The 72,089-nt window shown below is 39.9% G+C and overlaps 2 protein-coding genes across 4 annotated transcripts; both read left to right on the forward strand.

The window, feature by feature from the left end:
* The first annotated feature begins 9,751 nt into the window (after positions 1-9,751).
* On the forward strand, positions 9,752-11,991 carry LOC129639287 (serine/threonine-protein phosphatase 2A 65 kDa regulatory subunit A alpha isoform-like). The gene has a single exon (XM_055564354.1). The coding sequence runs from the start codon at positions 9,766-9,768 to the stop codon at positions 11,533-11,535; it is 1,770 nt and encodes a 589-aa protein (XP_055420329.1). The 5' UTR covers positions 9,752-9,765; the 3' UTR covers positions 11,536-11,991.
* A 2,822-nt stretch (positions 11,992-14,813) lies between these two features.
* LOC129639286 (serine/threonine-protein phosphatase 2A 65 kDa regulatory subunit A alpha isoform-like) lies at positions 14,814-45,451 on the forward strand. Of its 3 annotated transcripts, XR_008708326.1 has the most exons (4): positions 14,814-16,791; positions 17,383-17,448; positions 42,832-42,903; positions 45,207-45,451. XR_008708326.1 is itself a non-coding variant. In XM_055564353.1 (3 exons), the coding sequence occupies exons 1-2, from the start codon at positions 14,979-14,981 to the stop codon at positions 17,412-17,414; spliced, it is 1,845 nt and encodes a 614-aa protein (XP_055420328.1). In that variant the 5' UTR covers positions 14,814-14,978; the 3' UTR covers positions 17,415-17,448; positions 40,369-40,444. The 3 variants fall into 3 exon arrangements, 2 of the variants coding, with proteins under 2 accessions (XP_055420328.1, XP_055420327.1); XM_055564353.1 differs by lacking the exons at positions 42,832-42,903; positions 45,207-45,451 and adding an exon at positions 40,369-40,444; XM_055564352.1 differs by lacking the exon at positions 42,832-42,903 and having other exon boundaries at positions 14,816-16,791; positions 45,207-45,449.
* Positions 45,452-72,089: the final 26,638 nt, after the last annotated feature.

Below are 72,089 nucleotides of genomic sequence, written 5' to 3' on the forward strand. Positions count from 1 at the left end.
ATATTTGACTTCAGACTGCATTTTTGGCCTATGAATTATTAAAAATAGTAAATTATCACTGCCTTATTATTATGAGATGTTATTTCCTGGACATCAGCTTCCAAATCATAAAACACCAAAACATTAAATTTAAAGACAAAGAATTCCACAGGAAAAATCTTACATGAAACCACAAAGCAGATAATTGAAGTTTGGACTATATGACTATATAAATTGGTAGCATATGAAAGATTTCACACCCTGGTGTGCTACATTCAGTTCTCTGACCCATGCTTCTTATGAACACAGACTCAATTTATCTTCTTCAAGCACTGGAATTACTTTATTCAAAGATAAAATAACAAATCTATATATAACTTGTATGCCTTTTTTAAGTTGCCCTATCAGGCTCTTAAACTTTTTACTTTTAAATCTGTGTATAATAGAAAAACTTCTTTAAAAAGAATTTTAAGTAGAGATACAAACTGCAGTGCCAATATGAGTACAATTAGCAATATTTTCTTCATTCTTAACTTATTCCTTTACAAATAGAAAGTGATCATTAACTCAGGTACTATTCGTGCTAAGTCGCTTTAGTCATGTCTGACTCTTCATGACCCAAGGGACCGTAGCCCACCAGGCTCCTCTGTCCACGGGATTCTCCAGGCAAGAATACTGGAATGGGTTGCCATGCCCTCCTCCAGGGGATCTTTCCAACTCAGGGATCGAACCTGGGTCTCTTATGTCTCCTGCCTTGGCTGGCAGGTTTTTTACCACTGAGCCACTTGAGAAGCCCCAGGTACTATTAGTTACACAATTAAATTAAACAATAATTTCCTGTGGGCAAAGGGCTTTGAAAGAAAGAACATATTTGTTGAGTACTATGGAGAAATTAATAAACAACATGGCATCAGTCAGGCTCTCCTGTCCCACTCTCTCATGGCCTCATACCTTATGTTCTGCAAACAGTGATGTTGCTAACCTTGGTAGCACTGCGCCTGAGTGCCCACTTGGCCATGGGCCACTTTTGTATATCCTAGTATATCAGTAGTCTTTGAAGACTCGCTGCTGCTGCTGCCCAGAGAAAATAAATATGTCTGCAGTCCCCACAGCTCCTTGAGTCTTCTCCCATCTTCCCTGGCTGCACCTTATCTATCATGGGTTCAGTGAACAGTGTGAGTGGCAAGACAATTGGTGTAGCCAGGAGCATACCTAGCAGGTAGGGGAGCCTGAGGCAGGGAGGAAGCCAGTGGCCACCACAGAACATGTGGTATCTGGTGGCTGCTGTCCTCTCAGTATGGGCCCTGATGGAAGACTGGGAGGTGGCAAATGGGTCATCGGATAATATTGAAAAGATACTATAGGCACTGAGCTCTCACTTGCCAGACAAATCTGCACATACTGCTGCTAACACCGTGAGGTGGATTTTGTTGACTGCCTTGAAGGCATACATGGGGAATGCTCTCCCTGATGTTGCACAAGTGCACAGAGAGTATTATAAAGATGTTACAAGTGGTGAGCTTTCGGAAAAAAAAGTGGTGCGTGCTGCTGCTGACACCATGGGGTGAACTTTATTGACTGCCTTGAAGGAAAACATGGAGAATGCTCTCTGTGATGCTGCACCAGTGCATGAACTGCAGAGATGGGCAAAGGAACTGGAGCAACAGATGCAGATGCTAGGACAAGAGCTGCGTGGCCTTGGGGACCATGGTGTCTCAGAATGCTAGGTGACTCACATAGGGTGCACCTAATCAAACACACAGCCTGATGAAATGGATCAATGCTGCCATCTGCACCATTCAGACCAACGCAGGAGAGTTCCCAAATACCATAAGTAAATGGCATACTTGTGCCGTGTTAACCCAAGTGGTGAGAGAATTGGGCATGAGACAGGCGATGTTTAACCTAAATGCCTGGAGCCCAGATGATAAGCCTTTTACCGGTGGTATGCAAGACACCATTTTAACCAGTGCTCCATCTGCCTATTTTGGATCCCTACCTGCTATACTTACACCCTATGTGGAGCACCTCATCTGGCCAGCTTGAGAAACACAAAAGGGCAGCAGCAGCAGGCTAAAGGGATTAGAACCGTGAAAGCCCCCAAGCGGGGTTGAGCTGGTAAAGGCCCCACCTGGATAACAGCAGTACAAGTGTGGGCTGATTCGCTAGCAGCAGGTCTTGACAGAAACAAAATTGATAAGCAACCTAATGCTGTACTCCTAGAGCTGTGGAAGCAATTGAGCCCGGAGCAGCAGTTTACGAAGTGTGGAAAGCGCCCACAGCATGAGGTACAGGCAGTTCAGATAGAGGACTTTATGCCAACTGGAGATGTCTCTGCTGATGCTGTTCTGTTTTGAATAGGGCTCAGGTCAAGGTACCCACCCAGAGAGCCCAAGCAGGGACTGGAGGCCCCATGTGGAACATGTAATTCACTGGTTGCTGACCAATGTACAAAGAGTAATGGCCCTCGTTGACCCTGGTGATGAATGCAGCCTGGTACATGGCAAACCAGAACAGTTTCCTGGCCGCAGTACATATATCGATGGCTACGGTGCCCAAAGCATTGAAGTAGAGGCTGTGTCTTTACCACTGGAAATTGGGCAGCTTCCTGTGCGAGTATACATTGTATATGTGTCCCCAATTCTGGAATATATTTTGGGGATAGATGTCTTGCAAGGTCTTGTGTTGCAGACCTCTGTGGAGGAATTCTGTCTCCAAGTGTGTGTTGTGAAGGCAGTCGTGAGGGGATATGCAGAGCATCCCCCACAGATGTTGCCGACACCCTGGAGGGTAGAAACTGTGAGACAATATCGTCGACCAGGTGACCACAAAGAAATAGGCACCACCATTGCTGAGCTGGTGAAAGTGGACATGTACGTCCTGTACAGAGCCCATTCAACTCCCTGTGTGGTCCATCCAGAAGCCCAGTGGCTCTTGGCAGATGACTGCAGACTACAGGGAACTGGATAAAGTGAGGCTGCCTGTGCATGCCACCGTGCCATCCATCCACGACTTGATGGACCCGTTAACTACAGTGCTGGGCACTTATCACTAAGTGGCAGACTTAGTGAATGCTTTTTCCTCCAAAGCTATAGCTGCTGAGAGTCAAGATCAGTTTGCATCCACTTGGGAAGGGTGTCAGTGGATGTTCCAAGTCCTCCCCCAAGGATATCTACATAGCCCAACAATCTGTCACGGGCTGGCTGCAGGAGATTTGGAAAAATGGAACTGCCCTGCATTGATGAAACTCTTTCATTATATTGATGATGTGCTACTAACCTCTGATTCTTTTGCAGATGTAAAACAGTGTACTGTGAAGGCTGTGTCCCATGATGTACATTGTACTGTAAAGGCTATGTACTATGATGTAGACAGTGAACTGTGAAGGCTGCACCCTCCTAATGAGGTGGCTTGGCTACACCAGCGCCTGCATCACACAGGGACAAAAACCATGTGGGCAATTGCCAAAGGGTGGGATCTTCCTATTTCTTGGAGAGAAATAGAAGATGCCTGCCATGATTGTTCCACACGTGCCTGGGAAGCTCTTCACCCCCACAGGCTGGCAGCCACTGATGGACAGGTGGTGAGGGGGAGAATTTCTTTGACTCAGTGGCAAGTGAAATTTGTAGGGCCTCTGCCACTAGCAAAGAATGCCAGCTTTGCTTTAACAGCTATCGATGTAGCGACAGGTTCGCTGTTTGCCTGGCCATGTAAGGCTGCTGACTAACGCTGTACACTTAAGGTGCCTGACTGCCTGACAGCCATGTATGGCCATCCTCTGATTATAGCGAGTGACCAGGGTACCCATTTCACTGGAAAAGAAGTCCAGCACTGGGCACAGAGGCTGGGAATTCAATGGGTATTTCATGTCCCTTATCACCCACAGGCAGGGATCTGGTTGAGCCATATAATGGTTTGTTAAAACAAGGCTTGAAGCTGTCTATTGATTCCCCCCTTCTTGAAGGGGTAGACCCGACACATATGGGGGGTTTTACAGATTCTCAATGAAAAACCACACAGGGGTGGAATCACCCCGGTGTAGGCTCTTCTGCATTGTGCTACTGCACCAATACAACTGCAGGTGGTAACAACAGATATTCACCTAAAACCTGGCTATGGAACCCAAGGTAATATCCTGTTGCCAGCCCCAAAAGAGACTGCACAAGGACAGATGGTGGACTGGACTTGGCCATGGAAGATAAAGACACCCCACATGTGGTGGGTAGCTTTCCTAGCCCCATGTGGGCAAGGGCTGCAACATGACTTTCAGGTTGTACCCTGGGTGACAGGCACCTGGTCCCCTCGTGTGCAGGTCACCTGGCCAGGACCACAGGGAACTGCCTCAGTGTTGAAAGGTGTATTTGTACTCTCCCTGAGGTCTATCATGAGTTCCCCTGTTATGCTCTGTGTGGAGCCACAGGATGTGAGAAATCCATGATGTGCAAAGCCTAACTGGAGACCCAGTGCAAGAATGGTGGGCAGCCTGTCCAGTACCTGGCATTGGAGTTTGCTCTGTGTTGGGTGTGTAGCCTGCACTCTAGTGGTTTGTTATTGTAGCTTTCACTGTTGTTGTGGAATATGGGTACAAGCAGCAGCGGTGTTCGCCAGAAAAAAGCCACAGAGGGCCGAGCCTATGTAAACAGTGGGACAGAAGACCCTGAGAGGTGGATTGTGGAGAAGTTAACTGACAACACGGAGTCAGTCAGGCTCTCCTGTCCCACTCTCTCACAGCCTCATACCTTACGTTCTATCAACAACGATATTGCTGACCTTGGTAGCACTGGGCCTGCGCACCCACTTGGCCATGGGCCACTTTTGTCTGTCCTAGCATATCAGTAGTCTTTGAAGACTCCCTGCAGCGGCTGCTGCTGCCCAGAGAATAAACATGACTGCAGTCCCCACAGCTCTTCAAGTCTTCTTCCATCTTCCCCGGTCACTCCTTATCTACTCTGGGTTCAGTGAACAGTGTGAGCGGCAAGACAACTACTTACCATGAACACGGGATTCCGAAAGTACTTTATATCCATGATTTTCTCCAACTCTTAAGACAATTTCTGTGAGGAGAGCATTATTATCCGCCATTGTTGAATGAGAAAGCCAAGTCCGCAAGAAGCGCCAGGTTCCAGTGATTATAACCAGCCACCTGGGTTCTATCTTCTAAACCACGCAGCTGCTGCTTCTAAACTTCAGGAATCCTGAGAAGCACCAGCTGAGAGTGACAGAGGTGAGTTTCAGCCCCTAGTTCACCACTTCATATTTGGGGGACCTTTAGGAAGATGAGTCATCTGACTCTTCATTCTCTTATCTGTAAAATGGGAAAAATAATGAATTTAAAACTTAGAGTGGAAAGAAAAAGATTTATATATATAAATATATTAAAAATATATATTGGAATCACTTTGCTGTAGCTAGGAAACTAACACATTATTGTAAACTAACTATATTTCAATGAAAAACATTTTTTTAACTTAGGGAAGATGCAAAGGTTAAATGACTGCTGGGAGGGATTGGAGGCAGGAGGAGAAGGGGACAAGAGAGGATGAGATGGCTGGATGGCATCACTGACTCGATGGACATGAGTTTGAGTGAACTCCTGGAGTTGGTGATGGACAGGGAGGCCTGGCGGTCGCAAAGAGTCAGACACGACTGAGCGACTGAACTGAACTGAACATGCTGATTGATATTATTAATTTCCAGAAATGTACAGTACAAATACAAAAATAATTTTGTAAAATGGAGCAGGGACCATCCTATGAAGGAATAAATGTAGGAATACAAGGAGTCAGTATAGTTGTGTTAATCGAGACTATAAGCCTTCCAGAAGCCAAAGCAACATACCATACCACTCTCTTTCTCCCAGAACGGATCTTACATCAGTTTCTTAGTGAAAACAGGGTTTTCAGAGTGGAGGAATTCAACTGGGGCCTTATGTAGAGGAAACTATGGCAAATAGCAGAGTCCATAAAATGAGTCACAGAAAAGCCTGAAGCAAATATCAAAGGTTGTTCCTTGTAGCAATCCTAACTGAAAGATAAAGGCCCAACACAAACTGTAATTCTGAGGCAGCAGTTGAACCCAGAATTAAGCTAATGCCGCTAAGGTGTTTTGAATCTATGGGCACTGCAGTCAGTATCAATGTGCTCAGTCTTGTCTGACTCTGTGACCCCATGGACTGTAGCCAGCCAGCCTCCTCTGTCCACGGGATTTTCCAGGAAAGACTACTGGAGTGGCTTGTCATTTCCTTCTCCAGGGGATCTTCCAAAAGAGAGATCAACCAGTCTCTTGCGTCTCCTGAATTTGCAGGCAGATACTTTACCACTGTGCTACCTGGGTGATTGTTGTTTTTCAGTCACTCAGTTGTGACTTTTTGCGACCCCATGGACTGCAGCACACCAGGCTTCCCTGTCCTTTACCATCTCCTGGAGTTTACTCAAACTCATGTCCATCAAGCAGGTGATGCCATCCAACCCTCTCATCCTCTGTTGTCCCCTTCTCCACTTGCCTTCAATCTGTCCCAGCATCAAGGTCTTTTCCAATGAGTTAACTCCTCAAATCAGGTGGCCACAGTATTGGAGCTTCAGCTTCAGCATCAGTCTTTCCAATGAATATTCAGGACTGATTTCCTTTAGGATTGACTGGTTTGATCTCCTTGCAGTCCAAGACACTATTAAGAGTGTTCTCCAATACCACAGCTCAAAAGCATCAATCCTTTGGCACTCAGCCTTCTTTATAGTCCAAGTCTCATACATGACTTGGAATTCATACATGACTATTGGAAAAACTATAGCTTTGACTAGATGGACCTTTGTTGGAAAAGTAATGCCTCTGCTTTTTAATATGCTGTTTAGGTTTGTCATAGCTTTTCTTCCAAGTAACAAACATCTTTTAATTTTAGGGCTGCAGTCAACATCTGCAGTAATTTTGGAACCTAAGAATACAAAGTCAGTCACTGTTTCCATTGTTTCCCCATCTATTTTCCATGAAGTGATGGGACTCGATGCCATGATCTTCTTTTTTTGAATGTTGGGTTTTAAGCCAGATTTTTCACTCTCCTCTTTCGCCTTCATCAAGATGCTCTTTAATTCCTCTTTGCTTTCTGCCATAAGGATGGTGTCATCTGCATATCTGAGGTTACTGATATTTCTCCCAGCAATCTTGATTCCAGCTTGTGCTTCATCCAGCCCAGAATTTCACATGATGTACTCTGCATATAAGTTAATTAAGCAGAGTGACATATACAGCCTTGCTGTACTCCCTTCACGATTTGCAACCAGTCTGCTGTTCCATGTCCGGTTCTAACTGTTGCTTCTAGATATGCATATAGGTTTTGCAGGAGGCAGGTAAGGTAGTCTGGGATTCCCATGTCTTTAAAATTTTTCCACAGTTTGTTGTGATCCACACAGTAAAAGGATTTAGGGTATTCAATAAAACAGATGCTTTTCTGGAATTCTTTTGCTTTTCTATAATCCAACAGATATTCGAAATTTGATATCTGCTTCCTCTGCCTTTTCTAAATCCAGTTTGGACATCTGGAAGCTCTTGTTCATGTCCTGTTGAAGCCTAGATTGGAGAATTTTGAACATTATTTAGTTAGTGTGTGAAATGAGAGCAATTGTGCACCTGCTGCATTGGTAGGTGGATTCTTTGCCACTGACCACTGCTGCTGCTGCTACTAAATCACTTCAGTTGTGTCTGACTTTGTGCGACAGAGACGGCAGCCCACAAGGCTCCCCCGTCCCTGGGATTCTCTAGGCAAGAACACTGGAGTGGGTTGCCATTTCCTTCTCCAATGTATGAAAGTAAAAAGTAAAAGTGAAGTCGCTCAGTTATGTCCAACTCTTAGCGACTTCATGGACTGCAGCCCACCGGGCTCCTCCCTCCATGTGATTTTCCAGGCAAGAGTACTGGAGTGGGGTGCCATTACCTTCTCCAACCCCTAGGGAATGCCAAATCACCTCGAGGGTTTGTTAAAACTCTGATTTCAGAGCTCCACCCGCAATGTTTCTGACTCAGTTGTCTCCAGTGGGGCTGTAGGATTTGCATTTTAACAAGTCCTGGGGGAGGAAGATCCCCTGGAGAAGGAAATGGCAACCCACTCCAGTATTCTTGCCTATGAAACCCCATGGACAGAGATGCCTAGCGGCCTACAGTCCATAGGGTCACAAAAGTCTGGGAAATGAATAGGTGACTAAACAACAACAAGAAGGTGGTTTGGATGTTTGCTCACGTGTGACACAAGAGTGTGTAAGACCTGAAATATCTCTGAGAAGAGGTGAGAGCGTGTGTGCTTCAGTCATGTCTGACTCTGTGCGACCCTATGGACTGTAGCCCACCACTGGTAGCAGCGGTAAATTAAAATTTCAGCGCCTGTAATTCTGGCCATCTCCCAAGACAAAGAAATTGCCCTAAAGAAGAGTCTGGTTCTAAGAAATAGGGCCGCCCATTTTGCCTACTAATATGTTAGCCACAAAATACACATCTCTGAGTTTACTGGTCAAAGGAGCCTGCCAAATGCACTTATGATATTAATCACTTTCCAATTAGAATGTTTGCCAATGATAATTATTTTTTCTAGTACAGTTAAAATTCAGTCTTTCCTCCCTACACCGTAAGGGTGGAGTCACTTTCTTCCAAAGACCACAGTATAGAAAGGGGTAGAAAGAGCAACTTTACAATGAGGAAACAAAAATGGCATTTTACCTCTGTGGTCTTCTTCCCAAGGATACACAACCTCAGCCTATCCCTAAGATAAACGTCAAACACATCCCAAGTAAGGGACATTCTACAAAACACCTGAATAGTATTCAAAACGGTCAAAAGTCATGAAAAACAAGAAAAGTTTGAGAACCTATCATAGTCTAGAGGAGACCTGACAACAAAATGTCATGTGATAAACCTGGGTGGTGGGATCTAGGAACAGAAAAAGGGTATCAGATAAAGAAGAGCAAACGAATCTGAATAAAGAAGGCACTTCAGTTAACACTAATATATGAATCCTGGTTCACCCATTGTGAACAAAGTATCACACCAAGATAAGATGTTACAAAACGGAAAACTGGTGTGGAATATTTGAGAACCCTTTGTACTATCCTAATAATTTTTCTTAAATCTGAAATTCTTCTAAAATTAAAAGTTCATTTTACATTTCAGTCTTTCTTCTTGATAAGAAGCAGATATCCAGACCATTTGCATGTCAAGTTTTCTAATTAATAATGAAAATAGAATCCTCCTCTCCTTTGCATGTGTGCATTAGTCACTAAGCCCTGTCCAACTCTTTGCCACCCCATGGACTGTAGCCCGCCAAGTTCCTCTGTCCATGGGATTCCCCAGGCGAGAACCTGGAGTGGGTAGCCATTCCCTTCTCCGGGGATAATCCCAACCTAGAGATCAAACCAGGGTCTCCTGCATTGCACATGGACTCTTTACCATCAGAGGCTCCAAGGAAGCCCCGCCCCACTCCCCCCACAAGTTTCATGCGTTCCCCACCCCCAACGAACCACTGCGTGCTCCCCCCTCCTGTCCTGCACACATCGCAAACCAACCACACGCTAGTGCAAAGTTAATCTGGTCCCTTCAGCCAATGGCAAATGGGTGGTAGGTGGGACTTCATTTGTTCAAATGAAATAAAGAAACACAGGCTCAATTAGGGGTAGCATGGCCAATGACTGTGGGGTTGCCCTGGTAAAGTGGCTCAGGCATCTTCATGCCTTTCTTTACTCCTCCCATTCCACCCATTCCCTATCCCTGTTTTAGCAAAGCGCTGGCTGCAGCCTGAGAGGAACTGAGATGGCGGAGGCTGACGGCGATGACTCGCTCAACCCCATGTCCATCCTCATAGACGAGCTCCAGAATGAGGATATTCAGCTTCGCATCAACAGCATCAATAAGCTGTCCACCATTGCGTTGGCCCTTGGAGTTGAAAAGACCCGCAGTGAGCTTCTACCCCTCATTATAGACATCCTATACGACGAGGACGAGGTCCTCTTGGCCCTAGCCCAGCAGCTGGGCACCTTCACCCCTCTGGTCGGAGGTCCCGAGTATGTTCACTACCTGCTTCCACCCCTAGAGTTGCTGGCCGTGGTGGAGGAGGCCATAGTGCGGGAGAAGGCAGTGCAGTCCCTGAGGGCCATCTCGCATGAGCACTCACCCTCCCATCTCGAGGACCACTTTGTGCCACTCGTGAAGCGGCTGGTGGGCGGCGACTTGGTCAACTCCCGCATCTCAGCCTGCAGCCTTTTCTCCGTCTGCTACCCTGGCGTGTCCATTGCCATCAAGGCAGAACTTCTACAGTGCTTCCGGGACCTGTGCTCAGATGACAACCTCTTGGTGCGGTGTGCAGCAGCCTCCAACCTGGGGGATTTTGCCAAGGTGCTTGAGATTGACGACATCAAGAGTGAGATCATCCCCATATTCTCCAACCTGGCCTCTGACGAGCAGGATTCGGTGCGGCTGCTAATGGTGGAAGTGTGCGTGAACATCGCCCAGCTCCTGCCCCAGGAGGCCCTAGAGGCCCTGGTGATGATCACTGTGTGCCACGCTGGCGAGGACACATCCTGGCGTGTCCGTTACATGGTGGCTGACAAGTTCACAGAGCTCCAGACAGCAGTGGGGCCTGAGATCACCAGGACGGGCCTGGTCCCTGCCTTCCAGAACCTGATGAAAGACTGTGAGCCTGAGGTGAGGGCCGCTGCCTCCTACAAGCTCAAAGAATTCTGTGAAAATCTCTCCGCTGACTATCAGGAGGATGTGATCCTGACTGAGATCTTGCCTACCAGCCAGGAGCTGGTCTCAGATACCAACCAGCATGTCAGGTCCACCCTGGCCTCCGTCATCCTAAGCCTCTGCCCCATCCTGGGCAAAGATAACACCATCGAGCACATCATGCCCCTCTTCCTGGCTCTGCTGACGGATGAGTGCCCGGATGTGCGGCTGAACATCATCTCCAACCTCAATTGCATGAAAGAGGTGATTGGCATCCAGGAGCTGTCCCGGTTCCTGCTCCCCACCATCATGGAGCTTGCGGAGGATGCCAAGTGGCGGGTGCGTCTGGTCATCGTTGAGTACATGCCTCTTCTGGCTGGACAGTTTGGGCTGGAGTTCTTTGATGCACAGCTCCACTCCTTGTGCATGTCCTGGCTTGTGGATCATGTCTATGCTATCCGCGAGGCGGCCACCAACAACCTGAAGATGCTGGTGGAGCAGTTTGGGAAGGAGTGGGCCCTTGCCGCTGTCATCCCAAGGGTCCTGACCCTGTCTGAGGAACCCAACTACCTGCACCGCATGACTACACTCTTCTGCATCAATGTGCTGTCTGAGGTCTGTGGGCAGGACATCACCACCAAGCACATGCTGCCTACAGTGCTGTGTATGGCTGGGGACCCCGTCGCCAATGTCCGCTTCAACGTGGCCAAGTCCCTACAGAAGATCGGGTCCATCCTGGACAACAGCACACTGCAGACTGAGGTCAAGCCCATCCTGGAGAAGCTGACCCAGGACCGGGATGTGGATGTCAAGTTCTTTGCCCAGGAGGCTCTGACTGTCCTGTCGCTCACGTGATGCTGGAAGAGGAGCCAATGCCAGCCTCTGGTATCCACTCTCCCCCTCCCTCCCCCCAAGTCCCTCCCTTGGGGAGACAGTGCCCTTGGCTGTCCCTCCCTGTGCATGTTCTGACCCCAGGCCCCTCCCCCAGCACGGTTCCTGTCCCCAGCCTGGGAATCCAACTTCTCACCGTCCACTCCCACGGGGTTGGGGGTGCCCAAGGTACGACAGGGCAGAGACCCTAGGAGGAAGAGTTGTTCATGCTGTGCTGGGGGGAGAGGCTGGCATCCCAGTTTGCAGGCTCCTGTTGATATAATGGGGAGCCCTCCCCCATCGATTTCTCCACCTCCCTTCCTTCCCCCTAAACGGTTGTTTGTGTCAGTTGTGCCATTTTTATTTTATTCCTTTTACCCCCTTTCCAGAGAAATAAAGGTCTAGAAATTTTAAAAAAATAATGAAAATAGATTCATGGGAAAATACATGTTTCCGCCAAAAAAAAAAAAAAAAAATAGATAGCTCTTTCTACAGATCACAAGGATTCTTACTGTTTTAACACCATCTAAACTTCCTAATTTGCATCATTATTGTTCTAAAAATATTATGTGAAAAGATTGTCACGTTTTCATATTTTTCTCCCTTGCTTCTCTTGAGCTGGACATGAATATTCACCTTTTTTCTCTTTGAATGAGTTATTGCCTGTTTTCCCACATCTGCTTAAGTGAATAATATTGTAAGCCTCAATTAACTGTATCTTGAATCTGCAGATTCAATTTCCTTATCTTGGATCCTTTTATTTAATGAACCTAAATAATTCTATTAAACATGAGGCATTCAGCTTCCCTCTAATTATCTGGAGAACTCTGGGAGAGAACTGGGACCAATTTGTTCCAGCTAACCTTAGACTGAGGTGGAAAGTCATCCTCCAGCTCTTTTTGATACTTTGTGGAAGCAGCTATAAAAGGGAACCAAACACCCAAGAATTTCACAAACATTTGGCAGGGTAAAATGTGAGTGGGGAATTCCATATAGTCTATTAAATAAGAATCAAAAATAGAAGCCTTTTCTGCAGTGCTTGGCTCCAAATTGATTACTTTTTTCCCCCCTGCACCACGGAGCTTGAGGGAACTTAGTTCCTGGACCAGGGATCGAACTGGCGCCCTGGGCAATGAAAGCTCAAAGTCTTATCCACTGGACTGCTGGGGAATTCCCCCAAATTAATATTTTTTTTAAAAAAAGATCCATGTAAGAAGTGTGTTGTAAAATTATGTTACGAAGCTGATTTAAGGCAGGGAAATACCACTCTAGGTATAAATTGCAGATTTTTAGCATGGCATAACTGGTAAAAAGTAGGAAAAAAAGGACCGGCTTAGGTGGTTTAGGCCACAACAGACAGAACAAGACCCATCAAATTAAACCAGTTGCTTCCTCTTACCCACAAAAAGACATTACTAAGTAAGATTCAGAAGTTCAGGTCTTTATGGAGAGTGGCATAACTTTAGAGTTCTGGTAAGGTCTCTGAGTAGCTAAGCAAATGAGCACATTTTAAAAGTTATACTCCAGTTGGAAAGACTATCAGACTGATTTAGGAGACTTGGCTCTACCACTGGTAATGGTAGCTCAGCTGGTAAAGAATCCACCTGGAATGCAGGAGACCCCAGTTTGATTCCTGGGTCTGGAAGATTCCCCTGGAGAAGGGATAGGCTATCCACTGCAGTATTCTTGGGCTTCCCTGGTGGCTCAGATAGTAATGAATCTCCCCGAAATTTGAGAGACCTGGGATCAATCCCTGGGTTGGGAAGAACCCCTGGAGAAAGAAACGGCTACCCACTCCAGTATTCTTGCCTATGAAACCCCATGGACAGAGATGCCTAGTGGCCTACAGTCCATGGGGTCACAAAAGTCTGGGAAATGAATGGGTGACTAAACAACAACAAGAAGGTGGTTTGGATGTTTGCTCACGTGTGACACAAGAGTGTGTAAGACCTGGAATATCTCTGAGAAGAGGTGGGAGCGTGTGTGCTTCAGTCATGTCTGACTCTGTGTGACCCTATGGACTGTAGCCCACCACTGGTAGCAGCGGTAAATTAAAATTTCAGCGCCTGTAATTCTGGCCATCTCCCAAGACAAAGAAATTGCCCTAAAGAAGAGTCTGGTTCTAAGAAATAGGGCCGCCCATTTTGCCTACTAATATGTTAGCCACAAAATACACATCTCTGAGTTTACTGGTCAAAGGAGCCTGCCAAATGCACTTATGATATTAATCACTTTCCAATTAGAATGTTTGCCAATGATAATTATTTTTTCTATTACAGTTAAAATTCAGTCTTTCCTCCCTACACCGTAAGGGTGGAGTCACTTTCTTCCAAAGACCACAGTATAGAAAGGGGTAGAAAGAGCAACTTTACAATGAGGAAACAAAAATGGCATTTTACCTCTGTGGTCTTCTTCCCAAGGATACACAACCTCAGCCTATCCCTAAGATAAACGTCAAACACATCCCAAGTAAGGGACATTCTACAAAACACCTGAATAGTATTCAAAACGGTCAAAAGTCATGAAAAACAAGAAAAGTTTGAGAACCTATCATAGTCTAGAGGAGACCTGACAACAAAATGTCATGTGATAAACCTGGGTGGTGGGATCTAGGAACAGAAAAAGGGTAACAGATAAAGAAGAGCAAAATCTGAATAAAGAAGGCACTTCAGTTAATACTAATATATGAATCCTGGTTCGCCCATTGTGAACAAAGTACCACACCAAGATAAGATGTTACAAAACGGAAAACTGGTGTGGAATATTTGAGAACCCTTTGTACTATCCTAATAATTTTTCTTAAATCTGAAACTCTTCTAAAATTAAAAGTTCATTTTACATTTCAGTCTTTCTTCTTGATAAGAAGCAGATATCCAGACCATTTGCACGTCAAGTTTTCTAATTAATAATGAAAATAGAATCCTCCTCTCCTTTGCGTGTGTGCATTAGTCACTAAGTCGTGTATGACTCTGCCACCGCATGGACTGTACCTGACACCCAGAGGCCAGGCTACTCTGTCCATGGAATTCTCTAGGCAAGAATACTGGAGTAAGTAGCCATTCCCTTCTCCAGGGGATGATCCCGACCTAGAGAGCAAACCACGGTCTCCTGTGAAACAGGCGGACTCTTTACCATAGAGGCTCCAGGGAAACCCCGCCCCACTCCCCCAACAACCTCTGCACGTCCCCCACGCCCAACCCTCCGCTGCGTCCTCCCCCGTCCCATCATGCACTACTCCCAACCCCACCACAGGCTCCTGCGAAGTTAATGTGGTCCCTTCAGCCAATGGCAAATGGGTGGTAGGTGGGACTTCGTCTGATTGGACAAATGAAATGAAACGCAGGCTCAGGAGAGCGTAGCATGGCCAATCACTGTGGGGGAGTCCCTATAAAAGGGCTCAGGCTGGCTGCCGTCTGAGAGGAAGAAAGATGGCGGCAGCTGACGGCGATAACTCGCTCGACCCCATGTCGATCCTCATAGACGAGCTCCAGAATGAGGACATTCAGCTTCGCATCAACAGCATCAATAAGCTGTCCACCATTGCGTTGGCCCTTGGAGTCGAAAAGACCCGCAGTGAGCTTCTGCCCCTCATTATAGACATTATGTACGACGAGGACGAGGTCCTCTTGGCCCTAGCCCAGCAGCTGGGCACCTTCACCCCTCTGGTCGGAGGTCCCGAGTATGTTCACTACCTGCTTCCACCCCTAGAGTTGCTGGCTGTGGACGAGGAGGCCATAGTGCGGGAGAAGGCAGTGCAGTCCCTGAGGGCCATCTCGCATGAGCACTCACCCTCCCATCTCGAGGACCACTTTGTGCCACTCGTGAAGCGGCTGGTGGGCGGCGACTTGGTCAACTCCCGCATCTCAGCCTGCAGCCTTTTCTCCGTCTGCTACCCTGGCGTGTCCATTGCCATCAAGGCGGAACTTCTACAGTGCTTCCGGGATCTGTGCTCAGACAACAGCCTCGTGGTGCGGTGTGCAGCAGCCTCCAACCTGGAGGATTTTGCCAAGGTGCTTGAGATTGACGACATCAAGAGTGAGATCATCCCCATATTCTCCAACCTGGCCTCTGACGAGCAGGATTCGGTGCGGCTGCTAATGGTGGAAGTGTGCGTGAACATCGCCCAGCTCCTGCCCCAGGAGGCCCTAGAGGCCCTGGTGATGATCACTGTGTGCCAGGCTGCCGAGGACACATCCTGGCACGTCCGTTACATGGTGGCCGAGAAGTTCACAGAGCTGCAGACAGCAGTGGGGCCTGAGATCACCAGGACGGGCCTGGTCCCTGCCTTCCAGAACCTGATGAAAGACTGTGAGCCTGAGGTGAGGGCCGCTGCCTCCTACAAGCTCAAAGAATTCTGTGAAAATCTCTCCGCTGACTATCAGGAGGATGTGATCCTGACCGAGATCTTGCCTGCCAGCCAGGAGCTGGTCTCAGATACCAACCAGCATGTCAGGTCCGCCCTGGCCTCTGTCATCCTAAGCCTCTGCCCCATCCTGGGCAAAGATAACACCATCGAGCACATCATGCCCCTCTTCCTGGCTCTGCTGACGGATGAGTGCCCGGATGTGCGGCTGAACATCACCTATAACCTCAATTGCATGAAAGAGGTGATTGGCATCCAGGAGCTGTCCCGGTTCCTGCTCCCCACCATCATGGAGCTTGCGGAGGATGCCAAGTGGCGGGTGCGTCTGGTCATCGTTGAGTACATGCCTCTTCTGGCTGGACAGTTTGGGCTGGAGTTCTTTGATGCACAGCTCCACTCCTTGTGCATGTCCTGGCTTGTGGATCATGTCTATGCTATCCGCGAGGCAGCCGCCAACAACCTGAAGATGCTGGTGGAGCAGTTTGGGAAGGAGTGGGCCCTTGCCGCTGTCATCCCAAGGGTCCTGACCCTGTCTGAGGAACCCAACTACCTGCACCGCATGACTACACTCTTCTGCATCAGTGTGCTGTCTGAGGTCTGTGGGCAGGACATCACCACCAAGCACATGCTGCCTACAGTGCTGTGTATGGCTGGGGACCCCGTCGCCAATGTCCGCTTCAACGTGGCCAAGTCCCTACAGAAGATCGGGTCCATCCTGGACAACAGCACACTGCAGACTGAGGTCAAGCCCATCCTGGAGAAGCTGACCCAGGACCGGGATGTGGATGTCAAGTTCTTTGCCCAGGAGGCTCTGACTGTCCTGTGTCTTGGTCCTGTCTCTCGCATGATGCTGGAAGAGGAGCCAACGCCAGCCTCTGGTATTCACTCTTCCCCTCCCTCCCCACCAAGTCCCTCCCTTGGGGAGACAGTGCCCTTGGCTGTCACTCTCTGTGCATGTTCTGACCCCAGGCCCCTCCCCCAGCACGGTTCCTGTCCCCAGCCTGGGAATCCAACTTCTCACTGTCCACTCCCACGGGGTTGGGGGTGCCCAAGGTAGGACAGGGCAGAGACCCTAGGAGGAAGAGTTGTTCATGCTGTGCTGGGGGGAGAGGCTGGCATCCCAGTTTGCAGGCTCCTGTTGATATAATGGGGAGCCCTCCCCCATCGATTTCTCCACCTCCCTTCCTTCCCCCTAAACGGTTGTTTGTGTCAGTTGTGCCATTTTTATTTTATTCCTTTTACCCCCTTTCCCAGAGAAATAACGTCTATAAATTTTTAAAACATGAAATAGATTCATGGGAAAATACATGTTTCCACCAAAAACAAAAGGTAGCTCTTTCCACAAACCACAAGGATTCTTACTGTTTTAATACCTTCCAAACTTCCCAATTTGCATCATTATTGTTCTCTAAAAATATTATGTGAAAAGATTGTCACATTTCATATTTTTCTCTCTTGCTTCTCTTTAGCTGGACATGAATATTCACCTTTTTCTCTTTGAATGAGTTATTGCCTGTTTTCCCACATCTGCTTAGGTGAGTAATATTGTAAGTCTCAATTAACTGTATCTTGAATATGCAGATTTGCCAAAGTAAAATGTGAGTGGGGAATCCTATATAGTCTATTAAATAAGAATCAAAAATAGAAGCCTTTTCTGCAGTACTTGGCTCCAAATTGATTACTTAATTTTTTTTTCCCCTGCACCATGGAGCTTGAGGGAACTTAGTTCCTGGACCAGGGATCGAACTGGCGCCCTGGGCAATGAAAGCTCAAAGTCTTACCCACTGGACTGCTGGGGAATTCCCCCAAATTAATATTTTTTTTTAAAAAAAAGATCCATGTAAGAAGTGTGTTGTAAAATTATGTTACGAAGCTGATTTAAGGCAGGGAAATATCACTCTAGGTATAAATTGCAGATTTTTAGCATGGCATAACTGGTAAAAAGTAGGAAAAAAAGGACCGGCTTAGGTGGTTTAGGCCACAACAGACAGAACAAGACCCATCAAATTAAACCAGTTGCTTCCTCTTACCCACAAAAAGACATTACTAAGTAAGATTCAGAAGTTCAGGTCTTTATGGAGAGTGGCATAACTTTAGAGTTCTGGTAAGGTCTCTGAGTAGCTAAGCAAATGAGCACATTTTAAAAGTTATACTCCAGTTGGAAAGACTATCAGACTGATTTAGGAGACCTGGTTCTACCACTGGTAATGGTAGCTCAGCTGGTAAAGAATCCACCTGGAATGCAGGAGACCCCAGTTTGATTCCTGGGTCTGGAAGATTCCCCTGGAGAAGGGATAGGCTACCTACTCCAGTATTCTTGGGCTTCTCTGGTGGCTCAGATGGTAAAGAATCTGCTTGCAACGTGGGAGACTGGGTTCGATCCCTGGGTTGGGAAGTTCCCCTAGAGAAGGAAATGGCAACCCACTCCAGTTTTCTTGCCTGGAGGATCCCCATGGACAGCAGAGCTGGCGGGCCACAGTCTATGGGTTCACAAAGAGTCGGACACAGCTGAGTGACTAAGCACAGCACTTAGTTTGTTTTCTCCTTCATAAAAAAGTAATCATTATACATTTGAACAGGAGCTCATAGTTCCCAATAGACTTTTTGTATACTGTATCATTTCATCCTGACAAAAACAATACAATTTATAAGGCAGGGATTTTCTTACTTTCACAGATGAGGAAATAGAGTTTAAAGAATTTATGCTATGAGTTGGGTCACACAATGAGAAAGTGGAAAGCAGGAAGTCAGCCTCAGGTTTTCTGACTTGCATTCTCTGTTCTTCACACATCACCACAAAGCTATCTAAAGATGCCTTTTTGCTCTAAATTTCCATTACCCTTTGACTAAAATATGGCTTTGAAATTTCAATTCATAATCTCTCTCCAGCTAACTAAATATGAACGTTCCTACATCTCCACTTGCCAAAAGTCAATATGTTTTTCCATTTTAAAATGAGAAAAAAGATTGGAGATTTTTAAAAGCATAAGAATCAATCATAATTTTAGCATCTTTTATAGATTTAAAGGGCTTTGCCTGCTTTAAAAAAAAAATCAAGGCAATTCTTCAGAGGAACGTAGGGATCCTTAATAAAGCTGCAGTCTAAACATGGACCATTTTGATATTTGGCAAAACTAATACAATTATGTAAAGTTTAAAAATAAAATAAAATTTAAAAAAATAAATAAACATGGACCAATATGTTATCACAAAACAACATGAGTTATAGAGTCCATAAGCTTGTTTTGTTCCTCAGTCTAAATTGTGGTAGGTGATAAATAACACATTCCTACAAAGGTTAAAGTAATGAAGAGCAAATAAGTAGGTTTTTTTTTTTTTCATAAATCATGTTTAAAAGCTACAGTAGACAATATTCCCCCACTTTTGGCATTTTAACTGTGAAATGAGAATCTAAGTGTTGAAAATTAGATGATGAGAAGTGAAAGTAAGATTTTGGTAAAATTCTGGCACTGCCACTTCTCTGTATAAGTATCAATTACACAAGTAATGATTTCAACTTATGTTGAGGGGTAATCTAAAAAAGAATTCTAAATATTACCTCAGAAATGAGAGAGGCAGACTGGTCTTTAAAATACTAGATTTATCTCTATCTCCAAGAGATATCCACACTTCTGCGCTGATCACAGCATCATTTGCAATAGTTCAGATATGGAAACAACTCAAGTGTCCATCAACACTTGATGAATGGATAATGAAAATGTGGTACATGTATGGAATATTGTTTATTCTGTAAAAAGAAGGAAATTCTGTCATTTGCAACAACACATGAAAGTGGAAGACATTATGGTTAGTGAAATAAGCCAGACAGAGAAAAATACTGCATTATCTCACTCATACATGGAATCTAAAAAGTGAACTCATAAAAGTAGAAAGTAGGATGGTGGTGGCCCGGGGCTGGTGGTGCGAAGGGTAGGAGGGAATTGGGGCTATTGGTCAAAGGGTACATATTTTCAGTTAAGCAGGATGAATATGTTCTGGAGATCTAATGTACTATATAGTGACTATAGTTTAAAATATAGTATTTCATACTTGAAATTTGCTAAGAGAATAGATCTTAAGTTTTCTTAACGAACACAAATGGTAACTATATGTATGAGTTGATGGATATGTTAATTACCTTGATGGTGGTGATCATTTCACAATGTATACATACATCAAAACATCATGTTGTAACTTTAAATATATATAATTTTTAGTTGTCAAATATGCTTCATTAAAGCTGCTGCTGCTAAGTCGCTTCAGTCGTGTCTGACTCTGTGCGACCCCATAGATGGCAACCCACCAGGCTCCCCCATCCCTGGGATTCTCCAGGCAAGAACACTGGAGTAGGTTCATTAAAGCTAGGGAAAATATTATAGTTCTCCTAAAATAGCTACAAACTTTGAAAACCAAAATTATTTCACTAGTCATACAGAACACACACACATACGTACAATTGCCTCTGTTTTCGAATCCTATTAAAAGTACAGGAGAAAGAGAACATACAAATAAATCTATATTAGTGCTAGAAAGTTGAGGAAGGTATCAGAGGACCAGAGCAGTAAGGAAAGACATAAAGCAAGTCAAACTAACAGAAAATCTAAACACTAGTAAATAAATTGTAAACTTATCAGGACAAAAGCGAGGAACATGCAAGAAAATGTGGATTTTCTCAGAAACCTGAAATAATCCCCAAACTAGACCCATGGAGGCTTGGAAAAGGAAGAGGCAGTAAGTAAACAGGTGATTAAAGGAATATAAAGGAGCTGGACTGATCCCCTAACCACAGAACCATGACTGTGGCATTTGCTACAGACTCTAAAGTATTCTCACCTGGAAAATACTATGGACAGAGGAACCTGGTGTGCTGCAGTCCAGAGGGTAGCAAGGAGTCAGACATGACTGAGTGAACACACACTAAAGAATTTAGATCAACTCTGCATATAACACTAGCCAAGTACCCTCAGAATGTCCCTTGTGGTAAGAGAAGGAGGACACTGCCATGAGTCATGTAAGGCCATTATGAGGGAACAGAAGACTCTGCATCCAAGAAACAAGCTCCCCGTACACCCTAAATGAAAGGGCATGCAGCCATATAGCCCCTGCCTCCCTCAGTGAGTGCTGATTGAGAATCCCTATCGTTAAAACATTTACCCATTGTCAAGGAAATGGAGATTCTCTCCTGGGATGCAGAAACTAAGCTTGAACTAACCAATAAGGATCAATCAAGGGCAGTTACGTATAAATATGGACGGAACACCAAGAACCCTCATACATTAGAGGAAAATCAACAAAATGAAAGAAAACTACCAAACTCAACAACCAGAAAAATTAACTTCTTGAGAAACAGTGTCAGCATAGGAAAAAGAAATGTAAGTTTTCAGTGTGATTTAAATCCATTTAGAAATAACAGGCTTCTCTAAAAAAGGAACTTCCCTGGGTGAAATCTGAAAACAGTCCTGGTACAGGGAGGGCAAGGAGAGACCAAAAACAAAAAACAAAAAACAGGCACTCCAGATTGGTAGGTGGCAGGGTTAAGCAGCAAGGGAATTACCCAGGAGGCTTGTCTGGGCACCATGAAATGACTAGATCTCCATTCCCACTCGCTGGAATCTTAACTCTATATAGAGACCTTAATAGGTTCGGTCATGTATGCGGTCCAGCCTCAACACACCTGACTCTCTCAAGGCTGTGTCCTTGAAATGGCTTGGGTGAAAAGACCAGAGGATGGAGCATATATTGAAAGGACAGAGGAGGAGCTTCAGACAGCCTGGGTCAAGCAGCAGTCATGCCCTCTCCAGGTCCGCTTCTAATAATAAGCAACCGAGACCTTGAAAATGTTAAATATTATGGCCACTTTCAAAAAGCTCAGTGGATGGGCTGAGGTCATAATAAAAAAGCAGGAAAATAAAATCAGGAGTTCTCCTGGAGTACTATGCAGAAAAATAAAGCTGAAGAGTGTGAGAAAAACTAAAACGCTTAGAAGGGTAGGTAGATTCAGTGGTTCCATTGCACTATTAACAGGGGTTCCAGAGAGGGAGAACAGAATGGAGTTGAGAGAATCATCCAAGAAATAAGGGAAATTTTTCACTGAGCTGAGGAAACATGACTCTTTAGTTGGTAAAATCCACTAAGTGTCCTGTGGTTATGGAGGACATCAGCATAGGCAAGTACTGGTAGAACTTCTGAACTACAGTAACAGCTTTCTGAGAGGTAAACCAAGTTAGTTACCAAGAAAGGAGAATTGGACTCACATGTACTTCCTGTCCATACCAGGGGAGGCTAAAAGAAAAGGAGGGAAAAAAAAAAACGTGTCTAAGTGCTATGAATATGTTGTTCACAGAAATGTAAATTGATCCAAACTTTATATCAAGCAACTTGACAATAACTATGGAAATTAAGAAAGCACATACACTTTGACTGTGCAGCTGCATTTCTAGGAATCTACCCTACAGGTAAATTTGCCCAGGTACAAAATGATAACCGCAGATGCATACTGACTGTGCTACCTACAGTCAACCCCAACCCCCCTTGGCAGCTTGTCTCCTCCACCTAATCACCATGCCTATTTCTCTCCCTCTTTAACTCTCTCAATTTCCTCAGAGGTCCAACAGGCTGACCATAATACTATTTCTTCCCCCTCCTAACCACCCCAGGATCTTACTTTTCTTAACAATTTTACATTTCTGTACATCTACAAGCAAGGTTTGGGTTTCCTAGGTAGCACTAGTAGTAAAGAGCCCACCTGCCAATGCAGGAGATATAAGAGATACAGGTTCGATCCCTGGGTTGGGAAGATCCCCTGGAGAAGGTAATGGCAACCACTCCAGTATTCTTGCCTGGAGAATCCCATGGACAGAGGAGCCTGGTGGGCCACAGTCCATAGGGTCACACATAGTTGGACACAACTGAAGCGAATGAGCATGCATGCACAAGCAAGGTAATGATATATATTGGGAAAGTATTTTTATGCCCAAATACTTCTCATTTCAATATAACCAGTGTATGGGGTGTGGAGAGTTTGGGGGAGAATGGATACATGCATATGTATGGCTGAGTCCCTTCGCTGTTTAACTGAAACTATCACAACATTGTTAATCAGCTATGCTACTGCTGCTGCTAAGTCGCTTCAGTCATGTACGACTCTGTGCGACCCCATAGATGGTAGCCCACCAGGCTCCCCCATCCCTGGGATTCTCCAGGCAAGAACACTGGAGTGGGTTGCCATTTCCTTCTCCAGTGCATGAAAGTGAAAAGGGAAAGTGAAGTCGCTCAGTCGTGTCTGACTCTTAGCGATCCCATGGACTGCAGCCTACCAGGCTCCTCCGTCCATGGGATTTTCCAGGCAAGAGTACCGGAGTGGGTTGCCATTGCCTTCTCTGGTTAATCAGTATACCACAATACAAATAAAAAGGTGTTAAAAAAAAAAAAAAGATAATCGGTGCTATTGGAGAATGCCAAATGGGAAGATTCCAGAAGCCAAGTTTTTCTTATTTTGAAGAAGGTGTCTTTTTTTCTCTCTAAATTTCTGACTTTCTTAACTAATGTCACACATAAGATGTGTCACAGTTCTCCCTAGAAGTGTAAGATGTGTTACAATTCTCCCTAGAAGTGTAAGATATAGCTAGAAGTAGTCCATTAAAAGGGAGAAAAGAGCACAACATGAGAAAACAGACAAAGAAGAGACTTTGAAAATTAAGTCTACAAACTACAGGTTGCCTGGAAAGAGTAGGAGGGTCTCCTCTATGAGCTCAGCATGGGTCTGTTTAAAGCTAATTCAAAACCCTTCCAAATGAGCTTATTAGATTCTAATTTGGTGGCTCAGAACCTAATAAGAATTCAGATCAAACTGTTCTTCTTTCTCAAAGAGAAAGCATTGTCAAAGAGCCAAAATTGGAGTGGGTGTTGGGGGAGCTGAGTTATACAGCTTTCACATTATGATTCACCTCTCTACCAGCAAACCCTCCTCCATGTCAGTAGCATCTGTCAGACATTTTTATTCAAATTCCTTTCCACTAAGGGCAATCAGAAGCTGAAGAGATGCTCCTACAGAAGTGACCTCCACAAAAATAAAAGTCAATAATGTGGCCAGCTGACACAGAGGATGTCAGGAAGTGCAAACTGATGATGACAAAGAAAAAGGCAAAACTGTGTGAAGCAGGAAAAAAGAAAACAATCACAGGCCAGGATGAAAAATTAGGGCAATTATCTGGATAAGTCCACCTCAAAACGTGCTACCTGATGATTGACATAAATGTGTTTTCTTCTCTGGTCTCCATTTTCACAATAGATGGAACAGTGGAACTGCAATAACAGCTTTCTGTTTAAATTTAAAGGGAATATACCTTCTTTGCTCCTGCTTTACACTTTATATGTGGTGTGAAGGAATGCTTTATAAATATAATGCTAACTAACAGCTTGGCTTAGAAAATAATATTCATCTGGATTATCCAGATATCAGTTCCAGTTCTTCAGTTAGACTTCTAGAATTGGGTTAACTGGAGTGACTGATTTAGAAGCAACTTAGAGATCACTGTAAGTGAGCTAGGACCGGTACTGATTTACCATTTCATCTGAATTTCGAGTTTACACCCATACACAGGTAATCACAAGCACACAAACTCACACCCTCACCGCGGAAACACACAAACACACAGTCCCCTGTTTAACAGAACTTTGGGAAAGGTTATTCAAATTTAGCAATATTTAAAATTCTTTTCAAGATAACTACGATATTGGCAAATTATAATCCTACTTAACAAAAATGAGGAAGGAGAAGGAAACACTATTTGTTGAGCACCTAATTTGCACCATGTTTTACAGTGCAAATTACTTTCTTCATTTCATTAAATCTTTATATAACCCTTGTCAGGAAGGCATTGTGAGATGAGAATCTTGAGGAGGCTTAGAAAGGTCTAGTACACCTTGCCCAAAGTCAAACAGCTAAGAAAAGGCAGGCCCAAGAGACCAAACTAAGATTCATCTTGTTCTGAAATCAGACCCACGGACACTCCACAAATTTAGACTTTATTTACCATGAGGCTGGTACATAGGAGTGAGTCACTTAGTGAGTAAGGAAACCTGACAGGGCAATCCCAGAAAGGGAGCTCTTCCTTTGTCAAATATTGTATTCTCTCTCTTCATTCTCCATAACGGGCCTATTTAGACATTTCCACCACCAAGTATAAGATCTGAGTGCAGAGAGAGACCTAAGAAAGCACCTTGACCAATGCCTCCCTGTGTCCTTCCCTACATCAGTCAGCTATTTGCTGATGCAGCTGTAACCCCAATATTTATCCCTCCATTCCCAGCTACAGGTCACAGCAGACAGAAATTCAGACCATGGCAAGGGACATGAAGTCAACAAGACATAATTAAGATGAACACCCATCAAAATAGTTCAGATCTACCATCCATGATCTGGTTTTATTTTCACTAGTGTTTTATCCAGAGAAGAAAACTAACAGTGCTCTAAGTACACCCGCAAGCTTAATTACAAACACCAAAAATAAATTTTAATCAAAATTGCAGATACATAATAAAATACTCAAAGGAAGTTTATAATGCCATTTTGCCACTATCCCTTATATGCGATAATGAAAAAAGGCAAATTTCACTTTCTCCCACTAATTTTTAAATTAACAGGTAATACCTCTGTCCTAAGTTCTGATTTCAATTCTCTGTACCTGATCCAAACATCATATTTAAACTAGAAAAGGAAACAGCCCTGCTCTAACTCTTGTGGTTGACTAACTAGCTTCACAAACAAGTGGGGAATTGTCCTTTTTGTCAAATACTGTATAAACTCTTTTAGCTATAATTCATAAAACAATGCACCAAGATTGGCATTATGGTACATTAAATGCAGACTCAGCTTCGTAGTCCTCTTTTCATTGTCAAGTGAGAAATTTTGAAGATAAATGAACCCTGGGAATTTCAAGATCTAGAATGTGATACCAGCTGGTGCAAGGAGGAAATAAATTATATCAGGCTACCTGACGTCTCCTGCTGCTGCCTGGAGCTGGGCAGTCTGCAAGGTTGTAAGAGGAAAAAAAAAGTCTGCAGTTTGTCCTTGTCTCTCTCACAGTGTAAGTGGCGGGGATAGGGGTGGAGGAATGATCTGTTTAATTCTGTTTAAAGAAAGAAAAAATATATAAGCTGAAGGATACTTTATAGCAAAGCTAATACACTGGATTTTAGAGACTGAGGTGGAATTTTGACGATTGATTCTAGCTATTATAGTTTAATAGATAGGAAGGCTGACATGCTATGATGGCTAGTTTCTAAAAACAGAGATGCATTTTTAAAACCAGACTTGTACTTTTAACCCTCTGGATCTCGGTTGACAAAAGTCACAGTTCAACAAGATGTAAAATCAGTATTTCAGAAGTTTGAATGAACTACTTACTGTTCTATGAATCATTGTAATTCATTTTACATATTTTCAGTAGTGTCTCCAAAGTTCATTTGTGTGAGAAACGTGTAATAACTACCTACTCTGTAGTGAATTCTGTGCTAAATGCTGGAGATAGTTTTAAATAAGATAAACTCTCTCCTTCAGGGGCCTTCAATTTCTATAACATAATGGTGAAAACTAAACCACAAATATCCATCTGCCCTTTTACAAAATCATCTGGTGACAACAGAAAAATATGTAATGATTATATTAGTCCCTGAACTTCAAGAATGGTGTGAGATAGAGCTACTGTTTGATCAAGGATGGAAATGAGTAAGATATGTCAGGGAGAGGTTATAATTAAAAGGTGTAAAGCTGGGAATAATATGCATAATTTTCAATTTAATCATAATATGCATAATTTCAATTTATACATCACCCTTAAAGATTTGGTCCATTTTCATGCCCTCAACCATAACCTCTCTCTTGGCAACTCTGAGGTAACCTCATTCTCTGTCCTATGCTGAAAAGTTCTACTAAGATATATATTACTTTTTGTTTGTTTTAATGTATTTGTTTTAACTGGAGGATAATTACTTTACAATGTTGTGATGGTTTTTGCCATACATCAACATGAATCGGCCATGGGTATTCATGTGTCCCAACATCCTGAATCCCCCTCCCATCTCCCTCCCCACCCCACCCCTCTGGGTTGTCCCAGAGCACTGGCTTTGGGTGCCCTGCTTCACGCATCGACCTTGCACTGGTTATCTATTTTACATATGGTAATGTACATGTTTCAGTGCCCTTCTCCCAAATCATCCCACCCTCATCTTCTCCCACTGAGTCTGAAAGTCTGTTCTTTATATCTGTGTCTCCTTTGCTTTCCTGCATGTAGGATCGTCGTTACTGTCTTTCTAAATTCTATAATATATGTGTTAATATAAAGTATTTGTCATTCTCTTTCTGACTTACTTCACTCTGTATAATAGGCTCCTCATTAGAACCAATTCAAATGTGTTCCCTTTTATAGCTGAGTAATACTCCATTGTGTATATGTACCTCAACTTCCTTATCTATTCATCTGCCAGTGGACATCTAGGTTGCTTCCATGTCCTAGCTATTGTAAAGAGTAATGCAGTGAACATTGGGGTACACGTGTCTCTTTCACTTCTGATTTCCTTGGGGTATATGCCCAGCAATGGGATTGCTGGGTTGTATGGCAGTTCTATTCCCAGCTGTTTAAGGAAATCTCCACACTGTTTTCCATAGAGGCTGTACCAGTTTGCATTCCCACCAACAGTGTAAGAGGGTTCCCTTTTCTCCACACCCTCTCCAGCATTTATTGTTTGTAGACTTTGTGATGATGGCCATTCTGACCAGTGTGACGTGATACCTCACTGTACTTTTGACTTGCACTTCTCTAATAATGAGTGATGTTGAGCATCCTTTTCATGTATTTATTAGGCATCTGTATGTCTTCTTTGGAGAAATGTCTGTTTAGGTCTTTTGCCCACTTTTGTATTGGGTTGTTTGTTTTTCTGGTATTGAGTTGCATGAGGTGCTTGTATATTTTTGAGATTATAAAGTTTTTTTAAAAAATCAGCACCTCAGTGTTGGAACCAGCCTCCTCTCTTGCTTTCTCCATTTTTGTTATTAAGGCTGTTCTTAAATTCACTCAAATGCAAAAATTTGATATCATCTTTGACTCCATCTCCTTCTTGCACAATTAAATATATCACTAAGCTCTCTCAGGTGTCCTCCAAACTGCCTTAATTTTTCCTTTCCACCCCACCACTCCAGTTCAAGTACATACAACATCATAGTTACACTGTGCTAACAACATAGTTACTACCTCATAATCTCCTTCTTGGTTCCTGGGCCTTCAGTGTCACAACTCTCCAAGCAGTCTGCACACCCAATTGTCCTCAACAAATACTTGCTAAATAAATAAATGCCAAGTTAATTTCCTAAACCATCATTTCTCATCTTCTTCTCCACACCATCTTTGACAATTTACTCACTAATTTCAAACAAACAAACTGGAACTCCTTAGTCAAGCACTGAAGATCTTCTTTAAACATATGACCAAGATACTTTTCATGAATCTTCCCTCCTGACTCCTGAACATGGACTTACATCTTCAGTGAAACTCATCCCTTCACTACCCACCCCCAAATACCCATCACTTTTCAGGGTCTTCTTGAATCTTTTCCATCTTTTAAGATGCAATAATTCTCATCTGAAGTTTACTATGTAGCCCCTTTTATTGTTAGAAATCTATAATATCACCTTCTAAATTCCAGTGTAACCTACTAGGTTGAAGCATATGAAATTGTCACTTTTTAATATTTTACCCCAAAAAAATAGCAGTTTCAATATAGTAAGTGGTGTATCTTTCTGCTCCAGAGTTCCTAGGATATGCCATCCATAATGGATATTCAAATCTATTTGATCCAGTTTTCTTTTTTTTTTTTTTCCCATCTTGAAATTCTTTTTTTTTTTAATTTTATTTTTAAACTTTACATAATTGTATTAGTTTTGCCAAATATCCAAATGAATCTGCCACAGGTATACATGTGTTCCCCATCCTGAACCCTCCTCCCTCCTCCCTCCCCATTCCATCCCTCTGGGTCGTCCCAGTGCACCAGCCCCAAGCATCCAGTATCATGCATCGAACCTGGACTGGCAACTCGTTTCATACATGATATTTTACATGTTTCAATGCCATTCTCCCAAATCTTCCCACCCTCTCCCTCTCCCACAGAGTCCATAAGACTGTTCTATACATCAGTGTCTCTTTTGCTGTCTCGTACACAAGGTTATTGCTACCATCTTTCTAAATTCCATATATATGCGTTAGTATACTGTATTGGTGTTTTTCTTTCTGGCTTACTTCACTCTGTATAATAGGCTCCAGTTTCATCCACCTCATTAGAACTGATTCAAATGTATTCTTTTTAATGGCTGAGTAATACTCCATTGTGTATATGTACCACAGCTTTCTTATCCATTCATCTGCTGATGGACATCTAGGTTGCTTCCATGTCCTGGCTATTATAAACAGTGCTGCGATGAACATTGGGGTACACGTGTCTCTTTCCATTCTGGTTTCCTCAGTGTGTATGCCCAGCAGTGGGATTGCTGGGTCATAAGGCAGGTCTATTTCCAGTTTTTTAAGGAATCTCCACACTGTTCTCCATAGCGGCTGTACTAGTTTGCATTCCCACCAACAGTGTAAGAGGGTTCCCTTTTCTCCACACCCTCTCCAGCATTTATTACTTGTAGACTTTTGGATCGCAGCCATTCTGACTGGTGTGAAATGGTACCTCATAGTGGTTTTGATTTGCATTTCTCTGATAATGAGTGATGTTGAGCATCTTTTCATGTGTTTGTTAGCCATCTGGATGTCTTCTTTGGAGAAATGTCTATTTAGTTCTTTGGCCCATTTTTTGATTGGGTCATTTATTTTTCTGGAGCTGTAGGAGTTGCTTGTATATTCTCGAGATTAGTTGTTTGTCAGTTGCTTCATTTGCTATTATCTTCTCCCATTCTGAAGGCTGTCTTTTCACCTTGCTAATAGTTTCCTTTGATGTGCAGAAGCTTTTAAGGTTAATTAGGTCCCATTTGTTTATTTTTGCTTTTATTTCCAATATTCTGGGAGGTGGGTCATAGAGGATCCTGCTGTGATGTATGTCAGAGAGTGTTTTGCCTATGTTCTCCTCTAGGGGTTTTACAGTTTCTGGTCTTACGTTTAGATCTTTAATCCATTTTGAGTTTATTTTTGTGTATGGTGTTAGAAAGTGTTCTAGTTTCATTCTTTTACAAGTGGTTGACCAGATTTCCCAGCACCACTTGTTAAAGAGATTGTCTTTAATCCATTGTATATTCTTGCCTCCTTTGTCAAAGATAAGGTGTCCATAGGTGCGTGGATTTATCTCTGGGCTTTCTATTTTGTTCCATTGATCTATATTTCTGTCTTTGTGCCAGTACCATACTGTCTTGATAACTGTGGCTTTGTAGTAGAGCCTGAAGTCAGGTAGGTTGATTCCTCCAGTTCCATTCTTCTTTCTCAAGATCGCTTTGGCTATTCGAGGTTTTTTGTATTTCCATACAAATTGTGAAATTATTTGTTCTAGCTCTGTGAAGAATGCTGTTGGTAGCTTGATAGGGATTGCATTGAATCTATAGATTGCTTTGGGTAGTATACTCATTTTCACTATATTGATTCTGCCAATCCATGAACATGGTATATTTCTCCATCTGTTAGTGTCCTCTTTGATTTCTTTCACCAGTGTTTTATAGTTTTCTATATATAGGTCTTTAGTTTCTTTAGGTAGATATATTCCTAAGTATTTTATTCTTTCCGTTGCAATGGTGAATGGAATTGTTTCCTTAATTTCTCTTTCTGTTTTCTCATTATTAGTGTATAGGAATGCAAGGGATTTCTGTGTGTTGATTTTATATCCTGCAACTTTACTATAGTCATTGATTAGTTCTAGTAATTTTCTGGTGGAGTCTTTAGGGTTTTCTATGTAGAGGATCATGTCATCTGCAAACAGTGAGAGCTTTACTTCTTCTTTTCCAATTTGGATTCCTTTTATTTCTTTTTCTGCTCTGATTGCTGTGGCCAAAACTTCCAAAACTATGTTGAATAGTAATGGTGAAAGTGGGCACCCTTGTCTTGTTCCTGACTTTAGAGGAAATGCTTTCAATTTTTCACCATTGAGGATAATGTTTGCTGTGGGTTTGTCATATATAGCTTTTATTATGCTGAGGTATGTTCCTTCTGTTCCTGCTTTCTGGAGAGTTTTTATCATAAATGGATGTTGAATTTTGTCAAAGGCTTTCTCTGCATCTATTGAGATAATCATATGGTTTTTATTTTTCAATTTGTTAATGTGGTGTATTACATTGATTGATTTGCGGATATTGAAGAATCCTTGCATCCCTGGGATAAAGCCCACTTGGTCATGGTGTATGATCTTTTTAATGTGTTGTTGGATTCTGATTGCTAGAATTTTGTTAAGGATTTTTGCACCTATGTTCATCAGTGATATTGGCCTGTAGTTTTCTTTTTTTGTGGGATCTTTGTCAGGTTTTGGTATTAGGGTGATGGTGGCCTCATAGAATGAGTTTGGAAGTTTACCATCCTCTGCAATTTTCTGGAAGAGTTTGAGCAGGATAGGTGTTAGCTCTTCTCTAAATTTTTGGTAGAATTCAGCTGTGAAACCGTCTGGACCTGGGCTTTGGTTTGCTGGAAGATTTTTGATTACAGTTTCAATTTCCGTGCTTGTGATGGGTCTGTTAAGATTTTCTATTTCTTCCTGATCGAGTTTTGGAAAGTTGTACTTTTCTAAGAATTTGTCCATTTCTTCCACGTTGTCCATTTTATTGGCATATAATTGTTGATAGTACTCTCTTATGATCCTTTGTATTTCTGTGTTGTCTGTTGTGATCTCTCCATTTTCATTTCTAATTTTATTGATTTGATTTTTCTCCCTTTGTTTCTTGATGAGTCTGGCTAATGGTTTGTCAATTTTATTTATCCTTTCAAAAAACCAGCTTTTGGTTTTGTTGATTTTTGCTATGGTCTCTTTTGTTTCTTTTGCATTTATTTCTGCTCTAAGTTTTAAGATTTCTTTCCTTCTACTAACCCTGGGGTTCTTCATTTCTTCCTTTTCTAGTTGCTTTAGGTGTAGAGTTAGGTTATTTATTTGACTTTTTTCTTGTTTCTTGAGGTGTGCCTGTATTGCTATGAACTTTCCCCTTAGGACTGCTTTTACCGTGTCCCACAGGTTTTGGGTTGTTGTGTTTTCATTTTCATTCGTTTCTATGCACATTTTGATTTCTTTTTTGATTTCTTCTGTGATTTGTTGGTTATTCAGCAGCGTGTTGTTCAGCCTCCATATGTTGGAATTTTTAATAGTTTTTCTCTTGTAATTGAGATCTAATCTTACTGCATTGTGGTCAGAAAAGATGCTTGGAATGATTTCTATTTTTTTGAATTTACCAAGGCTAGCTTTATGGCCCAGGATGTGATCTATCCTGGAGAAGGTTCCATGTGCGCTTGAGAAAAAGGTGAAATTCATTGTTTTGGGATGAAATGTCCTATAGATATCAATTAGGTCTAACTGGTCTATTGTATCGTTTAAAGTTTGTGTTTCCTTGTTAATTTTCTGTTTAGTTGATCTGTCCATAGGTGTGAGTGGGGTATTACAGTCTCCCACTATTATTGTGTTATTGTTAATTTCTCCTTTCATACTTGTTAGCATTTGTCTTACATACTGCGGTGCTCCCGTGTTGGGTGCATATATATTTATAATTGTTATATCTTCTTCTTGGATTGATCCTTTGATCATTATGTAGTGACCATCTTTGTCTCTTTTCACAGTCTTTGTTTTAAAGTCTATTTTACCTGATATGAGTATTGCTACTCCTGCTTTCTTTTGGTCCCTGTTTGCATGGAAAATCTTTTTCCAGCCCTTCACTTTCAGTCTGTATGTGTCCCCTGTTTTGAGGTGGGTCTCTTGTAGACAACATATGTAGGGGTCTTGTTTTTGTATCCATTCAGCCAGTCTTTGTCTTTTGCTTGGGGCATTCAACCCATTTACGTTTAAGGTGATTACTTGTAAGTATGATCCCGTTGCCATTTACTTTATTGTTTTGGGTTCGGATTTATACACCGTTTTTGTGTTTCCTGTCTAGAGAATATCCTTTAGTATTTGTTGGAGAGCTGGTTTGGTGGTGCAGAATTCTCTCAGCTTTTGCTTGTCTGAAAAGCTTTTGATTTGTCCTTCATACTTGAATGAGATCCTTGCTGGGTATTCTTTACCATTCTCATTTATAAGCTGGGCGAGGAAGTAGGTAGATAAGAATTTACTAGTACAAAGCTGGCAGTTTCTTTCCAGCTTGATGTTCCTTCAAGACTCATCTTCACTTTGACTCAGCAGTCACATTAGCATGTCTACACTGAAAGGATGGGAGAAGGCAATGGCACCCACTCCAGTACTCTTGCCTGGAAAATCCCATGCACAGAGGAGCCTGGTAGGCTGCAGTCCATGGGGTCGCTAGGAGTCAGACACGACTGAGTGACTTCACTTCCACTTTTCACTTTCATGCATTGGAGAAGGAAATGGCAACCCACTCCAGTGTTCTTGCCTGGAGAATCCCAGGGGCAGGCCTGGTGGGCTGCCGTTTCTGGGGTTGCACAGAGTTAGACACGACTGAAGCAACTTAGCAGCAGCAGCAGCAGCAACTGAAAAGACGATTTCCAGCTTCACTTAGGATAGCCTCGCCCGTGGAGATAGGATGCTTCCGTCATATCGCTCTGGTAAAATTAATAGGTTATGTGTTGATTTCCTATTGGCTGGCTGCTATACAATACAAACTTATTTCCCGGCTGTTCTGGAGGCTAGAAGTCCAAAAATGAGGTGTCAGCAGAGCCATGCTTTCTCTGAGACTTTGGCTAGAATTCTTTCCTGGATCTTCCTTGCTTCTGGTAGTCTCTATCAAGCCTTGGCGATCCTTGACTTGTAGAAGCAGCACTTCAGTCTCTATCTCCACTGTCACGTAGCCTCTCCACTTGTGTGTCATGTCTGTCGTCTCTTCTCTTCTTATAAGGACACCAGTCATACCAGATTAAGGACTCATCCTACTTTAGTGTGACCTCATTTTAACTAATTACATCTGCAGTGATCCAATTTCCAAATAAGATCATATTCTGAGGTGCTGGGAGTTAAGGATTCAGTGTATCTTTTTGTATATTTTGGAGGGGGAAACAGGTCAACCTATATAGGAGGTTCATTCTTCAAAGTTGTAGTTTATCTGAAATGTATACTTTTATAGGATTTACCTTTAAATAACTGAAAATTTAAAATAATATATAAATTGAAGTACACATTTAAAGTCAGCAAGCATGCTGGCGTATGCAGTAGCCTTCTGAACTATTATAAACTTATTCCAGTCCATAATCTTATACATGAATGAGTTACAATGTCCTCTTGTAACTTCCACAGTGAGGACTTCAACCCAGGCTTAAGGGGCTCCAGACTCTCATTTACTACCTGGCATGACCTTTTTTGCAACCTCTTTTCTGAATTCATGAGTTTTTACTCTCCTGTGACTGTTATTATCCATCCTCTACAAATAAATGGAGAAAAGACATCATTTTACCTTTTAACCTTCCTGTTCACTTCTGTTTCTATTTAATTCCCCTGATGTTTCCAAGCACATTCTGACTGAACTCTCCACTATCTGTCTGCATGGATCTCACTCTGCGGCCCTCTTGTCTGCTGTCTGCCTGTCATTCATCTATCCTATTCTCCTTTAGCACCTTAGCCAATGCACTAGACTGTTTCTACAATCCCTTTACACTGTATACCAAAAAGACTGTTATCCAATGGAGAGAAAATTGTTGATACTCATAAAGAGAAGACTGCTGTCACACAAACTCAACCCAGAAAATTAATGTACTGAAATAGAAACTCTACAGGCACAAATATATTAACCACAGCATTAGATATCATAATCATTTTTAGTCAATCATTTAAATAAAATTACACATAGTAGGGGAACAGATATCTGTGTGCTTATTTTAATTTTATATACATTTTAAATATATAATCATTGCAGATGTAATTAGTTAAGATGAAGTCATACTAGAGTAGGGTATGCCCTTAATCTGATAATATATTTTATATTATAACAATCCAATAGAATGTTAAATAGCTATTAAAAAATAACTATGAAGGTGTTTAACAACAGTGAACATATATATATAATATTAATAGAAATCTATCATGAAAATGTTTCTCTGATTTTAGTATAGCTATGAAAATATTTTAAGAAGAGAATAGTGATACTAATTGATTCTAGAAGTGGTAGAAAATGTTTAAATGTGTGGTGAATTTTAAAGCTAGCTAATAGAAGAGCATAAATAGCATATGCAATTATCAAACTACTAGAGATAAAAACCGAAACAAAGGAATTTCAATAAGTAAAACAAAAGGCTAAAAATTAAAAGAGAAATCATGGTTAAGAGAAAACATGAAATAAATCAGATGGCAAGAATGCATCCTACATATCCAGAATAACAGTAAACGTAAAAGTGATTAAATAACTATGTTGAAAGACAGAGTCTCAGGGGAAAAACACAAAATAAATTCTAGACAATTGTTTACAACAGACATTCTTTTTCTTATTTCACTGAAGTACCCTTGGACTGCAAGGAGATCCAACCAGTCCATCCTAAAGGAAATCAGTCCTGAATATTCATTGGAAGGACTGATGCTAAAGCTGAAATTCCAATACTTTGGCCACCTCATGTGAAGAGCTGACTCATTGGAAAAGACCCTGATGCTGGGAGGGATTGGGGGCAGGAGGAGAAGGGGATAATAGAGGATGAGATGGCTGGATGGCATCATGACTCAATGGACATTAGTTTGAGTAAACTCTGGGTTGTTGGTTGAGTTGGTGATGGACAGGGAGGCCTGGCGTGCTGCGATTCATGGGGTCGCAAAGAGTCGGACACGACTGAGTGACTGAACTGAACAGTTGATTTACAATGCGTTAATTTCTGCTGTACAGCAAAGTGACTCACTTATAAATATATTCTTTTCCATTCCAGTCTATCACAGGATATTGAAGACAGTTTCCTGTGCTATACAATAGGACCTTGTTGTTTATCCATCCTATATATAATAGTTGACATCTTCTAATTCCAAATTCCTAATCCTTCCTTCTGCCCTCCTTCTCCCCCCTTGGCAATCAAGGTCTCTTCTCTGTGAGCCTGTTTCTGTTTTATAGATATGTTCATTTGAGTCATATTTTAGATTCCACATATAAGTGATAAGTGATATCATATGTTATCTGTTTACTTCTTACTTCACTTAGGATGATACTCTCTTGTGTCTATACATGATATTGCAAATGGCATTATTTCATTCTTCTGAATGGCTGAATAGTATCCCATTTTATATGTGAACCACATCTTTATGCATTCATCTGTCAGTGGACATTTAGGTTGTTTCCATGTCTTGACTATTGTAACTAGTACCACTATGAACATAAGGGTGCATGTATCTTTTTGAATTATAGTTTTGTCTGGATACATGGATAGGAGTGGGATTGCTAGATCATATGGTAATTCTAGTTTTAGTTTTCTGAGGAACCTCCACACTGTTTTCCATAATAACTGCACTAATTTATAGTCTCACCAGTAGTGTAAGAGAGTTCTCTTTTCTCCATAATCTCTCCAACATTTATTATTTATACACTTTTTAATGATGGCCATTCTGACCAATGTGAGGTGGTACCTCATTGTAGTTTTGATTTGCATTTCTCTAATATTTAGTGATGATGAGCATCTTTTCATGTGCTTATCAGGCATTTGTATGTCTTCTCCGAGAAATGTCTATTTAGGTGTTCTGTTCATTTTTCGATGGGGTTGTTTGCTTTTTGTCATTGAGTTGTATAAGCTGTTTCTATATTTTAGAAATTAAGACCTTGTTGATTGCATCATTTGGAAATATTTTCTCCCAATCTGTAGGTTGTCTTTTCATTTTGCTTATGTTTCCTTTGCTGTGGAGAAGCTTCTAAGTTTGATTAGGTCCCATATGTTTATTTTTGCTTTTATTTTTATCGCCTTGGGAGACTGACCTAAGAAAACATTGGGAATGACAGGGAATGTTTTGTCCATGTTCTCTTCTAGGAGTTTTATGATGTCATGTCTTATGTTTAAGCCATTTTGAACTTATTTTTGTGTATGGTAAGAGGGTATGTTCTAACTTCACTGATTCACATATGGCTGTCCAACTTTCACAGCACCACTTGCTGAAGAGATTATCTCAAAAGGTATTCTTAAAATGAAAAATAATGCTTTAAAATACAAGGATGTAAAACGATATCCAGGCTAGATGAAAAGTGGAATAGATTTCAAGGTGAACATTAAAATGCACAAAAACTTTATATTCCTTTTTATATTGGCTAATGATATAATACAACATGGAGATACAATTATCACAAACTTTTTGTGCATGTAATAAAATGGCTTCAAAATATTTAAATGGTAACTACTTAAAAAATGAATAAACAATAAAAGGATAAATTTTGAGTCATGAATTTCAGTGGAACACTGTAATCACTTTTTGAAGAAGTTCAGTTTATAAATTAAGTCAGAAGAGTAAGATGACTGACAACTGAATGCCATATACTAAATATCTTGTATACTATCTTTTTAAATATCCATAAAAATATTTACAAATGACCATGTTAAGCCATATGAAAATTTTCAAAAAAAATTATAAAGAACATTTGAATCAAATTCTCTGAAAAGAGTGGAAAGAAAACAATTTTAATTATGAAAACTTTAAGAGTAGCCTTCTATGAATTCCAACAAATTTATAGATTCTTTCCAACAGAAAAAAAAGTAATTTTACTACATGCTACTTTACTAAAAGTTTAATGGAAAAAAAATCTTAAGATGCATTGAAAAACTGTATTTTAAAATCCTCTAGAAATGACTGATAATCAGAGTACTACATCTCAAAACATTGCATTAAGGGCTAAGTGATACCCAAAGAAAAATTTATTGCATTAAAAGTGTTTATTAGAAAAACATAGGCTTCCCTGTGGCTCAGTGGTAAAGAATCTGCCTGCCAACTCAGGAGACCATGAGTTCAATCCCTGATCCAGAAGGATCCTACATGTTGTGGAGTAACTAAGCCCTTGTGCTGCAGCTTTTGAGCCTGTGCTCACGAACTGCAGTTACTGAAGCCCACTCGCCGTAGAGCCCATGCTCCCCAACAAGAGAAGTCACTGCAATGAGACGCCCACACACTGCAACTAGAGAGCAGCACCCGCTTCACAACTAGAGAAAAGCCCAGGTAGCAAGGAAGACCGGACGACCCAGAGGGATGGAATGGGGAGGGAGGAGGGAGGAGGGTTCAGGATGGGGAACACATGTATACCTGTGGCGGATTCATTTGGATATTTGGCAAAACTAATACAGTTATGTAAAGTTTAAAAATAAAATAAAATTTAATAAAAAAATAAAAAAATAAAATTAAAAAAAAAGAAAAGAAAATCAAAAAGTTTCATGTAGTTGACCTGAATAACACTGCCAAACAGCTTGACCTGACTTTTATAGGACACTCCATGAAACAACAGCAGAATAAACATTTTTGTCAAATATACATGGAACATTCACCAAGATAAGCTATCTTCTAGGTTGTAAAACAAATCTTAACAAATTTAAAAAGACTGAAATAATACAAAATATATTCTCTGAAAATAATGTGCTATGCATAGTTGCTCAGTTGTGTCCGACTCTTTGCGACCCCATGGACTGTAGCCTGCCAGGCTCCTCTGGCCATGGGGATTCTCCAGGCAAGAATACTGGAGTGGATTGCCATGCCCTCCTCCAGGGGAGCTTCCTGACCCTGGGATCAAACCCAGGTATCCTGCATTGCAGGCAAATTCTTTACCATCTGAGGTACCATAGGATTAAACAATTTTATAGAAGACAGAGCATACGCCTCTTATTAATTTCTAAAAAAAAAAAAAAAAAGGCAAAAACAAAATAAGCAAAACAATTAAATCCATGACAGTTATGGAATTTTTTAAATAGTTATATATTCCAATGACACAAACAGAAGAGCAAACTGCAACACAGTTCTGGAACCTGAAAAGCAAATGAACAAGTGGTTTACCTATGTAATAGAATTGAGAAAGCTGAATCCTATGCAAGCAATAGAGAACACCAAGGAATAACTTGATTTATACCACAGATCCTCCAAAATGCTTCAGAAAGTGTTGTTCCAGCTATTTCTGAAGTAGAGTGATGAAGTAGCTAAGGCAAGAAGATAAAATCAACATCTGGTGAGGGAGAAAAAAAAAATCTCCCTTCTCATTTCATGCTGCCAAGTAAGCTTCCTTTCCTATCCAGAAGACAAGAGTTTATTCTCTGGAGGGGAAAAAAAATACAGGTTCTGTAGACTGCAGGATACTATGCACAGTTAAGAGAAGGAAAAGCACACTAAAACTGTGGTATGTTGTGAAAGTCTGCATGCTGAATGTTGAGACTTCTTTCTTCCTCTCTTGGCTCTCAAAATATGGCAACCAGGATTATACACCACTACCACCCCTCCGTCCCCACCCAGTAGGGAGGTAGAAGAGTATTTTTCTAGGAACTCTGACCACTAAGAAAAAATATGCTCAATAAAATGACACTGTGGAGTTTCTCTACAGAAAGGTCTAGCCAGAAGCTATACTAAACAAGTCTCAGCTATCTGCAAAGAAATACCCTGATGAGCATTTTAGTGCTCAACTGTTATGCCCTAGACATTAGAAGACCTCTAAATCTCTCTCTCTCTCTCTCTCTCTCTCTCTCTCTCTCTCACACACACACACACACACACACACATACACACACACATGGGGGTGGGGGGAAAGCAAAGCAAAATGGATAGATTATACAAGGGAAAGAAAGCTTAAAGAAAAACTATTGTTATTTTCCTCATAAGAAAATGAGATGTTGCTTCTAGGAAAGAAGAGAAGGATGCTACAGAAGAAACATTTCAAGAATTAAAAAGAGCTCTTGGAAACAAAAGTTAAATGATAGCTGAACACTTCCAAGAGGTCTAACACCCCAATAAGAGAGTTCCAGAAAGAGAGAAGACAAAATGGAGAGGAAGAAATCATTAAAACCATTATCCAAAAATACTTCCCACAACTGAAGGACCTGAGTTTCCAGATTGAAAGGATCCACCAATAGATAAAAACAGATCCTCTCCATGTCACATCATCAGGAATTTCAGAACACTGAGTAAAGAGAGGCTCCTCAAAGATTTCAGAGAGAGAGAGAAAAATAGGTTCTCATAAAATATCAGAATGACATCAGACTTCTCAGCAGCATCACTGGAAATTAGAAGACAAGGAGGCATTTTATTTTAAAATTCTGAAGAAAAAATGATCTCCAACCAACATCTGTATAGCCAGCTAATTTATTATCGTAAAGATAATTTCTAAAAAGTTACCTTCTCTGAACTCTTCTCTCTAGGGAAGTCATTAAGAGAGGTGCTCTACCATAATGAGATAGTAAACCAAAAGGACAAGAAGACATGGGATCCAGAAAACCAGGAGCCAAAGCAAGAGAGGAGAAAGGAATTCTCAGGAGGCCGGTCAAGTAAGATACTGAGATGACAATAGGAATAGCTTAGAGCCCAGCTCAGTAAGGCAAGAACTGTTCTGAAGGCTACCACAGTGATCTCTTCCAGAAGATGACAATGAATGAATACTTGACAAACATGAATATAATGAGAGGAATTTTGAGTTGATTTAGGAATAAGAATATAGAAAATGAAGCAAATATAGAAAGATAATTAACAGCTCCAAGGCAAATTAAAAAATTTTCTAGAAAGGAAAGTTAAACTGAGTAATCAACTGTGAATAACATTTCCTTGGTTCTCAACACTGGACAGACATTAGAACCATCTAAGGAGCTTTTAAAACTTCAGATACCCAAACCACATCTGGACCAATTAAATCAATAATAGGCATCAGTATTTATGTTTTAAGCTCCCCCAAGTGATTTAAATGGGCAGCCAATATGAAAACCACTGATTTTAGTCATAATAACGTAAAAAAGAAATATTCATGTAAGCAAAACAACAACAAATCAGGAGCCTGGGAATATGGTTAGAAAATGGGGGGGAGGGGTGATAAAGATGAGGAGTAGGTGGACAGAAAATTAATTCTTCCTTATATACAAAGGGAAGTCAGTTGATAATGCTTGAAATTGAGACATCAAGAAGTAGCCACAAACACATATTATATAGAGATACGGAGATAATATCAAATGAATCTTCTAAAACACTTGAGAGTAAGAAATATGAGCAGGGGGACTCCATGTTTCTTATAACATGCCATATAGAACTGCTTGATTCTTTAAACTATGTGCATATGTGACTTTGACAAAAATGAAAAACAAGTTTTAAAAATAAAAGCTAAAATAATAATGTAGAAAATAACCACAAAAAGAAAAAAACAAGTCTAATTTTTTCAAAAAGCTAATTAAGTAACAAAAACATAGCTAAGAAAAAGATAACACACATACATACATACTTGGATTCTGAAATGAAAACATAACTAGAGATAGAGATAATACTACATAAAATTGTAAAAAAAAAATATGTATCACTTTGTACTTAACAAACTTGAAAGCGAGATGACCTGAATGATTTTCTAAACTATGTAAGTTAGTTACCGAAATAGGCTTGAGGTAAAAAACATCAAGACACTGATAACCATGAAAGACATTTAAAAACCTACCATGACAAAAGTTACCAGGCAGAGAAGGTTTCACAAAGGAAATATTCCTGTACTTTGTATAAACAGTTCAAGATCATAGGAAAATAAAATCTTCTCAAATTATACTGTAAGCTTAATTTAACCTCATTACTATATCAGACCATGGTGACAGTAACGTGGAAACATACATTACCATATGTAAAATATAGCCAGTGGGAATTTGCTGTTTGACTCAGGGAACTCAAACCAGGGCTCAGTAACAACCTAGAGGGGTTGGGTGGGGAGGGAGGTGAGAGGGATGTTCAAGTGAGAAGGGGTCATAGGTAATCTATGGCTGATTCATGTTGATGTTTGGTAGAAACCAACATAATTCTGTAAAGCAACTATCCTTCAATTAAAAATAAATAAAAAACATAAGACTGCTATAAATATAAGTATCAATAAAAATTCTAAGTAAATATTTGCAAATTGAGTCTGTGATTAAAATATTATCATCAAGTAATAAAAATAAAAGCAGTTTCTATCCTTTTGACCCATCAGATTAGCAGAATATTAAGCGATTTATTATAGTCAGTGTTGGCAGTGGTAGTGGTACTCTCTTGCACTACTGCTGGGAGCATAAACTTTATAGTATTATAAATGAGAAGTTGACAGTTTCAATCCAATCTAAATTTTATTAAGCAGAAGATAGATTTCACCCAACAATTCCACTTCTAAATATCTATTTTAGAAAAGAACAAATACATATATTCAAGGATACTTACTTCAATATTATTTATAAGAATAGAAAATCAGAAACAATCTAAATGTCCATCAATAGAGGAGTGGTTAACTATCTTATGCTCCATATATATTTTGAAATACTATGTATCAGTTTTAAAAATGAGACAGATTTCAAAGGAAAAATATGTCAAAACCATAATAAGTGAAGAAAATGTGTTGCCCCATTGGTATAGCTTAAAATTTATTTGTGTTTGTATGTGTATATATGTATATTAAATTATTAAAAGAATTAATTGGATGCATATTAAGCCTTTAAGAATGGTTAAGTGAAGTGAAGTGAAAGTCACTCAGTCCTGTCCGACTCTTTGCGACCCCATGGATTATACAGTCCATGGAATTCTCCAGGCCAGAATACTGGAGTGGGTAGCCTTTCCCTTCTCCAGAGGATCTTCCCAACCCAGGGATCAAATCCAAGTCTCCCGCATTGCAGGAGGATGCTTTACCAGCTAAGCCAAGAATGATTAAGGATGACCTAATAAGGATCATGAGATGTAAGAGAAGAGTAAGTAAAGAATGACTTCCATTTTTCACTCTATATATTTCTGCGTTTGAATTCTTCCAATGAAAATACATTCATGTAACTGTGTGATTAAAATGTAAATATTGGGACTTCCATGGTAGTCCAGTGGTTAGGACTCCATGCTTCCACTGCAGCGAGCACAGGTTCAATCCCTGGTTGGGAACTAGAATCCCACAGGCTATGCATGGTGTGGCCAAAAAAAAAAAAATTAATAAAAATTTTTTTTAAAAATATAAAGATCACACATGCATGTGGAAATATCCTGAAAAGAAAGAAAAAAAAATTTAATGTAAACAGTTGTACATATTGATTTAAGGTGGTATGATCCTGAGCATTTTAAAAAAATATTCTAAGGTTTTAACATGGAGCTGGGTTGTATGGCTGCTCCAACTCAATGAGACAGTTTAAAAATTACCAAACATGGCAAGAAGATTTTGGAAACAGAAGTCTGAAGTGACTAACAAGCTAATCTCCCATTTCAAAATGTGTCACTGTTTCACTACTTAGAAAAAAGACAAATATGTCCTTGGAATATTTTAAATTTCAATTGAACTATTTCCTCACTCACAAATTTTGACAATCCAATGAGACATTTGCCTGATGTAAAAATGCTACTGGGTCCAAGCAAGCCTTCCAGAGTAGATAAGAGGGATTCTTTTTGTTAACCAAACAAGCAACTTACTACATGATTAAAGAGAATATGCAATTGGTCCCAAACTGTTCCCCATTTCTCCTGATAGTAAACAAATCCTGTGACATACATAGACATTTTAGAAATCAAATAACTGAGTGTGATATAAAATGTTTCACCTTTGAGGTAGCATTAAAGAGTAATCAGTTTGATAAAATCAAATCCTGACTTTACTAGCCTCAAAAATCCAACCTTCATATACTAATTTAAGTATCTAAGATATAATTTCTGTCCTGTGGTCCTAAAAATAAGTAGTTAAATATGAAACTTTTGGCATAGCTTTGTAATAGAGACTTCTCTGTTTTTATCTTGTTTGCAACTTCGTGATATTATTTCCCTTAATTTTTCTATTTCCTTTAGAGGTAGGATAATCAGGCCATCATTTACTTTAATGAAATTCAGAGAACAGAATTTCCACATAAAACACTGCCAACATACCTCTACACACTTAAGGATCCTTGTTTCTCACCAGAAATATCACATGGCTACTCCATGATAACAAATTAGACAGCAAAAGCACTTAGAGCTTTACATTAATGCTTTGCACTTTGCAGACTCCAGGGGCCCGTTTAAAGTACTGTAGGACTACTATATATAACATATGAAACAAACAAGAACCTACTATACAGCACAGGAAACTCTACTCCACACTCTGTAGTGACCAATTATGGGAAAAGAATATTAAAAATGTGAATATATGTGTATGTGTGTATATATATATATATATATATATATAAATATATATATATAGCTGATTTACTTTGCTGCATGACAGAAAATAACCTAAGACTGTAAATCAACTATATTCCAATAAAAAATAATTTAAAAAAATAAAGTACTGTGTGAAGGTGGGGCAGAAGACAATGAGTTGTGAGGTTACTTCCCTGCAGCCCCCCTCCTTGTCACTTAAATCACTTTTCCTCGCCTTAAGGCTTATCCACTCCCATGTTCCAAGATAAATCCTGACCTTAGTCTTCAGAAATTTAAGTCTATTGCAATGACTTAGGATCAAGTCACTCTACACCTCTGGCTTTGTTTGACAGGGTGCCTAATTATAATTGGTAGGTTTTCCACCATTTTCACAAGGTAAAGTTTCTCTCAGTATCCTTGTTCTAGCAGCTAAGTACACGACTTGTTCTCTAGTTCCAGAATCCCTGAGAATCTAGAGGCTAAACCAGACAGATCTTGGTGTGGATCTCAACTGCAGCACTTGAGAGCTCTCTTACTTTGGGCAAGTTTCTTAGTTTCTCCAAACCTCAGTTTAAAATGGCAGGATAACAATACTTAGCACACAGAAAATGTAGCACAGTGTATGTCACAAAGTAGACGCCGGATAAATGTTAATCCCCACCACACACATCTTTTCTGCTGATTTTTCTTTGATAACTGAGCAGTTTATCAGAACCTCTGGAACTGGGAATTTGTCTTGCTGCTCTTTCAAATCTATATGCCAGGCCTAGGGCTAAGCCTCTGAAATAAGTCAGCAACATCTTCTGCCTACTCAAATTTGCAACTTTGCTCAACATTGACGTCTCTGGGACCTGTGCTTCTTGAGACACATGACTGATTTTCTTTTCTCCTGATGCTCTTTCAGAATACTATGCTCCATCCTGGCTCAACAGCTCTGTACCACGGAAAGTGAGATTTGTACCCCAGTGCCTGCCCTGAACGTCGGGTAATTCAACTGAGAAGTGTCTCCAAAATCCTGCTGAGATGACTCCTGGATCTACCCATGGAATGCCTTCTGAAACTCATGTATCACAAGTGTTTCTCATTTTTCAAAGCATAAATAAAAAATAAAAAGTAGTGGGTTGACTTTGCCCCAGGTCCCTTCCCTGACTTTGAGAGAGCTATTTGGATACGATGGAATCCTACTAAATTATTGCCTGATTCCTATTATATATACCAGCATTATGCTAAAAATTCCATATTCATTATTGCAAATGCTCATAACACTGTAAGGTAGCACTGCCCCCCACCTCTTACCAGATGGAAAAATTTAAGATTAAACAATGTTCTCAAGTTGACAAACCAGCAAGGAACAGAGCTCGAAATGTAAACCCTTGTTTGTTTTACTTCAAGGTATCTATAAGAGCTCTTCAAAAATGGTAGATTCCTTTCTCACTCTATCACATTTCCCATCACTACACCATTACCTATAAATTAACAGACTACTTCAAAATGTTTTTTTTTAATGTTCAAGTTCCCAAAGTAATTTATTCCTTGATCAACAAAAACCAGCTCACGAATCTGTATACATATTCCTTTTGTTTAAATGATAGTAACAGCTAGCACTTACCGTTTATGTTTGCCACCAGTCAATGTATGTGTATTAACTCATTTAGGCCTGTGAACTAGGTAATGTTAACATCCCTATTTTATAGTTGAAGAAAGCAAGCACAGAGAGGTTAAGTAAATGGCCCAATACCATACTGGCAGACCTGTGATGAGAATCTAGGCAGTCTGGCTGCAGAGCCCAAGCTCTTAGCACCATGTTTTACTGCCTCTCATCAATCAGAATAATTGTGTAAATTCTCCACTTAACTTTTCATATATAAATAACTTAAGGATCTAATCAGTTCCTTTGATATCTGAAGCTACCAAAACCATTTACTGAAAAACAAGGGGTAACATGTTGCTTGTGCATCATACTCTCTGATTACTCATCACACTTTAGTGTCTGGCTCTTTTTCACCTTAAAGATGGAAGACATAAAATTCTTCAAGTTACTATAGAGGTCACACTTGTCTGAAAAGGGTATATTTCAGTATAAAGTTAGAATCTTTTTCCAAGAAAATAATCTCTTCTCCCATAACAATAAATACTGTTTTACTCCATTTGGGTAACATTCTTTAGATTCTGGTAGGAATATAGTATACCAAAATCAGGGTTTATCACCTAAAGCCTGTAGTAAAGTTATTTTTAAAAATTTATATATTACATGTTCAACAATCCTATACATTATAACTTTCTGGTGAGAATAATAATAATCAATAAAGCATTTAATTTCTGAAAAATCAGGCTTGTTTTGCTTTTCTATTGAATGAGTCAGTGTCTGGCACATGTAAAGTAAAATGAAGAAAATGAGCTTATAAATCACAGTAATCTCCCAGATAATCACTACTCATTTAGTGAAGGGACAATGTGCTCACTACATGAGGCGTTCTTATAAAAGACACCAAGCTGCAATTAACGATCTATAGATCTCATTTGCTCTGAATTAGTAAGTGCTCTGATTCTAATAAATTCTCGATACCTAAGGACCTTATTCTGATTATTTTTATCTCATGTTTCTTGCCCACAGAGAAAGGAAAAGGAAAATGACTTCTTTAAATACCAGCTGAGTACATTCTTTTTCCTCTATTTCTCATATATCTAACTCAGAAATGTATTCCAACCAAAATACTGTCAGAATCCATTTAATTGTTTAAAAAGATTACAATATTATTTCTTCCAAGTCTTGTAAATAAAACATTTAGTTGCTTTGGGAATACCATGATAATGTTCAAAATATACTTAGCTATGAAAAAAAGTGCTGGAGAAGACTCTTGAGAGTCCCTTGGACAGCAAGGAGATCAAACCAATTATAAAGGAAATCAACTCTGAATATTAATTGGAAGGACTGAGGCTGAAGCTGAAGCTCCAATACTTTGGCCACCTGATGGGAAGAGCCAACTCATTGGAAAAGACCTTGATGCTGGGAAAGATCGAAGGCAAAAGGAGAAGAGGGTGGCAGAGGATGAGATGGTTACAGTATCACCGACTCAATGGATATGAATTTGAGCAAACTCTGGGAGATCGTAAAGGACAGAGAAGCTTGGCATGCTGCAGTCCATGGGGTTGCAAACAGCTGGACATGACTTAGTGACTGAAAAACAATGGAAAAAATCCTAAAGTACCTTCTAAATTACATGGGAAAAAATTAGCTGGTTTAGCTTTATTTTAAAATATTTAAATTATGCTATAAAACATATATTCTAATATTTGAAGTTAAATGATTACCTGTATGCTAAATGTTACACATAAACCAGAATTTGATTCCCCAAAAGATACCATTGCCTGGGTAGAACATATAATACTAATAGCTTCATCATTGCTTTTCTTATAACAAAAGAAATATAATTTCACATTCCTGGAAGGCATTCAGTTCAGTTCAGTTCAGTCGGTCAGTAGTGTCCGACTCTCTGCGACCCCATGAATCGCAGCACGCCAGGCCTCCCTGTCCATCACCAACTCCCAGAGTTCACCCAGACTCACGTCCATCGAGTCAAGGCATTAAGGGTTAATAAATGCAAAGAGGAAAAATCACCAAAGACTCAGTCAGGTTTGAGATACAGAAGAATGAATCTAAAACAAATTTCAGAATCCAAACACTCATTAAGTGAAATCTGAAGAAATTCTAACCCACTGTTAATAGGTTTTGTTTCAGTCAAGGGCCCAGAGATGAGGCATTCAGATTAGAACAATGCAAATCAAGTTTAACAGGTAAATTTTAAAAAAAAAGACTTTAATGTTTATAAAGATTGGGCAAGATGGAGTTACCATCCCGAGAGTATCCCTCCTTATCTTAAGCAAGGCTGAGAGAATCTTATGGCTGAACCAAGGCATAGGTCACTTAGTCATATAAAGTGTTAAAGGGAGTGTCTTTGAGCAAAGAACAAAACAAGGACATTCTAGGAGCAAATGGACTCATCTCAAGTAAGCCGGCAGAGCAGAGGTGTCACTTTGAGAGGTGCCCCAGAGACTCAGCTCTTGAGGAAGTCTCTAGGTATGTAGATGACGCTAATCTGTGCTCAGTAATGAGGGCTTCTAATCTACCAGGTTCCAGCACACCACTGTGGACTCTGGGGAAAGAGAAATCAGAACACAAGAAGGTAACTCGGTTGCAGTCTGGTAAGTGTCTATCGAATCCAAGAAGAGAGAAGGGCCGCAATCAGATATCTGAGCTGTGCTAAAGGGCAGAAATCCCATTCATGCCACATCAAGAAAACAGATGAGAAGATCAGACCTCAAATGTCAGGAAGGCTGGTATGGAAAAATCCTTTCTCCAGGACCTGTGACATTCAGAATTCTTTGTAGAATTCTGAAGGCAGTGGATCACTGATGGCACTTCTGTTACCATAACCTCCCAGTTGCATTAGAAATCTGAGGGGAGGAGCCAAGATGGCGGAGGAGTAAGACAGGGAGAACACTTTCTCCCCCACAAATTCATCAAAAGAGCATTTAAACGTCAAGTAAATTCCACAAAACAACTTCTGAATGCCGGCAGAGGACATCAGGCACCCAGAAAAGCAACCCAACTCTTCGAAAGGAGGTAGGAAAAAATATAAAAGACAAAAAAAGAGACAAAAGAGGGAGGGACGGAGTTCCGTCCTGGGAAGGGAGTCTTAAAAAGAGAGAAGTTTCCAAACACCAGGAAACCTTCTCACTGCTGAACCTGTGCCGAGCTTTGGAAGCACAGAGGGCAACATAAAAGGGAGGAAAAAAAAAAAAATAAACAATTAAAAATCGCAGATTGTGAGCCCTATGGTAACTCCCCCAGAGGAGAAGCAGCGCAGACGCCTGCACACGGCATTAGCAAGCGGGGGCTGGGCAGGGAAGTGCGGCGCGGGCTGTGTCCCTTAGAGTAAGAATCGGCCCGAATGTCCTGAGCGCTATCTGAGTGAAATAATTAGGGCTAGCAAACCAGACTGTGGGATATCTACCACGCGAAAAGCCTGCCCTAACCTAAGACACCGCCAGGCCCGCGCACAGAACAAAGGACTGAATAGAGATAGCCGGTTGCAGACCTTCCCCCTCCGGTGACAGGCAGCCAGAGCCGGAAGGGGGCAATCGCAGCCCCAGAGAGACACTATCTATAAAACTGTAAGCAGGCTTCTTTGCTAACTAAAACTTCTTGGGGGTCTGGACGGTCAACATCTGCCTGAGAAGGTGCGCTGGTTTTACACTCAGATAACCAAGTGGCGGGGAGGCGATAAGTCGCAGCATTGGCGCCCGCCAAACACATCACCTGAGCTGCTCGGACCTGGGAAGAGCACAAAACGCAGGCCCAACTGAGTCTGTGCCTCTGAGGACTACCCGAGTGCCTGAACCTGAGCGGCTTGGACCTGGGAGCTCAGCCCAGGGCCGGCCTCTGATTGTTCCCGGCGGAACAACCTAGAGCCCGAGCAGTGTGGGCAGGGAGGCTACACGCGCCGTGAGCGGGGGCAGACCCAGTGTGGCTGAGGCACTGCGAGCGCACACCAGTGTTATCTGTTTGCAGCATCCCTCCCTCCCTCCCCACAGTGCGGCTGAACAAGTGAGCCTAAATAAAATAAAAAAAATAGTGTCCTCCACCGTCCCCTTTGTGTCAGGGCGGGAACCAGACACTGAAGAGACCAGCAAACAGAAGAAGCTATAACAGAGGGAAACGCCTTGGAAGCTACAGGCCATAGATTAAAACCCTGTGGTTACTACTGACTACACAGGAAGGGGCCTATAGATCTTGAGAAATATAAGTCAGACCAAGGAACTAGCCAAAAATGAACTGAACCCACAATACTCACAACAAAACCAGAGAAAGACCTAGATATATTTTTACTATTTTTACGATCAATCTTTCTTTCTTTTTTTTTTTAAATTTTTTTAAAAAAAAATTTTAAGTCCTCTATTGTCCTTTAATTTTCACTTTTATAACTATTACTTTGCAAAAAAAAAAAAAAGACCCTATTTTTTTTCTCTTCTTCAGCAAACTTCATATATATATTTTATAATTTTTTGACCGTGTTTTGTTTTGTTTTGTTTTGTTTTGTTTTCTTTTTCTTCTTTTCTTTAACATTGTATTTTTGAAATTCCAAACTCTACTCTAGATTTTTAATTTTAGCCTTTTGGTATATGTTATCAATTTTGTACCTATAGTTTTTTTCATAATTTCTGTGATTTTTTTTTCCCTCTGTTTCTTTCTCTTCTTCTTTTGTATAACATCGTATATCTGCAATTCCAAACTCTACTCAAGATTTTTAATTTATGCTTTTTGGTATTTGATATCAATTTTGTACCTGTATTTTCTTTATAATTTTTGCAACTTTGTTTTTGTTGGTTTGTTTGTTTTCTCTCTTTATTTTTTTTCTTCTTTTTTTTAACATTGTATTTTTGAAATTCCAAACTCTACTCTAGATTTTTAACTTTTGCTTTTTGGTATTAGTTATCAATTTTGTACCTGTAGTTTCTTTATAATTTTCGTGACCTTGTTTGTTTTTCTTTGTTCGTTTTTTCTCTCTTTCTTTTCCTTCTTCTTTTCTTTAACATCGTATTTTTGAAATTCCAAACTCTACTCTAGATTTTTAATTTTAGCCTTTTGGTATATGTTATCAATTTTGTACATATAGTTTTTTTTATAATTTCTGTGACTTTTTTTTTCTTTTTTTTCCCTCTGTTTATTTCTCTTCTTCTTTTATATAACATCGTATATCTGCAATTCCAAACTCTACTCAAGATTTTTAATTTATGCTTTTTGGTATTTGATATCAATTTTGTACCTGTATTTTCTTTATAATTTTTGCGACATTGTTTTTGTTGGTTTGTTTGTTTTCTCTCTTTATTTTTCTTCTTCTTCTTTTTTTTTTTAACATTGTATTTTCGAAATTCCAAACTCTACTCTAGATTTTTAATTTTTGCTTTTTGGTATTAGTTATCAATTTTGTACCTGTAGTTTCTTTATAATTTTCGCAACCTTGTTTGTTTTTCTTTGTTTGTTTTTTCTCTCTTTCTTTTCCTTCTTCTTTTCATTAACATCACATTTTTGAAATTCCAAACTCTACTCTAGATTTTTAATTTTTGCTTTTATGTATTTGTTACCAATTTTGTACCTTTAAGAACCCAATCTTCAGGACCCATTTTTCACTAGGGAACGAGATTACTGGCTTGACTGCTCTCTCTCCCTTTGGACTCTCCGTTTTCTCCACCAGGTCGCCTGTATCTCCTCCCTAACCCCTCTCTACTCTACCCAACTCTGTGAATTTCTGTGTGTTCCAGACGGTGGAGAACACTTAGGGAACTGATTACTGGCTGGATCTGTCTCCCTCCTTTTCATTTCCCCCTTTTATCCTTCTGGCCACCTCTGTCTCCTGCCTCCTTCTTCTCTTCTCTGTATAACTCCGTGAACATCTCTGAGCGGTCCAGTTGTGGAGTGCACATAAGGAAGTGACTACTGGCTAGCCCACTCTCTCCACTATTGATTCCACCTCATCTCATTTGGGTCACCTCTAACTCCCTCCTCCCACTTCTCTTCTCCATGTAACGCTGTGAACCTCTCTGAGTGACCCTCACAGTAGAGAAACTTTTCATCTTTAATGTAGATGTTTTATCAATGGTGCTGTATAGAAGGAGAAGTTTTGAAACTACTGTAAAAATAAGACCGATAACTGGAAGTAGGAGGCTTAAGTCCAAACCCTGACTCCAGGGAACTTCTGACTCCAAGGAACATTAATTGACAGGAGCTCATCAAATGCCTCCATACCGACACTGAAACCAAGCACCACACAAGGGCCAGCAAGTTCCAGGGCAAGACATACCAAGCAAATTCTCCAGCAACAAAGGAACACAGCCCTGAGCTTCAAGATACAGGCTGCCCAAAGTCACCCCAAAACCATAGACATCTCACAACTCATTACTGGACATTTCATTACACTCCAGAGAGAAGAAATACACCTCCATCCACCAGAACATCGACACAAGCTTCCCTAACCAGGAAACCTTGACAAGCCACCTGTACAAACCCACACACAGTGAGGAAACGCCACAATAAAGAGAACTCCACAAACTGCCAGAATACAGAAAGGACACCCCAAACTCAGCAATTTAAACAAGATGAAGAGACAGAGGAATAGCCAGCAGATAAAGGAACAGGATAAATGCCCACCAAACCAAACAAAAGAGGAAGAGATAGGGAATCTACCTGATAAAGAATTCCGAATAATGATAGTGAAATTGATCCAAAATCTTGAAATTAAAATGGAATCACAGATAAATAGCCTGGAGGCAAGGATTGAGAAGATGCAAGAAAGGTTTAACAAGGACTTAGAAGAAATAAAAAAGAGTCACTATATAATGAATAATGCAATAAGTGAAATTAAAAACACTCTGGAGGCAACAAATAGTAGAATAACAGAGGCAGAAGACAGGATTAGTGAATTAGAAGATAGAATGGTAGAAATAAATGAATCAGAGAGGATAAAAGAAAAATGAATTAAAAGAAATGAGGACAATCTCAGAGACCTCCAGGACAATATTAAACGCTACAACATTCGAATCATAGGGGTCCCAGAAGAAGAAGACAGGAGGAAAGACCATGAGAAAATACTTGAGGAGATAATAGTTGAAAACTTCCCTAAAATGGGGAAGGAAATAATCACCCAAGTCCAAGAAACCCAGAGAGTCCCAAACAGGATAAACCCAAGGCGAAACACCCCAAGACACATAGTAATCAAATTAACAAAGATCAAACACAAAGAACAAATATTAAAAGCAGCAAAGGAAAAACAACAAATAACACACAAGGGAATACCCATAAGGATAACAGCTGATCTTTCAATAGAAACTCTTCAAGCCAGGAGGGAATGGCAAGACATACTTAAAATGATGAAAGAAAATAACCTACAGCCCAGATTATTGTACCCAGCAAGGCTCTCATTCAAGTATGAAGGGGAAATCAAAAGCTTTTCAGACAAGCAAAAGCTGAGAGAATTCTGCACCACCAAACCAGCTCTCCAACAAATACTAAAGGATATTCTCTAGACAGGAAACACAAAAACGGTGTATAAATCCGAACCCAAAACAATAAAGTAAATGGCAACGGGATCATACTTACAAGTAATCACCTTAAACGTAAATGGGTTGAATGCCCCAAGCAAAAGACAAAGACTGGCTGAATGGATACAAAAACAAGACCCCTACATATGTTGTCTACAAGAGACCCACCTCAAAACAGGGGACACATACAGACTGAAAGTGAAGGGCTGGAAAAAGATTTTCCATGCAAACAGGGACCAAAAGAAAGCAGGAGTAGCAATACTCATATCAGGTAAAATAGACTTTAAAACAAAGACTGTGAAAAGAGACAAAGATGGTCACTACATAATGATCAAAGGATCAATCCAAGAAGAAGATATAACAATTATAAATATATATGCACCCAACACGGGAGCACCGCAGTATGTAAGACAAATGCTAACAAGTATGAAAGGAGAAATTAACAATAACACAATAATAGTGGGAGACTGTAATACCCCACTCACACCTATGGACAGATCAACTAAACAGAAAATTAACAAGGAAACACAAACTTTAAACGATACAATAGACCAGTTAGACCTAATTGATATCTATAGGACATTTCATCCCAAAACAATGAATTTCACCTTTTTCTCAAGCGCACATGGAACCTTCTCCAGGATAGATCACATCCTGGGCCATAAAGCTAGCCTTGGTAAATTCAAAAAAATAGAAATCATTCCAAGCATCTTTTCTGACCACAATGCAGTAAGATTAGATCTCAATTACAAGAGAAAAACTATTAAAAATTCCAACATATGGAGGCTGAACAACACGCTGCTGAATAACCAACAAATCACAGAAGAAATCAAAAAAGAAATCAAAATGTGCATAGAAACGAATGAAAATGAAAACACAACAACCCAAAACCTGTGGGACACGGTAAAAGCAGTCCTAAGGGGAAAGTTCATAGCAATACAGGCACACCTCAAGAAACAAGAAAAAAGTCAAATAAATAACCTAACTCTACACCTAAAGCAACTAGAAAAGGAAGAAATGAAGAACCCCAGGGTTAGTAGAAGGAAAGAAATCTTAAAACTTAGAGCAGAAATAAATGCAAAAGAAACAAAAGAGACCATAGCAAAAATCAACAAAACCAAAAGCTGGTTTTTTGAAAGGATAAATAAAATTGACAAACCATTAGCCAGACTCATCAAGAAACAAAGGGAGAAAAATCAAATCAATAAAATTAGAAATGAAAATGGAGAGATCACAACAGACAACACAGAAATACAAAGGATCATAAGAGAGTACTATCAACAATTATATGCCAATAAAATGGACAACGTGGAAGAAATGGACAAATTCTTAGAAAAGTACAACTTTCCAAAACTCGATCAGGAAGAAATAGAAAATCTTAACAGACCCATCACAAGCACGGAAATTGAAACTGTAATCAAAAATCTTCCAGCAAACCAAAGCCCAGGTCCAGACGGTTTCACAGCTGAATTCTACCAAAAATTTAGAGAAGAGCTAACACCTATCCTGCTCAAACTCTTCCAGAAAATTGCAGAGGATGGTAAACTTCCAAACTCATTCTATGAGGCCACCATCACCCTAATACCAAAACCTGACAAAGATCCCACAAAAAAAGAAAACTACAGGCCAATATCACTGATGAACATAGGTGCAAAAATCCTTAACAAAATTCTAGCAATCAGAATCCAACAACACATTAAAAAGATCATACACCATGACCAAGTGGGCTTTATCCCAGGGATGCAAGGATTCTTCAATATCCGCAAATCAATCAATGTAATACACCACATTAACAAATTGAAAAATAAAAACCATATGATTATCTCAATAGATGCAGAGAAAGCCTTTGACAAAATTCAACATCCATTTATGATAAAAACTCTCCAGAAAGCAGGAACAGAAGGAACATACCTCAGCATAATAAAAGCTATATATGACAAACCCACAGCAAACATTATCCTCAATGGTGAAAAATTGAAAGCATTTCCTCTAAAGTCAGGAACAAGACAAGGGTGCCCACTTTCACCATTACTATTCAACATAGTTTTGGAAGTTTTGGCCACAGCAATCAGAGCAGAAAAAGAAATAAAAGGAATCCAAATTGGAAAAGAAGAAGTAAAGCTCTCACTGTTTGCAGATGACATGATCCTCTACATAGAAAACCCTAAAGACTCCACCAGAAAATTACTAGAACTAATCAATGACTATAGTAAAGTTGCAGGATATAAAATCAACACACAGAAATCCCTTGCATTCCTATACACTAATAATGAGAAAACAGAAAGAGAAATTAAGGAAACAATTCCATTCACCATTGCAACGGAAAGAATAAAATACTTAGGAATATATCTACCTAAAGAAACTAAAGACCTATATATAGAAAACTATAAAACACTGGTGAAAGAAATCAAAGAGGACACTAACAGATGGAGAAATATACCATGTTCATGGATTGGCAGAATCAATATAGTGAAAATGAGTATACTACCCAAAGCAATCTATAGATTCAATGCAATCCCTATCAAGCTACCAACAGCATTCTTCACAGAGCTAGAACAAATAATTTCACAATTTGTATGGAAATACAAAAAACCTCGAATAGCCAAAGCGATCTTGAGAAAGAAGAATGGAACTGGAGGAATCAACCTACCTGACTTCAGGCTCTACTACAAAGCCACAGTTATCAAGACAGTATGGTACTGGCACAAAGACAGAAATATAGATCAATGGAACAAAATAGAAAGCCCAGAGATAAATCCACGCACCTATGGACACCTTATCTTTGACAAAGGAGGCAAGAATATACAATGGATTAAAGACAATCTCTTTAACAAGTGGTGCTGGGAAATCTGGTCAACCACTTGTAAAAGAATGAAACTAGAACACTTTCTAACACCATACACAAAAATAAACTCAAAATGGATTAAAGATCTAAACGTAAGACCAGAAACTGTAAAACCCCTAGAGGAGAACATAGGCAAAACACTCTCTGACATACATCACAGCAGGATCCTCTATGACCCACCTCCCAGAATATTGGAAATAAAAGCAAAAATAAACAAATGGGACCTAATTAACCTTAAAAGCTTCTGCACATCAAAGGAAACTATTAGCAAGGTGAAAAGACAGCCTTCAGAATGGGAGAAGATAATAGCAAATGAAGCAACTGACAAACAACTAATCTCGAGAATATACAAGCAACTCCTACAGCTCAACTCCAGAAAAATAAATGACCCAATCAAAAAATGGGCCAAAGAACTAAATAGACATTTCTCCAAAGAAGACATCCAGATGGCTAACAAACACATGAAAAGATGCTCAACATCACTCATTATCAGAGAAATGCAAATCAAAACCACTATGAGGTACCATTTCACACCAGTCAGAATGGCTGCGATCCAAAAGTCTACAAGTAATAAATGCTGGAGAGGGTGTGGAGAAAAGGGAACCCTCTTACACTGTTGGTGGGAATGCAAACTAGTACAGCCACTATGGAGAACAGTGTGGAGATTCCTTAAAAAACTGGAAATAGACCTGCCTTATGATCCAGCAATCCCACTGCTGGGCATACACACTGAGGAAACCAGAAGGGAAAGAGACACGTGTACCCCAATGTTCATCGCAGCACTGTTTATAATAGCCAGGACATGGAAGCAACCTAGATGTCCATCAGCAGATGAATGGATAAGAAAGCTGTGGTACATATACACAATGGAGTATTACTCAGCCATTAAAAAGAATACATTTGAATCAGTTCTAATGAGGTGGATGAAACTGGAGCCTATTATACAGAGTGAAGTAAGCCAGAAAGAAAAACACCAATACAGTATACTAATGCATATATATGGAATTTAGAAAGATGGTAGCAATAACCTTGTGTACGAGACAGCAAAAGAGACACTGATGTATAGAACAGTCTTATGGACTCTGTGGGAGAGGGAGAGGGTGGGAAGATTTGGGAGAATGGCATTGAAACATGTAAAATATCATGTATGAAACGAGTTGCCAGTCCAGGTTCGATGCACGATACTGGATGCTTGGGGCTGGTGCACTGGGACGACCCAGAGGGATGGAATGGGGAGGGAGGAGGGAGGAGGGTTCAGGATGGGGAACACATGTATACCTGTGGCGGATTCATTTGAATATTTGGCAAAACTAATACAATTATGTAAAGTTTAAAAATAAAATTAAAAAATAAAAATAAAAAAAATGCATCTGCCAAGCAAATCAAAAGAATGTATTTTTCTATGATTTTGGTGAGAAGTGAACTCACATTACAGTAAAAGTAATTAAAGCTTTCTGGCTATTTCAATCTCAAACAAGGAAAGAGGTATTTCTTCCCTGCCTTCTCAAGCAAAACAGTAGTGATAACTGTTTAGTCTTCATAATGAGATGTCGTCATACTGAATACCAACTTGGGTGAGAAGCTATAAAACACAAGGCAGTTTTCTCTTTGGGGATCTCTCTTCTCCATCTAACATGAAAAATAAATGGTCACCTCTTGCTGTTGCTGTTTTTTCCTGTCTCTATCATCCTTCCACTCACCTTCCAATTTAGACTTTTCATTTGCTGTCTTCAGAGAAAGACACATAAAGAAACCTGTTAAGAATTATATATTTAAAATACATTATCTGAATGTCATACATTACATGTTTATGGCACTTTTTTGCATCTGTTTTCATGGTTTCCTCATTTAAGGATTTTAAAATTTCTCACCATCAGCACCATGCTCTATAAAGATTTTGATGTAACATACAAGAATCCATACAGCAAAGTAAGACAAGAAATAAAATTGAGAAAGAAACACAGTAATGAGATCAGGTAAAATATAAATTATAATTGATATATAAATTCCAGGGAGCAATTCAGGATGCATATCAGCCACCCATGGGAAACTTCACTATAGTGTAGAGAACAGAGAAGGCAATTTGTACTTGAACTCACTGGAGGCTAAAGAAAAAGAGGAATCTGGTCTTTTACCTGATTTATAATGCCCAGAATATTTACCTATTGCCCTCTAATTTGGGGTCACTGAGAACACCAGAAATCTGACCTCTGTTCTATGTTCGAATAGGTTATCTGAGCTGAAAAGGACTGAAGATCATCTAACCCAAAGAGTACTAGAGGGAGGGATCAAGTGAGTTTACAGTCTGACAAAGAATAGAAGAGCCATCTGTAGAACCCTGACAGCTGGAGTTCAGTGCATTTTTCAATCAGCAACTTTGCCACCTCTCTCTATTGTAGAGCAGGATACCAAGAATCTAAGAATCTTCTGTTTGGGCCTCTTTAAATTTAAACAGGGCTTCCCTGGTAGCTCAGATGGTAAAGCATCTGCCTGCAATGCAGGAGACCTGGGTTCAATCCCTGGGTTGGGAAGATCCCCTGGAGGATAGGGGATTGCCCTAGGTTTATACTTACAATTAAGAGAAAGTGTAAAGTGAGGAGGTGAGCATCATATGTATATTTACTAGAGCCTTCTTAGAATCAAAAGGGAGACAAAAGAGTTCCCACGTCAGGTAAATACAAACTATTTTCATATACCAGTTCCTACTCTATTTAGTAGTGCATCTATCTCTCTCCAGCTTCTCCAATGAATTCATTTTTCTTGTTAGAAGGAATTATCAGAGATTGGTGAGACAAAAATTCCTAGAACACACATGGAGCTAGGAATCACTAGTATTTTCAACAACCAAAGTAAACAGAGTTCAGAGAATAAAAGGATCACTCAGTAGTGAAATCAGAAGGACTATTTCTTAAAAGTCAGACTAAATCAGCATCTTTTGTTGCTTTTTTGTATTTTTTAATTTATTTTTTAATTGAAGGGTAATTGCTTTACAGAACTTTGTTGTTTTCTGTCAAACATCAACATGAATCAGCCATAGGTATCACTAAACCGTGTCTGACTCTTTGCAACCCCATAGACTGTAGCCCACTAGGCTCCTCTGTCCATGGGATTTCTCAGGCAAGAATACTGGAGTGGGTTGCCATTTCCTCCTCCTGGGGAATCTTCCTGACCCAGGGATTAAACCCGCATCTCCAGCTTGGCAGGTGGATTATTTACCACTGACCTACCAGAGAATCCCAATTGGCATCTATATCTGCCTTTTTAAAAGTTTAAAAACAAGCTCTGGAATGGTAAAACTGATCCACAAGCGAGCTAACTGTGGAACAAAGCCCGACACTATCTAAAGGAATACAACTAACCCCAACATTTAGTGTAAACTTCACACAGTCCAGCAGCCAATAAAAAAACTACTAGACCTATGAAGAAGCAGGAACACTTGACATATAACCATGAAAAATATCAGTTGATATATAGAGATCACCAAAGAGGAAGGAATTAACAATTATATTAAAATCACAATGGAAAATATAATTGAGATGTTCTAATTTTCTAATAAAAACATGAACATAATGAGGAGAGGACAGAAAATATAAAGTCAAATGAAAGTTTTGGGAATGAACAACATAATATGTGAAATTCACTGAACACAGCAGATTGGATACTACAGAAAAAAATATGAAACTTAAAGACATTAGCAATATAAACTAACCAAACTGAAGCACAAGCAGAAAAAAATCTGGAAAAAAATGAATAGAAACTCAACAACCTATGGAACAATATTAAGTGGTCTAATGTACTTATTGGAGTCACAGAAAGAGAACAAACAGAAGGAAGAACAGAAAACTTATTTGAAAAAATAATGGTTGAAAAATTTCCAAATTACATAAACTATAAGCCCCCAGAACCAAGAGTATCAATGAATCCCAAGAAGAATAAACAAAAAGAAAACCAGAGAGAGGCATATCATAATCAAATTGTTTAAAAGAGAAAATATTAAATGCAGCCTGAGGAAGGTGGAGAAAAGGTGCTTTATGTACAGAGGAACAAGACTAAGAATCATTGCAGAGTTCTTGTTAGAAACCATTAATGCCTAAAGACAATGAAATGACATCTTTAAACCAGTCAAAGAAAATGTCAACTTAAGAATTGTAATCCCAGTGAAAATATCTTTCAAAAATGAAAATGAAGGAAACTTCTTGTTTCAGCTCCAATATGTAAAGAACGTCGAAGATGTCACACCTGTCCTTACAACAAAAATACACTGAACAAACTGAAAAATCAAGATTTTCCTTGGAGCCATCAGAGAATTGAGGTCACAGGGCAAACATCACCTTGAAATCTGGAGAGACAGATGCATCCAGAGAGGCATAGCCAAGATTCCCTGACCTGGAGCAGAAGCTGTGGGAGCATAAGCTACTAGGAACCCTGAATGGGAGGGCTGACCAGTTGCTGGAGACTGAGAATGCACGAGTGTGAGAGTAAGAAATTTCTGAGGGTCACTTCTTGGGGGCCCCCACCTTCTCACAGGCTTTACCTCCAGGAAACTGACCAGGTTCTCACAGTGAAGATCTAAAAGCACTCATGACTCTGGCAAGGGAAAGGGAAGAGTAATCACTAAGAAACATGCCTTCTCCATGATGAAGGTCCGCTATCCAGAGGAAAAGACTTTTCCAGAGCTTTATTACAACTGGAGGAAGGGAATTTCTTCCACTCCAGCCACTTATCTAGCATTCCTATCTCACTGAAGACAGAATTTTTTACAGGAGCTATACCTCTTGGATTAAGAATCTGCCTGCCAGGCAGGGGACATGGGTTTGATCCCTGGTCCAGGAAGATCCCATGTGCTGTGGAGCACCTAAGCCCATGCACCACAACTACTGAGCCTGTGTTTTAGAGCCCAGGAGCCGCAACTACTGAGCCCATATGCTGAAACTACTGAAGCCTGCTCATAGAGGATGCTCCACAACAAGAGAAGCCAGCACAATGAGAAGCCCACACAGCACAACGAAGAGTAGCCCCTGCTCGCCACAACTGGAGAAAGCCCACACACAGCAACGAAGACCCAGTGCAGCCATCAATAAATAAATACATAATTAAAAAAAAAAAAGCTGTACCACTGGATAGATAAATGTGGAATACCTATGCAGAGGAATACTACTCAGCAATAAAAAGGAATAAATTACTGACAAATGCAACAACAAAACAGATAAATCTTAAAAACTTTATGCTGTACAAAAGAATCTCAATACAAAAGAGTATATACTGTATAATTTCATTTATCTGAAATTCATTTGTTTTAAAAGGCAAATCTAACTTATAGTGATAGAAAGCAGATTAAGTGGTTGTTTCTGGGCACAGATAGATACAAAATTGACTAGGAAAAGCTCAAGAAAACATTCTTGAGTTATGGCAACGTTCTAAATCTCTTGTAGTGATGGATACATGGGTGTATATATTTGTCAAAACTCATCAAAAATGAACACTTAAAATAAGTGTATTTGGGTGCCAAATCTTTTTTTAAAACTTTGAAATTTTTCTAGTCTACATGGTAAGCATATTTCATCTTGCTCCTTCTTGAGCAGAACTAAGAATGTCCCCTTCACCAATACTCACCAGACTGATCCCCAGACTTGAAACCAGCAACTCTATCGTCCCATATTCTTCTCTTCTGAAGAGAAAAACAATAGGAATTACACTAATCTTTTGTCATCCCTTGCATTTACTGGCCCTTAAATTATTTTTTATTTACCACCATAAATTAATATTTATTGAAGATTCATAGAATGCTTTCCAACTCCTCTTTTTCTCATGTCACATACTTAGTACTGCCATAATGTTATTTTAAATAAGTTAATAAATTAGTTAAATGAAGAAATTATTATAATTCCTTTATTTTTAAAAACTGATCTTTAATTACATATAAAAAAGGCAGCTGAGACACTGTTCTTTGTCATATCTTAAAAATGTATTGCTTTACCTCCAAGTTCAACCTCACAGTCCTTGTGAAATAACCTGGCCCTCATCTTCCAAACCTCTACCACAGAAACTTGCTTAATAATACCTTCTTTTCTGTTTCTAATTAAAAAGAAAACAAACCCTTGCTCATAAAGCCCTCTTCTTCCCCTATGAATTCCAAAACTCTTTCCTAATGTATTCCCTGATGAATTAGGACAGTGACACAAAATGTTCCTTAGCTAAAGAAGCAATTTTCTCCAGTTGTCACTACATTTATCACTGTTCTCTTTTGTTCACTGACTAGTGGTGTAGATGAATACATGTCATATTGGGGTCCGGGAGCATCTGATGCTTTTCTACTACTCAGTTTGCACATGTTACTTCTTAATGAAGATGGTGATAAACAAAATCAACATAGTCATCCTACATCCTAAATGTAGCCACATGCTACGTTCTCTTGAGTCAATCTTGGTTTACCATTAGCTAAATAGAGATATTAATTTATAAATGCTGATAATCAGCCTTACTACAGAACTGTGTGCAGTATCTCTACAGAACACAATATACATCTAGAGCCTAAGAAAAGAAATTAAAGTAACCATTTATTCAGTCTGCCAAAGGACTATGGAACCTTATAATTATCTGGCTTTAGATAGAAGAGATAGATTGCAATTGGATACACATGAGGGCACAGGTTTATGCCTCAGATGACAGACGGCAGAGAAAAAGCTCAAGAGTGCAAGCTTTCTACCAGACCTTTTTAATTTATTTTCCCCAAACGCATCAAATTTTAATGCTGCCTCTCTGACCCAGTATGTTAGCTTTTTTATGAACTTATGATTAACTAGTTCCAAAGTAGCAGGAGCTAAATTTTCTTCCATTTAAAACTAAATTTTACTCATAGAAGTTATAACCCCTAAATACTGGGTGAAAGAGACCAAATGAGGAATGAAAGTATTTTAAAAAGACAAATGAGAACAGAAAATTTAGTCTTGCACTATGATTACCAGAGCATCTAGAATTCTATAAGCCAAATCTAGTCAGGTCCAACCCTGGGCAATTCAACCTAAAGACCAGGGTTCAAGAATTAGCCATATCAGCTACAGCCCAGCAGCTTGGTCCCCCAAATGAAGATGATCTCTTTCAGACCATACAGTAATTCATAGCCTTGGATGGAATGGAAACAGTGTTTATAACATGGATATCCCTTTTATTCAAAGACTGTAAGATGTAACACTGTATTTAGGTGCCTAAATTATGTGGGCAGGATCTGGACTTCCAAATATATGGCCAGGATGTGAGCTTGGTTTGGGGCTGTCCCAGAATGAAAAACAGGGCAAGGTTAAGTTTTCAAACATATGGCAGAGACCTCTGGTCAGGTAGCTTCAGTCACTGTGAACACTCTTCCTACTCATAATGCATGCTCTGACTACTGAGAGAAGAATTTGGAAAAAAAGATTTGCTAAAGCTGATGACTATATACTGATTTAAAAACTTCCCCTATGAATATTGGTTAAGGAGCAACTCAAAGGATGCAATATGACACTGGTAAAAGAGAACAAAAGCCCCAGAAAAATTCACCCTCCTCCCAATTTTTATTGATACCTTTGAAGTACATTTTGTAGTAATAAATTTGTTTAAACCAAGCTCAGTCCACTCACTCTCATCAATACCATTACAACTCATATCTCAACACTTTACCTTAAAAAAAAAAGTCCTTGCACAAGTTAGTAAAAGTTTTAGATTATTTAAGTTCTTTCTCAATAATGGAATAACTTCACAATAAATCTAAAGCAGGAACTCTGTGCTTCTTGAATGTCTAACAAACTTTGGTTTTTCTCTTGTAAAACTTTAGCTCATTTTCTCGCATGCTCTACAGGGGAGCTAGGCATGCTGAATGCTCCACAAAAGTAGATTATCCTATATTCTTTTACATGATACCATTTGCTATCATCTCTATCTTCTTAGAATTTAAGCACTTGTCCTCAGTACTGATTAATCTAGACCTTTATCATTTTCAGATAAATTAATGTGTGTGTATATATATATATATGAGTATATATGCTGGTGAGTTTCTGGAGGGACAGGGAAAGACCTTGGATATACATCTTTGCAGCTCTCTCTGCACCTAAAAGAGCACTAAAGAGTGTTAAATTAATTGGTAGTTCTCTCCCACATAAGCCTGGAATTTGGCAATAGTGACAGAAGGGTCATACTCAAATCTCAGATATGGCAAGTCAAGATCCAAGAAATGAAGTGTAATTCCATCAACAATTACAGAGCACTTACTATTTATCAGGCAGAAGGACACAAAGATAAGAAAAACATGGCTTCTGTCCTCAAGGATCTCACCATTTAAAAGAAAGAGTAGGGGGTAAGCAATTAGATACCATAAGGTAGTGTTATAAAGACAATGCTATGGAGCTGGCATCATTATCAGCACCATCATCATCATCATCACCACCATTTATTGAGTACTTACTATGTACCAGGCTCTATTCTAAGAACTTCAAAAGTGTAACTTTAAATCACATGCCCATAACAGCTCTATGAGGTAGGTTAATCCAGGGAAAGATCAAGCCATGTGCTGGAGGTCACACAGCTGATAAGTGGCAAAGATGGCTTCGGACCACAGCAGTTTGACTCCAGGAGTACAAACTCATAACCGCTAGGTAATAACGTCTCTCATAACTTCCAGGAGAGTACCATAAAGTCTGTTACTGGACTAGTATGTAATGTCACATGGAAGGATTTTCAGGGAAGATGATACTTATTCTAGTTAATCTAGGAACAAAATCTGAGTTGACTTTGTGGTCATCTTTTTAAATTCAAGCAAATTTAATTATTTTTTTATTTTGGAACTTTTTAGATAATAAAGAGAGTTCTCATATCCCTCACCCACTTTGTTGTTGTTGTTGTTGTTTTTAGTCACTAAGTCATGTCTGACTCCTTGCGACCCCATGGACTATAGCCCACCAGGCTCCTCCATCCATGGGATTTTCCAGGCAAGAATCCTGGAGTGGGGTACCATTTCCTACTTCAGGGGATCGTCCAGATCCAGGGCTTGAACCTGCGTCTCCTGCATTAGTAGGTGGATTCTTTACCACTAAGCCACCAGGGAAACCCATAGGGAAAGAACTGGATTAAAAATCTGGACTTCTCAAACTTGTGACCAAACTTGCATGAGTCTACATGAAATCAGGTATAAAGTAGTACTGATAATTTACCTTTGTCTCAGAGTTATTACTGTAATCAAATACTATGCTTCATAATTCACATATCTTGAGATGAAAGTTACAGGCCTTATTCCCATAAAACTTATTATATATCTATTCCTTATATTATATATACCTAATATTTCATCCATTATTAGGATGAAATCTGAATCTCCAATAAGAGTCCCTGCCCTAAACCAGCGGTCCGTAAGTGTTAAGTATGATCATACTAGAGGCGACACCATTTCACAGAACTAATTTTCCAGGGAAACAAAGCAAAATAGGGATAAATCCAAAATATGAGAAGCCTATTTCATCTCACTGAAGGCCTGACACTAGAGAGAACCACAGAAAGATGTGAGTCCATCAGGGGTTAACTTCACATATTCACCTAGCTCATCTGATGCCTGATTTGCAAGCCCATGTCAAGGCACAGGCACTTGGGTGGAACTGGGCAAGTAGGGAGCATATCATAGACTTAAAGACCCCAGCTTTCTTGACTTCAGCATTTGAGGAAGTATAGTTGATGCTGAGGCAACCACTGTAGCATGATTTAAGCCCACCTTATTTATAGAAAAAGATCTGTAGGCAGAAATTAGTTTCTGAAAGATAAAGATACTTATTTTAATTTTTTACTTAGATGACTATAGTGTTTAATAAAACTGTTCTTTTTCAAAGTATTTAAAACAAATTAATGCTTATAATTCTTCAGGCTCTGCCCACAGATGACATGCATATTAAGACTTTATCTGCTAAAGCGAATGAGTAAATTGCATTTAAATACCAACATTATAGGTCTGTTTGTTCTAAAATCTTCCTCCCAAAGATTCCTCCACCCTCTCGCCTCCCTCTTCCAAGCCCAGAAGGTCACTCATTCTTACTGTAGTGCAGAATCATACTTTTGCTTTAGATATTACTGTTAGTCATTGCATTAGTCATTTTCAACTTCCTTGAAGCAATACTGAAACCTTCTTTGCCAACTCCATTACCTGTTATGACTAGAGCTGAAATCATCCTTCTCCACTCTCCACTGCCAAACTCTCAGCCCAATGACTTCAAGGATGTGTGTGTGTGAATGGGGCATGCACAGAGGAAAGAAAATAGCAGATAGAAACAAGTCACACAGTATATTATAGCATCTCTGCTGAGCATAATCCCTCATCAGGAAGAAATTTTCTTTCCTCTGCACAGTTTTCTCAGTGGTTAAGCCACTTTTTTGCAAAATTAGATCAGAGTTACCAAAACACACACACACACACACACACACACACACACACACACACACATACACAAGAGGTTCATAGACCAGCAAGGGATAGGTATTGTGGCCCATAGTAGCCTTTTTTTTTTTTTAAGAAAAAGAAAAAACTCATCTCTGTACCTCTCCTTCCTATGACCCCAGAGCAATATGATTGTTTCAGAGGATATAATTTTACATTTCAATATCTTCCCAACACATGATGGAAAAAACTGCAAAACTGGAGCCTGAAACCAGAAAGCCATGCAGAGCTGTGTGTGTGTTTTGGAGGGAAGGGGGAGCAATGAACAGAAAGGAAGCAGAAACCCATTGTGCTATTCTGGTCTGCAGCCAAACCACCCTGCTTACTCCTGCTTCTGGTGCCTCAGGGAGTTTGTTTTTCAAGCTTTTTATGGCAAAAAAGAAAAATGTATTGGGAAATGGGAAAAAAAAAATTGTCTTCAAAGTGATATTATTTAGTCCTATCCCTGTAATCTATGACATAAAAGATGAAGGCATGCAATTGACTTTTTCAGAAAAATCTTACATGAACGAGATTTTTGTATGTAATTGCTATATCCTCTAAAGATCAAACAACCTCAATTCTTTGATGTTAAAATCTGGAGTTAGTGTTTAATTTTTTCCCCAAGAATCAAGTAGGGGTTTCTTGTCCCCACTTGGCACATTTGGAAGTAAAATAAATGACCATTTCTGCAGGCATCTCAGGAATAAGTGTTTTGGCGTCACATGCTTCATTAGCCCCTGACAGGACAGTGGAGTGCTGGGGTGGAACGCAGAGGATAGCAGTGACCAGATGCATTAGAAAAGGTCATGTCTCAATCTGCTGACTCCCGGAAAGCTGGGGAGCTTCTTTCTAAGAAACTCCTCAGTCTTAGAAAGCTGAAAGCTTTAAGAAAGTCAGCTTGCCCTTCTGTATGTCAGACTATTTTCTTTTCATGGAGAAGTGAATGAAAAAACGTCAGAGCTTAGCCATTAATGCTCTTCAAGTAACTGTTATCAGTTACTAACATATTCTAACATAATAAAATTTTAAAAACATAATAAAATTTTAAAGTTAATCATTTGACTTGGTTGTGGTCTTTCCAATGGTGGTCTCTTTTGAAAGATGAAAGACTGATTAGGTAGATAGATTTTTAAACCTATATAATAGATGATTCATAGTATTATATGTAATAAATGCATGTAATATACAAACATCTATATCTAACATAATATATAACATTCATATATACATATATTATTAATTTCAAGCATCTAGCAAGAATTTGACCTCTGGTTTTCTCAAACTTAATGAAAATGAAGATTATTTATAGTGAGAACAAATATATATATTGTTAGGAACCCAGTTTATATTCCTGTGATCATGGTATTATATTAGGAATAAGGAATGGCACCTTTGGGTTTAAATAAATAAAAACAGGATAAGAATAAATGATCCTTACTGACACAAAAAAGGAAATTCATTGATTTATTGTTAAACAACTTTTTGTTAGTCTAGCAGATGCTCCATTTCTAAGTGGGTTGATCCCTTCCAAAGCCAAATAACACTTTTATATTTTATCAATAAGGATGCTGGATGTCAAAGCTCCCAGTACCCAGTACATCCTTTTAACTTTTTGCGCTAAAATACTCATGAGTATATCAAGTCCAATTAGACAAATAATTATATATGGTGCTTCAAGCAGTTTTAATTCATGACAATACTTTCAGGAATGTGGAAAATTATCAAACCTCAAGGCACTGACAGAGAATGAGTCATTAACTTTTCACTAAAAAAAATTCATCCATTTACCATTTATTATACACCTAAGACATGCCAGACATAGTGACAGGTGAAAAACGTCAGCACTAGGTCTAAACTCTGTCCCTGTATGTTTTGCTTGAACATAATTATTTCTTATGGGTTCAACTGAGGACTTGAAGCTTTGTAAACTCAGGAAAAGTACAAAGTCTCTACTGCTTTTCATTACTTATATCAATAAAATTACTTCATATCATTACTTATATTAATAAAATTTCATAACCATAAATGTTAATTTGTATTTATGAAGAATGGTTAAAATACTGGAATCCCCTTAAATCTACAACCTTCCTTTCTTTTAATAATTCAAGAGGGCGAATCTTCATCAGCATCTCTGCCTTTGTTTTTCTCAAATTGTTGTTGTTGTTCAGTTGCTAAGTCATGTCCCACTATTTTTGCGATCCTATGGACTGTAGCCCACCAGGCTCCTCAGTCTATGGGATTTCTAGGCAAGAATACTGGAGTGGGTTGCCATTTCTTCTCCAGGGGATCTTCCCAACCCAGGGATCAAACCCACGTCTTCTACATCTCCTAAATTGGCAGGCTGATTTTTTTTTTTACCACTGAGCCACCTAAGAAGCCATATAGCTGTGGTATTTTTGCTTAACTCCTCCTCTCTTTTAATCCATTAAAGTTACCAGGAGCTTGGCTATTCACCTTGTGAAATTTTACATTACTGGAGGTAGATACAAATCCAGCAACCACAGAAACCCCAGCTTTCAATCCCAGAACCGAGGAGACAACAGCAGTAGAGGTAAGAATAAGGGAATTTTCTATCTTATTTCTCTAGCCAAGTTCAGAAAGTGCGATCAGATTGCCTACTTTCCAGAAATGAGAGCCAAGGGAGCCAGCCAACTTCTTCAAAGGTACTTTAAAAGGAGCATTTGTTCAGTCTCTGCCTCCTCTCAGAAGTATCTTAAAGCCAAAGAAGGAGCCATAAGAAAATATAAAAACTTAAGTTCACCTGTTCTGGCAGAAGACTCCATTACAAATGGCTGCATTTTTACTCTTAAGCATCTATCTCAAATAATAGATCTGAAAAATCTAAACTCTTTAACAGTCTCTAAAAAGTCACAAAGAACTGCTGAAACAGTGGCATTTTACTATAAATTATTTTCTACTATTCAGTTTAGCATCTTCTCAGAGATACAAGAATTTTAGCCACCAGTCTCAGTGTCAGATTCACTCATATTAACAGCAGTTAATTCTGGATTTTTGCTTGATATGTTATTAAGAATTTGTTTCTATCAATTCTTTTTTTCCCAATTCATTTTTTTACATTTTTGTCACACTTCTCACATTTACTCCTATTATGTCTTCCCTCCAATAATTACTATATAAGCAAGATACACATATATGTATATGTGTGTGTGTGTGTATATATGTGTGTGTAATAACTTGGCTGTTCAAAATACAGAAAGACTAGATTTTGGCTTGGATAAAGCGTTCTCTGTAGAGAAGTTTGAGTTATGGCTTGGAAGTTTGTTCTCAAATAAAATATAGGTTTGATCTCCAGATTGAACTGATAATAAAATAAATGAACATGAGATAAATAGGTTACTGGTATCCTCAGATACTTTGGTTTACTCACGTGATGAAGACCTCACAAGTCATAAAGGCATAAGTGTGCACAACAACATTTCAGTTTGGCAAATTCCACTCTCCATTTTTTGGGTGGGGTGGGGATCAGCACTAAACCTTTTTGACATGCCTGAAGAGAAGGATTGAAGTCGAGTTCATTATCTCTTTAGTGCAGAAGTCTGGGAAATGAAGCGCCTAGACCAGGGAGACTCAATCCAGCTAGCATTCCTTTTTGTTTTTCAAGCTGCCCTGACAATAATGTGGCAGGGTGAAAAGATCACGAACACTTTATACACATTGTGCTAATTACTGCAAGTACTTAAAGTTGTAATTAGCTTATTATACTGCAGAGATCCTAACATGGCATGTCTTTCAAAAGAATTTCTCTCCAGATCATTAGTGGGAAAGCTAACAACATCTGCTTCAAATAAAATCAACCAATTAGCACAGGCAACTCCACATAGTTTGCAATCAGAGAATTATATTGTGCCAAGTGCTAATTTCAATGTGAATGCTATCTCCTTCTCATATCCCACGCTTTTCTGCCAGCACAGCTGGTGTTTAACACCACTGACTTCAGCGAAGTCTCCCAAAACTTATGTTAATTTGAAATAACCTAATCAGAAGTGTGCAATACAGACTGAGGTTGATCTCAGCTTAATTAAAACTGACCTTGTCATTTCACTGCCTGTAAAACACCATTATCTCACCATTTATCATTCAACTACCACAAATATTCCATTTATGCGGAAAGCCAGAAAGATGAATTCCAAACCACTAGAGCTGTTTTCAGAAGTACTGTTAGTGCTGGAGTTTAATGCAAGGAGAGGTCTGCCTGTAAGTACCGGGCAACAATAAAGGTAATTCAGAAGACTCAAAATAACTTGTCAGCCCTACCCATGAAGGCTCCTTCTGCCCACTTCCGTTGGCTCGAATGGCACATTCACTCCAGAGACTGACAGGCATTAGCAGATGTGAAGGCTTTCATTTTAAGATTAATATCTCACCCAGTACCTTTCAGCATGCTGAATCGTTCAGTCAATAAGCATGACATGGCAGGTGTGATGTGTACAAGGCACTAAATTCTTCTGCCAAAGGTACTAGAAAACATCTGCTCACATGCGTGTGTGTGCATGTCAATGGATGAACCGCTGAGAAAATGATTGCAAGTGGAATATGTAATATGCTTGTATTCACCAAGATAAAATTAAAAACAAAGATCATATTTTTATGTGGTATACCTGTCATCAAATACACTGTGTTTAACCTGCCTTAAGTCTAGAAGCCTGTGCTTTTATACGGACATGGTCGACTGTCTATCAAATTAAGTAGCCACCATTCTGGTTTTCTGCACATTAACATGGTTTAAAACATATCTCCAGGTTCTCCTTCTAGGCATGCTTTATTTTCATACTATCTTAGTCCTTAAAGTATTCAAGCTTGGTACTAACACTGAAAAGCTTACCTCTGAAATAATTCCAAAGACTGACACCAGGAAGAGTTTTTCTTTGTCCACAGACCACATGCTTAGCCATAACTCAACACATTTGCTGATGCTTTTATTCCAGCCAAGCAAGCCACTGCCTTGCGCTTGTTCTACCCACCCAGCCAAACCCAGTCTGATCACCAGAGCCCATGATGACTTCACCCCGTAACACTTATTTGCTAAGCCAACCCTTCTGATCAGATACTGGCTATCTTGATTATTTAATGTTTTATTTCAGCCAAGTTATAGAGGGATAGTCTCATTTCATTTGTAAGAAGACCCTCTGGTCTTGTGGAACAGGGGACATGGTATCAAAATATTTGCATTCTTGGGCTTCCCTGGCAGTGGTAAAGAATCCACCTGCCAATGCAGGAGACACAGGTTTGATCCCCAGTCCAGAAAGATCCTACATACCATGGAGCAACTAAGCCTGTGTGCCAGAACGACTGAGCCTGTGTACCCTTGAACTCATGCTCTGCAACAAGAGAAGCCACCACAATGAGAAGCCTGTACTCCACAACAGAAGGGTAGCCCCTGCTCAGCACAA

The sequence above is a fragment of the Bubalus kerabau genome, chromosome X (assembly GCF_029407905.1).
Source record: "Bubalus kerabau isolate K-KA32 ecotype Philippines breed swamp buffalo chromosome X, PCC_UOA_SB_1v2, whole genome shotgun sequence".
NCBI lineage: Eukaryota > Metazoa > Chordata > Mammalia > Artiodactyla > Bovidae > Bubalus > Bubalus kerabau.

Bases quoted from the DNA above. Each gene is read 5' to 3' on its own strand.
- LOC129639286 (XM_055564353.1), top strand. From the start codon at position 14,979: ATGGCGGCAGCTGACGGCGATAACTCGCTCGACCCCATGTCGATCCTC. The intron at 16,792-17,382 runs GTATTCACTCTT...GCTTCTCTTTAG, and splicing joins GGAGCCAACGCCAGCCTCTG to CTGGACATGAATATTCACCT.
- LOC129639287 (XM_055564354.1), top strand. From the start codon at position 9,766: ATGGCGGAGGCTGACGGCGATGACTCGCTCAACCCCATGTCCATCCTC.